The sequence below is a fragment of the Panthera onca genome, chromosome C1, assembly GCF_046562875.1.
Source record: "Panthera onca isolate mPanOnc1 chromosome C1, mPanOnc1 haplotype 2, whole genome shotgun sequence".
Classification (NCBI taxonomy): domain Eukaryota; kingdom Metazoa; phylum Chordata; class Mammalia; order Carnivora; family Felidae; genus Panthera; species Panthera onca.
The window spans coordinates 123,024,751-123,096,839 of NC_138346.1; the positions used below are offsets into that span (position 1 = coordinate 123,024,751).

Sequence of the window (72,089 nt, forward strand, 5' to 3'; positions counted from 1 at the left end):
GTCAAACCCACTATGAAAGTTACAAGAGGGCAGTGGACATCTGTTCTGATGCTGCCAGAAGTAGGGGGACAGGGAAGAACTGAACTCTTCTGTTGGAGGAGAAGAGTCTTATTTTGTTTTTTATCCTCTCTATTCTCCATCTCCCCTTCTCTTGGTAAGGAAAGTCACTTCCGGTCTCTGTTGGGCCCTCTAGGGGCCTCTCTACCTTCATCTTCCAGACACTCTATGCTACATCCCTGTCTCTCAACCTTATTGTACCTAACTGTGCAATACACGTGAGATCAGGCAAGTCTGGGCATGTTCAGTGACCATAAAGCTGACCATAAGAAGTCCATTTGTGTGTGGGGGGGGTGGTTCTAGAAGTCCCTTGGGACAATCCAAATCAAGGGCAGAAGGAAAGAGGCATAATGAACACTACCTAGCAAAAAAAAAAAAAAAAAAAAAAAAATTGATCTTGGTATTGGAGGCCATTTGAGAGAATAATTCAATATCTGTCACTCATATTCATCTCCTAGTCCACTCTCCATAAGATTCTGAATTCTAGAAAGGGCAGAGGAGCTGCAAGTAGAAACTGAACAAGCAGTCGAACTTAAAACTCTGTGGGACTTTGGGGCGGAGCATCATAGGCCCTGGACCCCCATCCGGAAGGGAGAGGAAGGTGCCAATCTTCTCCTATCTCTGACCTTGAGGTTGGTCTTGAGGACTTCCTTGCTTTAGACGGGATACCCAGAGGAGTAGCAGCCAGACCCAGAATGGCACTGTTTGCTCCCAGAAAAGTCACTTGGAAATAATTCTGGGGAACTCCAGAAACCAATCCATGTTGGTGGATGCAATAGGTCAGTGACCTGTAGTCTGATCAGACCTAGAAACAGTTTTCAACTTTTTCTTCCGCAACTTTGGGGTTTGTTTGTTTGTTTTTAAACACTATGACATTGTAGTCACTGAATACAGACTGACACAAATCTGCTTCCATTTAAGTTATGCCTGGTCATCCTAGCTCTGCCGTGTTCACTATGCTCCCTTAAATGTTTTTGGTAAAGATCCTGGTAGTCCTTTATTGCAAAGTGACAGACACCCTGTTCAAACCTGCTTTCACAAAAGTGGATATGTATTGGCCCAGGTGACTGACTGGAAGGTGGGGGAGCAGAGGTAGAAGGGAGAGGGGGCTGGCATTCCCACCCACCTGAATCAAGTAATGTTACCAGTTCCACCTCTCTCCACCCAACCCCCAGTTCAGGTTTTCACCGTGGTGACTTTAGTCTCGGGAATGATTGTCCCTCATAAGACAGTCTTTGGCAGCTCAAGACTTTACAGGTTTCCTCCTAGAATTCTTTTTTTTATTTAAGTTATTTATTTATTTATTTTGAGAGAGAGAGAAAGAGAGAGCATGAGCAGGGGAGGTGCAGCGAGAGAAGGAGAGAGAGCATCCCAAGCAGGCTCTGCACTGGAGCCCAACGAGGGGGCTCTAACTCATGAACCATGAGATCATGACCTGAGCTGAAATCAAAAGTCGGACACTTAACCCACTTCACCGACTGAGTCACCTGGCTGCCCCTCTCCTAGCACTCTTGATCTCAGTAGAGAGACCTTTCCTCCCAGAAGCCACACATTTTTAGGAATTCTGATTGGTCCCGCTTGATCACATAGCCCACCCTGGATCAGTGAGTGAAGCCACTCTGATTGGCCAACTGGGTCACGTGTGCACCCACACATCCACAGAGAAGGTAGTGCCCCATGACTCACCGCCCCATGGGAGCTCTGCAAACACTTTTTTTTTTTTTTTTTTTTTGCTTCCACACCCTAAATGCAACAGTTGGCCATGCTTCGGTCCTTGGTGAGTGTGGATTCTGTAGCCAAACTGCTTTGCCTTGAATTTTAACCCCACCCGCTTGTTAGCTGTGTCCCCCTTGGGCAAATTACTCTGGGCTCCAAGTTTCTCACCTGCAAAACCGGGAAAATAGTACCGACATCGTAGTATTATTCCGAAGATGAACTGAGGGAATATGTACAAAACAGTGTCTGGCACATAGTAAGTGCTGTGTAAGTGCTAACTATCCATCACCACCGTCACCATCGTCGTCACCATGCCTCCGGGGTCAGTCGAACAGCCAAGAGCCTAAACTCCCTGTTTTTGAAAGGAAACTCGGAAGGAGAAAGGCAGCCTAGTTCATACCTCCTAAATAAGCCTTTGAATGTTTTTTTCTCAGAGAAAACATACTGGAGCCACTTTTACCAGCAGATCCACAAGGAATTCAGCACTGGTGCACAGTTGAAGATCAATAGATAGACTATGGTCAGAAGGTTGAGGGTTTAGACTTCAAAGAGGATCCCTTCTCATTATGTGAAAATGAATGGCATTTTCTGCATTCGCAAAAGGATAGGTCAGCATCCTAAAAGAACTTGCACGCATCTAGCCCTCCTCCTGATTAGTCACGGCGCTTAAAAATCTGAGAGAGACAAGCATCCTTTGTGGACTTGTACGTTATAGCCCTGTCTGTTAGACTTTGCCACAACTGTGTGCACTTTGAGATACATAAACCCAATTAAAGTGTGTCCGGCTTTGAAAGCAGAGGGGAGATAAGGCCTCTGAGAGCAGCTTTCTCATTTTATGCTCTTTACCAAGCCACTTGACTTTTTGCCACCTCATTCCGGGCAGTTAGATCTTGGGTCACGTGGCTGGGTGACCTACCATGAGGTTAAAAACCCCAGCAAGAGTTGGAAAGCAAGCTCATTAAGAAACAAAAATCACACAGGCACAGGCATGTGAGTATACGTAGGGCCTGTTTCTCCAAAGATGTGTTTTGGGAGTTAGAAGTTCTTGATAGGGCATTTGAGGTGACCAGCTCAGTGTCCATGTCTATTTCCATTTTCTGCAATCAAACCCCGAGGAGTGCCCCTACTCAAAAGCAGAAAATGAGCGAGCTATTTTGGTGACATCCCCTACAAGCAAATACCACTCAGATCCTCAGATATCTGACCATACCGAAAGTCTTCTCTTTGACTTTCCGCCAAGTGTAACAATAGCTTTACAGAATCTTTCCTCCGGGGAGGTGCATTCAAAAACAAGTAGCTGTCATTTGCTGAGCACCTCTTGCGTAAGCGGCCTATCTTAGCTATCTTAGAAGTTCCGTATCTTCTACTACAATCAGTAGCTGACCACATGAGATAGAGAAATGGAGGAGCTCCTGTTGTCCCAGCTCTCGGTTTGGATATCCTTGGCCAGAGCCCCAGACATACGGACCAGTGAGCAAGCCTCCAGGTGATTCTAGTTCCCAAACTTGGAGCCACAACAGCCCATGCTGAGTGGAGCAGAGCTGAGCTGTCCCTCCCCAGGGCAGGTGGAAGGTTCGTGAACGAAGTACATTTGGTTGTTGCTTTATCCCATTCGATTAGGGGTAGTGTGTGACGTTGCGATGGAGAATATGAGTGATGAGGATAAAATTGCTTTACTTACAAGGTGGTTGTGAAGCAGTAAGAATGTACATGAAGTTCATGTACATTTTATTATTTATTTATTTATTTATTTATTTTTGTTTATGTACATTTTAATTTTTTTTTTAACCTTTATTTATTTTTGGGACAGAGAGAGACAGAGCATGAATGGGGGAGGGGCAGAGAGAGAGGGAGACACAGAATCGGAAGCAGGCTCCAGGCTCTGAGCCATCAGCCCAGAGCCCGACGCGGGGCTCAAACTCACGGACCGTGAGATGGTGACCTGAGCTGAAGTCGGACGCTTAACCGACTGAGCCACCCAGGCGCCCCTGTTTATGTACATTTTAAAGTATTGCACAAACACAGTTATCACAGGACAATGCAGGTAACACACAAATACATCTATGTCCACATGCCAGAGTTTCCAGCTACGTCCCACAGAGGAGCCGGATTTCTAGATTTGCCGATCTTGACTGGCATCTCTTAGGGGCTCCTGATAGAGTGAAAAGTGAAAGCAGGCCTGAACATTCATAAAGATTCCGGAATACCGTAAACATTTTATAATTAACAAATCAACATTTTTATAAAAAAAATATAATGGGATATCCGCAATGTGATCAAAGGATTTATAAAAAAATGAATTCTTAGTGCACCACAGAGAGGCCCAGCCTGGTGATGAGACACCCGCGTGAGGCTGCATGACCAACATCTCTCAGTCCGTCAGTATCTCTGTGCCTATGCAAACTCATTTGGAAGTGGCGTCCAAAGTCTACATCTGAGGCCATTGTGAATGTGAGTCCTGAACAGTTGAGCCAGGCATGTGACAAGCCCCGCGCTGGACACCCTTGGTCTCTGGCAGGCCCATTTCTGATGGTCTGAGCCACCAGGACCATCAGCTCCTGGGTGACTGCATGGTCCCCTCGGGCTCTGGGGGCTTTTTCATCCTCCTCCCAACCAAGAGAGCTCTCTTTCTTTGCTGCCCAGGGTCGAGAGAGTTTAAAAAAAAAAAAATACCTTTTTTTCCCCCCTCCTTTTTTCTTGTTTTTCTCCTTTCCTAGCCTTCCTCCTACCAGGCCTCCAAGATTCCTCTAGGAGACATTGTTTTCTCTCTTCAGCGCCATTTAGTCTCTCTTGGGGTAAACAACAATAGCAACCAGCGCAATTAACACTTGAGCGGTAAGCTGCAGCTTGCTGAGCATTTTCACAGACCTCCTCTTATCTCAGCCTCACATCCAACAGATCAGTCTTATTCTCATGTAGTTATTATTATAATTTCAAGTTTGCATGGAAAGAACAAGGCTCTTCGAGGTGAAGAGACTTGTCTGAGATCAAATAACCCGCAAGTGGGAAGCCCGGATGCTGATGCAGGTACTGAGTTGACTCCCATCGTCTTTCCACTGTCAAGTTTATCCCTGCGGGTAGACAGAATGGCACCTCTCCTTACGCAAGTAATTATCGCGATGGTTGTTGTCATTGTTTATCAGCTTGGGTTCCCTCAATGTGCCTTTGTTTTCTTTTCTGTGAAAATAATTTTATATTTACAGAATAGGATTACGTAACGGAAACCTACTGGGAATTAGTACAAATTTTAAATCTCAGTTTACCCACTAGTGCCTGGGTTTTCTATGCGTAAAATATAACAACAACAACAACAACAATAATACTAATAATAAAATTACTATGGTTACAAACCAATAGTAAAGAACAAAAGTTTATAGTGTTTAGTATTTAACAACTTGCAAGGTACTTTCATACACAATAGTGCATTTGATCTTCACCTCTTCCCAGTAAAGGGAAGTTCAGAACTTCACAGAAGTGAAATGGCTAGTTCACATTCTCTCAACAGATAGAAGTTGCCCTGTGATTTGTACTAAAGGTTTTGGCTTGTTCTCTACCTTTCCTGGTACCTCCATCATGGCCTGATTCAGGGTGGGAGAGAATATCACTTATTCTGTGTCCTGGGGCAGTGCTGCTGAAACTCCATCATGTACAACAACCACCTGGAGAGCTGTTGAAACTCAGATTCCTGGGCCCAACCACCTTGATCCAGGAGGTCGGGGATTTAGGACCCTAGCATCTGCATTTCCAACAAGCTTCTAGCTCATGTCGCTACTTGCCGTCTGTGGACAATACTTCGGATAGGGCTGATAGAGCAAAAGTGACTCATCCCTCAAAACTTAGTCCTATTATCTCTACAGGAGGGTAACAGTAGTACCTACCTCACAGGGTGCAATGAAATTATGTGGGTAAAAGCCCTTTTACACCTGCTGATAATGTATTATGCGAAATATACTTGAAAGTTGAAAGGTAACATCAAAAACATTCTTACACAGACCTCATTGGGTGCTATCCACATAATGCTCTATGCACACGGTGCCCATGGGTTTGTGTGACAGGGAGGTAATGGGTAAATGAGAACCCACTCCATTCAGCTCATCGTTAAGAACTTTTAGATGGCATTCCATTCTAAACCCAGTCCACACTCAGGACGCCTACCTCCCCAGTGATAAGGAGCGTAGAGCACAGCTGATTTCCGCTCTGTGGCAGCTGGCATCCCGGGAGTGTGATTACACTCCCCACTTGGGGAGCACTGACCAGGCATGGGCAGAAGAGGGGAGGGAGAAGAACCAGGATTCCCACATCCTCACCCCCTACCACGTGGGCTTCTCTTTTTCCGCACGAGCCTTGGTCAAGCAGCCAGACTGAAGTGCAGAGTTTTTCCTTTTCTTGCTTAGTCTAGTTCAGGAATTACTGGGGACTGGAAAGTGCCAACAAGCGGTCAGCAAAGGGGGAGAGGAGCCAGGGCAAAGGCCCCTCAAACCACATGTGAGTTCAGCAACCCCTGAGAGAAAATCAGCCCCATGAGGATTCGCTTACTCCTCAGCCTTGGAGTCAGAAAGTGTCATGTCGCCATCACTGTCACTTATTAGCAGTGTGAATTTATGTGGGTTACTGTACCTCCTTGAGATGCAGTTTCTTTACTGTAAAGGAAGATTAATAATGTCCCAATGCCCAGGGCCCTCGGTGGACTGCAGCTATTGAAAGGGCGGGACTACGCCCGCCGACTCCATCTTGTTCTGTGTCCTTCACCTTGACCACGCCTCCTCCCCTTCAGTAACCTCTCGCTCACCAGTTCAAACTTCGAGATCAAAACACACCGGCGACCTGCATAACAGGACTCCGACCCTTCCCCAGCCATTCGGCCGAGGCCACGACCCTGCCCCAGCCAATCGGCTGAGGCCACAGCCATTACCTCACCAACTGCCCCTAGACCCTAATAAAACCTTTGTGCTTTTGAAACTCGCTCTCTCTCCCTGGTATCTCACCGCTGCGACGGTGCAGGTAGGGGATTGAGCTCGAGCTAGCTCGAATAAAGGCTTTTTTTGCTTTTGCATCGGACTTGGCTCCCTGGTGGTCTTTGGGCATAACATAATTCTGGGCATAACACTATCAGCATCATCGTCGTCATTCACTCAACCAGGATGTACTGTGCACATTCTATGTGCCGAACAATGTGTTAGGCACTAGCAATATGGAGGTAATAAACACAACACCGAGCCTGTCCCAGAGCAACCCCTAGTCCAGTGTGGGGAGACAGAAATAAGTACAACTCATGTTGTGGGTGTTCACAATACATGCAGAGTACACAAATAAGGGAAATTGGCAGAGAGTGTTAAGACCGTTCTGCAACTAACAGCTTCCTGATTGCTCGCCCTTCCCTTCCATGTACCACCCACCGCCCCAGTCCTGAGAAGGCTCATCTACATGGATAATTGTCCTAGGTCGATATTCCCCGAGCATCCCTGAACTTCTGCCTGCTGAGCCCTTGCCAGCCCAAATCGACATCTACTGGGGTGAACTTACACTGTCCATTCGGCATGCTGTGTCCACACAAGGCATTTCATTCAGGTTTGGAAAGTTACAGGCTGACGCAGCTCTGGAGGGTTGTTTGACTTTTTTTTTTTTTTTTAAATGTTTCATTTCTTTCCTTTTAGGATCTGTGCCCTAGTTGTTCTGGGAAACTTGTGACCTCTCTGTGTTTTTAATTGGAAGATGTCATTTTTCCATGGCAACCTATCTTGATGTCCTAAATAGAGAATCTGTAAAATCAGTTTCTCTCTGAAGGGCCACACGGTTGGAATGGGGGGGCTGTCCAAGAAGCGCTGATGCCCAGGCCTGGTGGCTCCACCCCTGGGGAAGTTCCCCCACGAAGAGAAACACCACCAGGGTCTCCTGCTACAACAGACCTGTACCACGGTGGGCCCCACCAGGAATTCTCTTGGGTTGGGCTCATAAAACCCAGTTGTTGATGGTTGAAGGGGAGAATTTGCACTTTCTGATGGCATGGGAACAAAACCATGTCAGCCATGAATTATGGTGTCGCCAGGGCCAAGAACCCATAGGTAATAACATCGAAGCCAGAAAAACATTGATGGGAAACCATTGAAATCAACCCAAGTTCCATGGAGGCCGAATCTGAACTCACCCTTTCACAGCACCTCACCTCCTGAGGGGAATGAATGTCCTCAGGAAATGATGAAGAAAATAGAGGAATTTTGTACTACACTGTGTAAGTCACTGCTGAGGAAACAGTAGTTAAATCACTTGGCAAATAAGTGATCGGTTTCCAATAAACGCCCTGATTTTTGTGATTCTGTTTTTCCTTTCTTCTATTTTTTTTTAAAGCATAGTTTCCATTCAGTACGGAATGGGTATGTTGATAAACACGTGTTGATAAAACAGAAGTCAACCTGACCATGGAGATTATATTGGTGCATTTTAAAATGAAATGGTAAAATGATATGCCAAGTGTTTCTTCTATACTTGATCTAGGTAGAAGGGTACCAGAGTGACCTCCTCATTCTGGATACACGGTGAAACCCCAGCAGGTGCCGGGCACCACCACCAACAGCTAACACCTGTTGGCTTACTATTTCCAAGAACTGTTTGAGGGCAGTGTATATTTTAATGAAGGATTCATAATCATCATGTCAAGAAGCTTCCCTCATTGACTGCTTATTATATGACAAGAACTGTGAAAAGTGTCTTCACGTCGAACTAATTTCATACTCGCTATTGTTTTCCCCAATTTGAAAACCGGGAAATTGGGATGTAGCGAGGTTGGGTGACTTTCCCAAGGTCACAGTCTGGATATAAAACCAGGCAGCAAGGGCTCCAGCATCTGTCTGTACTTGTAACTGCTATAAATACCACTTCTTCTTACCCCGTGTAGGAACGTTTCTGGAAACGGACAAGCATGGTTGATGTGCTGAGCTCATTCCCATTTCTGGACCTTGCAGTGACTCTTCCCTCTGCCTGGAATGCCTTCCTTACCTTTGTCTTTGCTTGACTGGCCCCTTCTCATCATTCAGGGCTTGGCTCCGACGTATTTCTTGAAGTGTTCTTCCTGACCCCCATGTCAAAGCAGCCCTCCCCACCTCAAGCCCCAGTTACTAAGTCTCATTTCTTGTTTTGGTTCTTTCAGCGCTTTTCACTGCCGGAAATTGCCCTGTGTTTTATGTGTTGGTTCTTCCCCATGACCGGGATGGAAGCTCAGGATGATCGAGAGACCTCACTACCGTGTCCCTGGCTCACAGAAGAGTGTTTGGCACAGTTAGGCACTCAGTGGCTATTTGTTAAATACACGAATGGGGCATACTGTTATTGACTTTCATCTTGAGCACCAATCATAATGATGATAATGCAGCAGCAGCCACAATACTCACAGGAAATAATAATTAAATGTTTATTATGAGTCATATGCTGGGCCAAATGTTTCTCATTGATTCCTATGAGGTAGACACCACTATTGCCTCCATTTTGCAGAGGTGGAAACTGAGGCTTCGGGTATGCCACGTCGGGGTCATCAGGAGGCTGAGAAACCCTCAGGGACACGTCAATACCCATGACAGGAAGAACACGAAGTTCCTGTTGGTGAAGGAAAGGATGAGGCCACTCGGACCCACCACGGCAAGTCCCCAAGGCCCTGGGGCCTCAGCTTCCTTCTCAGTTAAAGAGGGAAAGTCGAAGCTTTCTAACCAAGAAGTGTCAGGGTCTAGAATGCAGCACGGTACAGTAGACAGGACCCCGGGCGCTGGCTTTGGGAGTAACTGGGTTTGAATTCTGACCTTGTCCCTTAGCAGCTGTGTAAGTGTGGGCGGCCTCTTGATCTCTTTAAGCCTCGGTTTCTCCACCTGTGAAAAGGGGTAACAGTCTGGACCCGTCTGCTCTGCAGAGATGCCATGAGGAGCCCATGCGGTAGGTCTGTAAAAGCAGCTAGCACGATCACTGGTGCATGGTCAACCCTCGAGAGATAGCACTTTCTCCCCTCCATTCCTGTGCTGCAGCTTATTCAACATTTACCACCCCCCACCAAAAAAAAAAAAAAAAAAATACCCTGGATGTTTGAATTCCATGTCCTCAGATGAAGCCAAAATCTATAGGTCTGTCTGTAGTCTTTGACCTCATTAAAGGAAGGCTGGAAAGCGAGATTAAAAAAAAAAAAAGACCAGGAAAAAGATTTCAAGGAAGAAAATAGAAACTTTTTTGACAGGGGGGAAAAAATGTGTGGGAGGAGAGGATATTGCAGGAACCACATAACAAGAAGAGCCCCGCTGAGGGGGGAAAAAATGGTGTCAGTCAAGGATAAGTCATTGAGGACATGGTGTTTCCTCTGCTCCATTTGGAGCCGGACGCGCTGCGGGGTGAGTCCCCGTAGCTGGCCAACCGCCCTTGGAAGCTGCAGGCCTCCTGGGAGCGGACGGTCACTTCAGAGCGGCCACGAGTGCACCTGCCAGGCGAGGCCTGACCCGAGGCCCAAGCGGGGCGGGGGCGAGGATCCGACACTGTGCTCAGCTGCTTTCCAGCTTCTGAAAACACCTCGCAGCCCTCTATGGCAGGAGACTTTCTTGGGTCAGGCAAGTGTGAGGTGAAAAGGTAATGAAGTAAGAGGTTGATGGGTTGATCACATTCTGAGGATTTCACAGAATGGCTGGGGCACATACCGAAATGGATATTGAACTTTTTTTTAAGTTGATTTTTGTCTCCTCCAGGGAGGGAGAAAACCAAGCCTCACCCGTGAGGCCGTCCCTTCTCCCTCACGCAGAGGATGGTGGGAACTGCTTGGCTTCCCCCTGGGCCTGTGGTTGGAGGGCGAGGATCGCCCTCTCTGCACGGCGGGCTGGGCTCTGGGCCTGGTGCCCCCGTGAGGTGAGGCTGTGCGGGAGCCAGTGACACTGTCTCGCTGTGACCACGCCTGATGCGGATCCGGCGCAGGGGTCCTCGGTCTGCGTTTCAGCAAGGTCCCACCTCAGGTCATGGGCACGCACCTTCCAGTTTCAGAAGGGCTGAGCTAAAAACAAAACAAACAGGCAAAAAAAAAAAAAACCCCACCCAAACCTTCCCACTTCTCTCAAGGAGTCCCTGCGACCACAGGAAGGGAAATTCTCCGATGGCAACAGCCGAACCACAGGGTGAACTGTGTGTTTGCCAACCGCCATTCAATCAAGCTGGGGTCTCTCATTATGGGGAATAAATCTAATCTCAGGCTTAACTTCAGTCTTTCTGGAAAAACAAACAAACTTCTCAGGGCACCTGGGTGGCTCAGTCGGTTGAGTGTCCGACTCTTGATTTCCGGTCAGGTCACGATCTCGCGGTTCGTGAGTTCGAGCCCCTCATTGGGCTCTATGCTGGCGGTGTGGAGCCTGCTTGGGATTCCTTCTCCCTTTCTCTCTCTGCCCCTCCCCTGCTTGCTCTCCTCTCCCTCTCTCTCAAAATAAAAACATAAACTTAAAACCAAAAAAAAAACCTCTCTCTAGCCCTCTTTTTTCACATAGTAAAGAAGCTCTCAAGATTTCCTGGTTGATGACGTTAAAGGGAGGGCAGTAGATTAGTTAAAAGGCGTGTGATTTGGGGTCAGAAAAAGTGGGTTTCCATCTTGGTTCCGGTTTTTCCTGACTGTGTGAATCTAAGCCATCTCATACCCTCAGGCCTCGGTTTTCTTCTCCATGGAATGAAGCTAGTAAGAGCACCTCATTCATGAGGTGATAGGATTAAATTTAAAAACAGCTGCAAAGTACTGTCCCAATTCAAGTGCCCAAAAATTGGCTGCAGTTACCGCCCTTATTAAGCAATAATATTGTAGTATAATTATTCCCAGATACTGCCGCGGTCCTCATTCATCCCAGGAACGCATTTTCACGTTAGTATTCTGTTGGTAACTCACTGTGGTTATCTGGAGATCCTACTTAACAAAGAATTAATCTTCTAAGGGTGTGCACTATGAAGACAGACATTCATTTGCCAATCCTACAGAAAAATACCAATGAAATTGTATGGCTGCTCTATGTGTAAAAAAGACTTAAAAAGTCATTTAAAAAAATTTTTTAATGTTCATTTATTTTTGAGAGAGAGAGAGAACACAAGCAGGGAAGACACAGAATCTGAAGCAGGCTCTAGGCCCCGAGCTATCAGCACAGAGCCCGAAACAGGGCTCAAACCCGTAAACCGCAAGATCATGATCTGAGCTGAAGTCGGATGCTCAACCGACTGAGCCACCCAGGCATCCCCCCCACCCCCCGCACGCACAAAAAAGTCATTTTAAACCACTGGTATTGTGCCGATGAAAATCGGATTTTATTCCATCTATTTGCAAAAGTGTTTCCTTTTTTTTTTTTAATTTATTTTAACGTTTATTCATTTTTTGAGAGACAGAGAGAGACGACAGTACGAGTGGGGTAAGGACAAAGAGAGTGCACACAGAGCCCGACACGGGGCTCGAACTCACCAACCGTGAGATCATGACCTGCGCCGAAGTCGGACACTCACCGGACTGAGCCACCCAGGCGCCCCTGCAGAAGTGTTTTCTTTGGGCCAATTACTGGGTGAGGTGATGCATGAATAAGATTCGGCCCTTGTCCTCTGGCAGGTCACAGGGTGGTTGTGGAGACAGACACGTAGACAAGGCATTAGAAGAACTTAGAACAGACGCACTAGTGGAACATAGCATACTTTCAGGGCACAGTCATAGCATCAAGGAGAGGGCCTAAGTCAGTACTGGGGAGGAGGCAGGGAAAGAGTCATTTTAAAGACTGAATTAAGTTTTAAGGTTGGACAGATGAAAAGGTAGGGAAAGTATTCTGGGCAGAGAGAATAGAGGTGTAAAGGGCGTGTGTGTGTGTGTGTGTGTGTGTGTGCATGACTTACAATATGTGGTATTTAGATTTCACACATAAGAGTTGATTCCATAGCGAGGGCTGTTGGAGAATTTACAGAGTGGAGTGTTGAGGTCAGGTTTGAGTTTCTGTAAGATCCCTGCCGTGACTGTGCAGGAAATGGAATAGAAGGGCAGGCTAGAGACAGCTGGAGCAGACAATAGGGAGTGGGAACAGAGAAAAAGGGCAGGAGTGAGGGGACATTTAGAAGATAAAATTGGATCTAGAAGTGAGAGGAAGAAAGGTGTTAAAAATGCCAAGTAGGTGGAAATGTTCAGCAAATGGTTCAATACACAAATATGGCAGACACTGATCTTTGCTTACATAACACCCATCCCCTGTGTCCCACCTTCTTGTTGCTAGAGCCCCAATTTATTGACTTGTAGGCAGAAATCCTTTGAGATTGGAAGGGTTTAGGCCCAACCCCTATGGATGAAGTGAGGTTGGTCTGAACCAGTTGTGCTAATCTCTTCCCCCTTGGCCGCTTAGTCAAACTGTGGGCAAGTGACTCATTTATTCTGGCTAAAATATATCGAGGGGCTTCCCTTGAGGCATAAAAAGACACACAACTGGGGAACTAACACTTTGCTGATTTTCCCTTCTCCCTGTCCGGAGGTGAGCATAACCCCCATAGCCCACATATCCCTTTGCAGCTGCAATCTTGTGGCTATGAGACAAGAGTTTGAGAACAAAGACAATACCTTAAGGATGGTAAGCAGAAGGTGGCACTTGGTCCCTGATGGCACCCTTGGGCATCTGAATAAATGCCAGCAGCTACTCTCTCTGAATTTCTTGTTAAGTAAGATAAAAATGTTCTGTTTGTTCAAGGCATTTGTTTTATTTAGGGTAGGATACAGTAAGGTAATGAGTAGATTCCAAAAGTAATGGCTCAGACATGATAAACATGTATTTCTTAGTTTTGGTTGGTCAACGATGGATGTTGCGGGTTGTTGATGGTGAAAAGCCCAGGGACACAAGGTGATAGTGGATCTATTGTTTTCAACCTGTGGCTTCTGACTTTGTTCTGAGCATAGAATCAGTTGGCCAGCAGTGGGGGGGGAGGGAGATTTTATAGGCCAGGCCCCTGAATGGCATATTTCACTTCCACTCCCTTTGCATGGGAGACAACTGAGTCACGTGGCCACATCTAGCTGCAAGGGGAACTGAGAAATACAGAGTAACCAGGAGACCATATTCCAGCCTCTATGGAAGGATGGATTTTGTGGATAGCTAATGGACTCTGCCACACCACTGTAAGTTGAATTTTTTATTGTTGTTACTTGCAGCTAAAAGGATTCTTAACTGATCCAATGGGTCTGGAGCATAGAGGAGACCTCAAAATGGGTCATGCAGTTTTTCCTTGACTATAATATCTGCATTTTTCAAGACATTATCACATGTGATCACTAAAAAACAGTGGAGTGATTACATCACCTAGGAAGGAGGCAGAAAGTGAGAGGAGACACACAGAGAGAGCCCTTTACATTGTTTATGGGACCCATCCAATCCAGAATTCTCCCCACTGTCTGTGAAAGAATAACTCAAACATGTTAGTGGCCTAGAGGACTTGCCTCGTCCAATAGTCTCATGGCTCAGATGAAAGAACAAGTCTATAGATCAAAGTTGCCCAAGTATTTTTGTTTTGGGGGCTTCTGGATATAAAATCCAAGCAGGACCGTCTTTGCCTCTGTTTTCTTTCTAGAAGGCACTAATGTGGACACACAGCTGAAAAAAGTCTTGAGCAGAATGTGTTCAACTTCCTGCTTCTCTGGTGAATATGTTTTATGTGGACACCTAGCAACACAGATCCTGAAATAACTTAATGTGGGAAATGCTCCAAATGCAGTTCTGTTCCTTCCCCTCTTCCTTATCCTCACTCCTGAGGCTTCAGGTTGGGAGACTGACTTTTCTGGTTTTAACTGTACAAGGCCACACTAAAAGCAATAGATGCGGGCTCTGGAACTTTCCTCCACCAGGAAGCTACATTGCCATTTGAATTTTCTTGGAAGGGTGTCCCCATTAGGCAGTAGTCTTTCCTGATAACTGTAATCACTCTATGGAATATGTACTAATGACCCTTGGAAACCCGAGTTGACACAGACTGTGGCTCTCACGGATGTGTGGTGTATATAGTCATGGGTAGCCTCTCAGACATCCGCCGTCTAACTAGCTAACGGCATCCTCCAACACTGGGCCTCAAACTCCCAATCACAATCGCGAGGCAAAAAGAGAACATTCAATTGTCGTTTGCTCCTAAAACTTGAGGATATAGGCACTAATCAGCTGGAGACATATCTATGTATCATTCAAATAAATTCCACTGAGGCAGGAGCCATATGGTATGCATTTCATCACCCCCCCCCCCCCCCATCCCGGCCATACTCTGTAAAACAAATATAATAACAACTGGTGTACGGGGCCTTCTTGTTTTATGCCAGTCATCATGCTACGTGTTTCACCAGAGGAATCTCATTTAATCCTCAGAACAACTGGATCAGGTAGATAGTATTTTACAGATGAGGATAAAAGAGGTTAAGTAACCATGCAAGTAACAGAGTTCACAAATGGTCGAACCGGGATCCAAGCCCAGCAGTCTGAATTGCTCCTATCCTAGCCCCCGCGCCCACCCCCATTATTTCTTGTTGTAAGGATTAAAGATGAAGGCAAAGCACCTTATATACTCAATAAATGGCCATTATCTTTATGTCATCATTCCTTCTTAATACTGGACATTGTGTCGCTTTCTTACAAGTTGCATAGCAGGCTTACTGAGCTGTCTTGTTTCTTATGTGACTATGAGGAAGCTATACAAAGATGATTCCTTTGTTAGAAAATGCAAGAGTTTTGTGACATGGTAACAACCAAGGTCTTGGTGACAGCCAACATCTGGGGGAGCTGGCCCAGAGAAATAAAAGGTCCCAGGAGTCAAGTCAACCTTCTGGCACTTTAAGTTATAAGATTTTACTTACTAGCAGTATTTACGAGTCTCTTGAAGAGCAATATTAAATTGAATCAATTAGTGGTTATTCTGATCATTTTTACTTCATAAAGCTTATGTTTCCAATACAAAAGGCATATAAAACTTGGAAAATCCAATGAAGTATGAGGAGGAAAAATCAGCATAATTCTACTGCTCCAAGACAGTTCCATTGGCATTTTTGTGTTCTAATTGACATTGTATTCATTTTTTAGAATTTGCTTGCTTTGTTGATAGCATGAGAGGCCTTTGAATTCCCAGGTACCCGAGTCATCAAACTTTCTAAATCTGGTCCCTTTGGCTTGGGACACAGAGAGGCCCTGCTATTAGTCGGCTCTTAGCCCTAGAGTCTCAAGGGTGCAGTAAGGCAGATCCTGGCAGGGCAGTGGCCAGAGGGGCCCCTCTGGACAGGGTGACAGAGGCCCTGTTATCTCAGGGAAAAGCACTCTGCTCCGAGCCAGTATTCTGCACAAGGGTCGCCCCAGTCCAGGAGGAAGTTTTCCTGGGACCGGTTCCCACCCTCGTGGTCACATCACGGTGACGCAGAAGGAAGCCGGCCTCCCTAGAGCCCAGGTCTCTCACAGGAAAGTGTTGTCAGAGGTTTCTGTATGGGCAGCGGTTCGTGCATGCTGGGTTCAAAACAGCATTCCCAACCCGCAGGATTTGTTCACAGGCTGGAAGCCCGGCCTCAGGGCTGCTCTGTGGCGTTTCCTCCATTTGGTCCCAATACTTGCGGTAATGCCTGTGGTGGTGCCATAAATCAGCCCTGCTCTGCTCTCCCCCCAGAGACTTCCAAATGGATTGCCCTCTGGGCGGGCAGCGTGAGATACCTCCTTTCAGATGTCATGGACCGCACAATGATTGACCAGGGGAAATTTATCGTTCAGCTGAACAAAATAATACTCTGAAGGCTTGGGCATAGTCTTGCTTTGGCCTGACACTTTTTGGTGGCCACTGAGAGAAAGGGAAAGCCACTGCATTCATCTGTTGTCTGGACGGAATTTGCTACTTTGTAGAGGAGGTGGATGGCAATGCCATGCTCTCCTGTTGACGTCTGGTCCTCAGTCCTCACTTCAGCTCCACGTCAGTGATAAGCTCACCCTCGGAGGCCCCTCTCGCAGCGTTCGCTCAGCTAGAGGGAAGAACCAAGGAATAGGAGTCCAGAACCCCATGCTCCAGGCTTGCAACACCCACAGCCTGAAATTAGGGGCGCTTGGGTGGCTCAGTTGGTTAAGCATCCGACTTCGGCTCAGGTCATGATCTCACAGTTCGTGAGTTCAAGCCCCACGTCAGGCTCTGTGCTGACAGCTCAGAGCCTGGAGCCTGTTTCAGATTCTGTGTCTCCCTCTCTCTCTGATCCTCCCCCGTTCATGCTCTGTCTCTCTCTGTCTCAAAAATAAATAAACATTAAAAAAAAATTGAAATTAGACAAACTAGCTTACCTTTGGAGGTCCTGAGATTCCTTGAAAGTGTATTCCCTTAAGTGGACAGCTAATTAACTGACACTCCTTGCAGCTGTCTGTCCAAGAGCATGTGACATGCTAATGACCCTTGGGTCCTGTAAGATCCTAAGTCAACTTCTGAGCTCCCTCTCTTCTCAGGGCTCCACGTATTTTATTTACTCAAATTCCTTGAAGATTGGCAACTTGTGTGCCTCAATTTTGAAGACTCTAGTAACCAGAACAATGGACTGTCAGAATGAGACGTGGGGTGTTGCCCAAACCCTTCATCCTTTATTTTGGGGGTGATGTCATGGAATGCGTTATAAGACACCAGCTGGGCTGAAGTGACACACAGAGGACCAAGGGGCTGTCGTGGGCACCCCAGGAAGACTTACCACAGGCGTAGGACACAATAGCTTTAGGCCGCAAAGGCCACTACTCTAGGAAGTCCCATTTGCTTGTTCCACAGACTTTCCACATAGAATGTCTGTTGTTCAAAAGGGCTTCTTCAGCTTCAGATTGCTGTAGCCAGTTTCTCTCTCTGCTGCTGCCACTTCCCAGCTGTCCCGTGGCAGGCTGTGCCCTTTGAGGTGCGACGTGCTCTAATTGCATTCAGTCTGTGCTGAATGTGCTCCAGTCCATGGCACAGGTGGCTGTGTTACAAGGAGACCACGTCTTAGCCACTGAGTGGGCTGCGATCAGCTTAAAGCTCAACGCGTACATGAGGACGAAGGTGATTTGAGGGATAAGCTTGTGTCTCAGAACCACTGTTCTACAGGCCTAGGGCATGGTTTAGACTATGGTGTTTCGTTCGTTCTTCCTGACAGAATGTTCAGTGAGACTTTCCCTATTTTCTCAGCGTTTCTCCTGAGGACCCCAAGTTGACAAATGACTCCGCTTTCTAAAGAAGTTGCTAGACCGTCCATGTGGGATTTGCTAAGGGGTGGCCCATCGCCCCTCTCTAACCTATATATATAAGAGAAAGATAGAGGTTGATCAAGGATGCTGGGGAGTAAAGATTTCTTCAAAGCAGCTTATCTGAGTGTCCTGTGTGTACCTCCACTCTCCTCGTGAGAGTCAGAGGAAAGCTTTTTCTGATCCCCTTTTCAAGCTGGTGTGGAGAGCCTGCTGCCCAGTGCTGCTGGGACAACACAACGGGGAGGAGCAGATGAGCTCCTGGGAGGACATGACAGCGTCCCTTGGAATCTGCCTGAGTCTCCTTGGGAGAACTCTAGAGGAGAAAGGTTGACCAGAGCTGTTTATGCAAGTCAAAAGAAGACATCGCAGACTGGCGACACTTTTAGCAGATGCTGTGGGAGTCAGCTGGGCTTGAACTGTCATGACAGAACCGTGCCCTACACGGACGACTCTGGGCAGCAGTTGCCAGGAGACAATGTCTGTCACCCTGGGTCTGTAGAGACTGACAGAGCGGTGCTGCGCCTGTGGTCCCCCTAGAGCAAGGGCTCAGGAGAACCCACAACAGAGGGAGAAGCCACATTTGGGCCTCTGACTGGCAGGGGGCACTCCTGTCTGACTGAAGCAGCTCCAGCCATAACGTAACACTTTGCCCTGTCCTTTAATTTCCCCTCCCCTGCCCCAACCATGGATGGAAAAGAAGCCAGGGAGAGGAAGAACAAAGCAGAGGAGAAAGCCAAGTTCTGCCCTATGCAGGTTACAAAGCTGGGGCCAAGTCCGGTGGGTAGAAAGAAAAAGAATCCTCTGAGGTGGATGAAAAATTGAATTTTGGCTTGGTTTGGATTGCCTTTTTGACCCCTGAAAATAAAGACCATTCACACTTGGACCTGGAAAGTCTGAGGACCCACTCACGCTACCATCCAGGGTAGGGAGATGGGAAGATTGGATTTGAAGGGTAGAGATGAGGCAAAAATGGAGCTTTGGGATCCAAGCTCTTCAGTAAACTGGTCACATTAACATTTTGGAGTCAGGCTTTCACTTCTAGGAAGATTGAGTAGACATATCTTTCTCTATTCTTCTTGCCAAGGGACTTGGCAAGGGACTTCTTGCCAAGTCCCAAATATCCAGACCTAGGTGGTTTCAATGGAGAATTCTATCAAATATTTAAAAGAGAATTAACACCAACTCAGCAAAATATCTTATAGAAAAATAGAAGAGGAGGGAATACTTCCCAATTTGTTTCATAAAGTTAGTAGTATCATAATACTAAAACCAAACATTGACAGTACAAAAAAAAAGAAAACAGCAGACCAATATACCTTATAAATTTAGAGGCAAAATATTAGTAAAGAGAATCCAGCAATATATAGAAAAAAATTATACTCCGTGACCAAATAGAGTGGGGTTTGTTCCACAAATGGAAGGCTGGTTCATTATTTAAAAGTCAACCAACATAATCCACCTTATTAATAGCTAAAGGAAAAATCACACGATCATTTTAATCACTAAAGAACACATTTGACAATATTCAATTATCTGTTCATGATAAAAATGCTGAGAAAACTAGGAATAGAAGGGAACTTCCTCACCTTGAAAATGAGCATCTACAAAATATTTATAATTAACATTATTCTTAATGGCGAAAGAGGGAACTCTTTTCCTCTAAGATCAGGAACAAGGCAAGGTTATCTTCTCTGACCACTTTTGTACAATATATTGTTAGAAGTTCTAGCTAGTACAATGAACAAGAAAAAGAAATAAAGGGCAAGCAAATCAGGAAGGAAGGAAGGAAGGAAGGAAGGAAGGAAGGAAGGAAGAAGGAAGGAAAGGAAGGGAGGGAGGGAAGAAGGAAGGAAGAAAGGAAGGAAGAAAGGGAAGATGGAAGGGAGGGAGGAAGGAAGGAAGGGAGGAAGGAAAGGAAGGAAAGATGGAAGGAAAGGAAGGAAGGAAGGAAGGAAGGAAGGAAGGAAGGAAGGAAAGGAGGAAGGAAGGAAGGAAGGGAGGAAGGAAGGAAAGGAAGGAAGGAAAGGAGGAAGGGAAGAAAGGAAAGAAAGGAAGGAAAGGAAGGAAGGAAGGAAGGGAGGAAAGGAAGGAAAGGAAGGAAAGGAAGGAAAGGAAGGAAAGGAAGGAAAGGAAGGAAGGAAGGAAGGAAGGAAGGAAGGAAGGAAGGAACTGTCTCTTTGCAGAAGACATGGTTGTCTATGTGGAAAATCCTAAGGAATCAACAAAAGAAATCTCCTACAACCAATACATGTTCAACAAGGTCACAGGCTGCAAGACAAATGTGTACAAACTAACAGGACTTCTATATACTAACAATGAACGTGGATACTGAAATTTAAAACACCATTCCATTGATGACTACTCAACAAAAAGAAATATTCAGGTGTAAATCTAACAACACATATATGGGACTTGTATGCTGAAAACTACAAAACTCTGATGAAAGAAATCAAAGACCAAAATAAATGGAGACACATTCCCTGTTCATAAATTGGAAGACTCAGCTTCATAAAGCAGTTCATTCTCTCCAAACTGGCATACAGATTTAATGTAATTCATATTAAATACGCTGCCAGACTTTTCATAGATATACACAAGATTACTTTAAAATTCATATGCAAGAGGCATCTGGGTGGCTCAGTTGGTTAAGCGTCTGACTCTTGATTTTGGCTCAGGTCATGATCTCAGGGTCATGGAATCGAGCCTCACATGGCACAGAGCCTGCTTAAGATTCTCTCTCCCTCTGCCCCTCCCCTGCTCACATGGGCTCACTCTTTCTCTCAAAATAACGTAACATGATATAACGTAACGTAACATAACATAACACAAAAAAGTAAAATTCACATGCAAATGCAAAGGAACTGAGATAGCTAAAACAATTTCAAAAAAAAATTTTAATGTTTATTTTTGAGAGAGAGAGGGAGACAGAGTGTGAGCAGGAGAGGGGCAAAGAGAGACAGAGACATAGAATCTGAATCAGGCTCCAGGCTCTGAGCTGTCAGCACAGAGCTGAACGCGGGTCTCAAACCCACGAACTGTGAGATCATGACCTGAGCCGAAATCCAGACGCTTAACCGACTGAGCCACCCAGGCACCCCTAAAACAATTTTTGAAAAGAGTAAAACGTGTGGGATCTACCCACTATCACGACTGAAAATGCAGCTAGTGTAGTGAAAATTGTGTGGTGTTGGCGGGGGGGGGGGGGGGGGGGGGCGGGGCACATAGTTCAATGGAAGAAAACAGAGAATCCTGAAGTAGACCCACACAAATATGCCAAACTTACTTTTGAGAAGGTTGCAAACAATGTTGGAGTACTGGTCATCCAAGGGCAAAATAATGATCCCTGATCTCCACAAAAATAAATTCAAAATTGGATCATGGGCTTAAATGTAAAATACAAATCTGTGAAGTTTTTAGGGAAAAAAAGAGAAAAACCTTTGGGATCTGGGGTTAAGCCAAGTTCCTAGGCTTGATACCCAAAACACGATGCATTAAAGGAAAAATGGATAAGATGGATTTCATCGAAATTAAAAACACTCGTGCCTCGAAATACCTCAATAAGAGAAAAAAGAGACAAGCTACAGACTGGGAGGAAATATTGGCAAACCACGTATCTAACAAGAGACTAGGATCTAGAATATATTAAAAACTCTGAAAACTCAACAGTAAAACAAAACAAAACAAAAAACAGGCAACCCACTTAGAAAATGGATAAAAGACACATACAGACATTTCACTGAAGAAGGCGTCCAGAGAGCAAATAGGCACAAGGGAAGCTGTCCAACGTTATTGGTCATTAGGGAAATGCAACTTACAACCACTAACAATACACCTATTGGAATGACTAATATAAAACAGATGATGCCCAGGATGTGAACAGACAGGATCACTTACACAATCCTGGCTAATAGGTGAGATGGCACAGTCACTCTGGAAGACAGTTTGGCAGCTTTTAAAAAAAAAACATTAAGCACGGGGCTGCCGTCACGCCACCCAGCAAATGCAGTCTGGGCATTTACTCCAGAGAAACCAAAGCCGATTTTCACACAAAACCTGTATACACATCGTCACAGAAACTTGATTGTAAAAGCCACACACTGGAAACAAGCCAGATATCTTTCAACAGGTGAATAGTTAAACAGAATGTGCTACATCCGTTCATGGACTACTACCAGGCAATAAAATAGAATGAATGACTGATATCCACCACAACCTGGATGAATCTCCAGAGAACTATGCTGTGAATGGAATCATGTGATTGCATTCGTATGACATTATTGAGATGTCAAAATCGCAGAAATAGAGAATTAGAGTCTACGTGGTTTCAGGGGCTGAAGGAGGGGGTCGGGGCGGGAGAGCAGTGAGGCACCATGAAGGACCCTCGTGATGAAGAATGTTTTGTATCGTGACTGTATCCCTGTCGGTATCCAGATTATGACGTCATACTGCAGTTTTCCAAGATGTTATTATTGGGGAAGACTGAGTGTTATAGACTGAATTGCATCCCCTAAAATTCATGGGGAAGCCCCCGTATGAATTGGAATTCATACGAATTGGGAATCTCCAATAGGACTGCATTTGGAGACAGGGCCTCGAAAAAAGTAATTAAGGTTAAATGGGTTTAAAAGGGTAGGGCCCTAATCCAATCAGCCTGGTGGTGTCCTTATAAGAAGAGGAAGAGACATCAGTGATATGCCTGCACAGAAGAAGGGCCATATAAAGACACAGAAGGCAGTCCTCTGGCAAGCCAACCAGAGAAGCCAACCAGAGAAGCCAACCAGAGAAGCCTTAGGAGGAACCAAACCTGGCAACGCCTTGATCTCTTAGACTCCCAGCCTCCAGAACCACGAGAAATAAATTTCGACTGTTTAAGCTGCCCATAAGTTGGTTGTGGCAGCCCACGCAGACTGAGACACTGGGCAAAGGGTATACAGGCTCTCTCTCTATTATTTCTTACATTTGCATATTAATCTAATATTATCTCAAAATAGGGGTGCCTGGGCGGCTCGGTCGGTTAAGCGTCTGGCTCTTGGTTTCGGCTCAGGTCATGATCTCATGGTTCATGAGATCGAGCCCTGTGACAGCACAGAGCCTGCTTGGATTCTCTCTCTCTTTCTCTCTCTGCCCCTCCTCTGCTTGCTCTCTCTCTCTCTCTCTCTCAAAAATAAATAAATAAATAAATAAATAAATAAACGAAAAAATAAAATTATCTCAAAATAAAAATTTACTTACAAAAAAAAAACAAAAACAAAAACGTAGTTTTTACTTCTCAGAACTAAACAGCTCTGAGAAGTACCTGAAGGACAACAGTGGTTTTCTTAACTAGATTTTTTTTCATACCAGGCCATGTCAAGTGCCTCTTCTTGGGATACCCATGCTACCCTGCACTTACCTCTATTACCACACTGGTCTCCTTGCTCTCTGAGTAGCCCTTTACATGCCTGTCTCAATCATTTTATTTTTAGCACGTGGCCATTTGCTTGTTGACATGATGTCTGGGACATAGTAGGTACTCAGCAAGTGTTGGTTGCATGGGCAAGTCCATGAATGTGTATGTGGCAGGTGACAGGTGACAGGTTTTTTCCAAGATTGGCTGCCTGGCTGATTCATACAGGGCACCCAAGAACAAATTGAAAGATGAGGCTGAGAGAAATGGAGACCCTAACCAATTTTTATAAGGAAAGCATTTTCCATTGTAAACTCCATTAAGACCATTCCCTGTAAGTACTGTTAAGCCATTCCAAAATTTGCCATCATCCTCTTTATTTTATTTAAAGCATTTTTATTAGAATTAAATATTTTCTACTTAAATATTTCATAAAGATTTGATTCTATCATTTTTTGTGTGTGATATAACTTCTGCCTTTTTGTTTGTTTGTTTGTTTGTTTGTAGTGGTTTCCTCCTTGTGTCAAATTTACAGATGTAAATTTTCTCTGACAGATTTGATTTTTCCATTAGTTTTCCCCGGTAACAAATTTTACTCTACAGAATTCTAGCTAACGTCAGTTTTAGCCTCAGACATAGTAAAGGCTTAATAAACATCAGCTGTTATTATGCATTCTTTGTAACAGTTATTTCTTTGCAAATTTGTTTTGAGGTATAATTACATGCCATAAAATTTTAATGTGTACAATTCAGTATGTGCAACATTTTGCAGCCATCTCACCATTTAAGCCCAGAACATTTTATCACCTCAAAAAGAAACTCCGTACCTGTTAACAGTCACTCCCCATATCCCCCTCTCCAGTCCCTGGCAACCACTAATCTACTTTCTGTCTCTATGTATTTGCCTATTTCAGACATTTCATATAAACGAAATCATGCAACATGTGGGCTTTCACATCTGGCTTTTTTCACTTTGTATAATGGCCTCCAGGTCCATCCATACTGTAGCATGTATTAATACTACATTCCTTTTTATGAATGAATAAGCCATCGAATGGCTATGCCCTCTTGAATAGTCATCGTATGGCTATGCCATTTTATTCATCCATTTATCAACTTATAGACCTTTGCGTTGTTTCCACTTTTTGGCTATGAGGAGTGACCCTGCTGTGAACATTGTGTACAAGTTTTTGTGTTGATATGTTTCCAGTTCCCCTGGCCATTTACCCAGAAGTTGGAATTGCCAGAATGGATTCCCACTATCCTGTATAAGAGTTCTACTTTCAGGGGTGTCTGGGTGGTTCGATTGGTTGAGCACCCGATTCTCAGTTTCAGCTCAGGTCATGATCTCACGTTTCGTGAGTTTGAGCCCCATGTCGGGCTCTAAGCTGACAGCACGAAGCCTGCTGGGGTTTCTCTCTCCCTCTGTCTCTGCCCCTCCCCGGCTTGTGCTGTCTCTGTCTCTCTCAAAATAAGTAAATAAACTTAAAAAAATTATAAACAAAAAGAGTTCTTTCTCCGCAACCAGTCAATACTTCTTATTGTCTTTCTTAACGTTGCCATCATAGTAGATATGAAGTGGTATCTCAATGTGGCTTTGATATGCTTTTTTCCCTAGTGACTCATGATGTTGGGCATCTTTTCGTGAGCTTCTTGGCCATTTGTATATCTCTTTTGGAGAAATTTCTACTCAAATTCATTTTTTAATTGGCCTATTTGTCTTTCATTGTTTCATGATAAGAGTCATTTATAGATACTGGATATAAATCCCTTCTCAGATATATGATTTGCAAATATTTCCTCCCATTCTCTGGATTGTCTTTTTCTTAGATGTTTATTTATTTTTGAGAGAGAGAGAGAGAGCACAAGCGAGGGAGGGGCAGAGAGAGAGGGAGACACAGAATCTGAAGCAGGCTCCAGGCTCTGAGCTGTCAGCACAGAGCCCGATGTGGAGCTTGAACCCACGAGCCATGAGATCATAACCTGAACTGAAGTTAGATGCTTAACTGACTGAGCCACCTGGGTTGTCTTTTACTTTCTTGATGGTGTCCCTTGAAGCACAGAAGGTTTTAGTTTTGATGAAATCCAATACGTACGTGTGTGTGTGTGTGTGTGTGTATGTGTGTGTATAGTGGTTGTGTTTTGGATATCCTAAGAAACTGTTGTGTAATTCAAGTCACAAAGAATTACATTTATGTGTTTTTTTTTTTTTTTTATCGTTTTAGCCTTATGTTTGGGTCTATGATCCATTCTGAGTTAATTTTTGTATATAGTTTAAGGCAGGGTTTCAACTTCCTTCACTGCCTGTGAAAATCTGGTTGCCGCAGCCCCATTTGTTGCAGACCATACTGCCCACACTGAATTGTTTTAGCATCCTTATTGAAAATCAATTGACCATACATGTAAGAGTTTATTTCTGGGGGCTCTTGGGTGGCTCAGTCAGTTAAGCGTCTGACTTCGGCTCAGGTCATGATATCACGGTTCGAACCCAGCAACGGGCTCTGTGCTGACAGCTAAGAGCCTGGAGCCTGAATCTGATCCTGTGTCTCCCTCTTATTCTTCCCCTCCCCCTCCCCCGCTCACCCTCTCTGTCTCTCTCTCTCTGTCTCTCTCTCTCAAAAATGAATAAGCGTTAAAAAAAATTTTTTTTAAAGACTTTATTTCTGGACCACCATGTCTGTTTCACTGATCTGTGTATCTATCCATATGCCCTTTTCACAGTCTTGATTACTGTCAAGTTTTCAGATCAAGAAGCATGAGTTGTTCAACTTCGCTTCTTTTTTTAAAAGACTGTTTTGGCTATTTTAGGTCCCTTGATTTCCATATAAATTTAATGATCAGCTTGTTAATTTCTTTTACAAAAGGCAGTTAGGATTTTAATGGGGATTGTGCTGAATCTGTAAATCAGTCTAGGGAGTACTCCCGTCTTAACAATATTAAATCATCTGACCCACGAAGATGGGATTGCTTTCCACTTATTTAGGTTTTTAATTTCTTTCAATGATGTTTTGTAGTTTCCAATGTACAAGTCTTCTACTTCTTGTGTTTCTCTACAAACTGGAGGAAAGACTGGTAGAATTTAGTTTTGAAGTTAATGTGCGAGAACTTTCTCTCATCTTCGTAAGACAGAATGAGGGAAGCTAGAGAAAAAGACGGCTGTGCGGGGAGACTGAGGGAAAGGCCGAGCTTCTGCAGTGAGTCGACTGTTCAATTCTTGAATGTCTGGCAATGGCAAAGCAAAGGGAGAATATTTGGGCACCGCAAAAACAGAGTGCAAACTTTAGGCTAAAAGCATCCGGCTCTGGCAAGGAGAGATGGAAGGAGGCAGGGGGGTCTTTGACACACTTCCCATTATACCCCATGGTAGTCCGCTGGCCTCCAAATATGAGTCTGGTCCTGTCAGTAGTAACCTTGCAGAGACACTGTCGTGTCTCCATGCACTTTTCCGTTCTGTAATCACCTGAACTCAGAGTCCAGAATTATATGGGATGGGAATGTTTCCCCAGTTCTTCCTGACCTGTCAAGCAAAAGACCATGCATGGATGCCCAAAGTCCTCATTCAGTCAGCCAATGGCACTGCGGGAATGGCCCGCCTTTCCTTCCCAGTACCCTGTGGCAGAGGGGAGGAAGACGGGAGCAGCTGGGGGAAAAAAAAAAAAAAACAGCAGCAGGGATTCTCTTGAGTCTGAAATTAAGTTGTGGAAAAAAAAAATCCTGAGAAATCCCATTGGAAAGAATGGGAAAGAATCCACATAAAAGATTTTATTGCTTATGATGAACTCCTGCTGCTCCCATAAATTTTTCTGCAAACTATACTGACATTATAAATATGCAACACACACACACACACACACACACACACACACACACACATACACTCTGACGTATGGACCGGGCTGCATTTGGAGTGGGCTTTCCAGAGGAAAAGGTGCACTTCAGTTTAAACATCTTCAATGCAAACGGAAAAACAATTTCAAATATCAAGTTTTCAAAAACTTTCAAAAACTCAGTCCCATTCTGAGGTGGACTCTGTCCCTCTATATTTCATTCGGGATAATTCTCTCTGCTATTGAAAACTAGTAGAACACAGACATTTGTGTTTAATTTAATTTAATAATTTAATTTAATTTAATTTACAGGAGTGCCCCTCCTCATTTCACCAGAATACTTTGCTCTCACCCTTTTAAAGAGTGGTACTTCATAGGAAGCTCAAGATATTTTACCCTTATCACATCATTTGTTTCCCAGCATTCCTGGGAGTACACAAAAAAGAGGACAGACAAGGTATGAAGGGGGTTTATTCTCCCCATTACACAGATGAGGAAACTGAGACATGGGGAAGAAAATAGGATTTCATGCATTCATCAGTTTATTCATTCACCAATTGTCTACCAAGGGCCATTTTGTTTTAGGTCCTATCTTTAGATGCTAGGGCTGATGTAACTGTCTTGGCTCCTCTTTTCACGGCGTCTCCAGTCTTATGGGAGAGCCAGATTGTCATTTTCAAAATGTAAATCTTGATCGTGTCACGTCTTCTTTCTGGGGTTTTCTGCAGATTTCAGAATAAACACAAACTCTTATCATGGCGTCCATGGTCACGTGGTCTTGCCCCATATCCACTAACATTAGCCTCATCCAGTTTCTGCTCCAACACCCACCAAAGCTTCAGCTCTCTCCCCCATGAGGTTCATATGCCTTTGGGGTTTTTGAGAGGATATATTTATTTAATCTCAGTATTTAGTCTGATCAAAGTTTTAAGGGCGTATGGTTCATAAAGTTGGTATTTCTAATAAAGTCTTATTGTAAAGAACCATAGCCCTTTTTCTCCCAGACTCAGACTCACTCTCCTCCATCTTCAGTCGATTCTCCTGATATTTACCTCCTTATCTCTCCCATTCTTGAGTTGCCGCGTTCCTGTGTTTCACTTTAAGCACTATCTGTTGGCTCACGGAGGAGTAGGAGGCTTTAGTTTTATTGACCCCGCGACATCACCACATTCTGTTCCCACCACTACCGACGGTCATGACTTATCATTGTAAATCCAGATTTTATAATCAAAAGCAGACTTTATGTGCTACAAATTATACAATTATATACAATTATATACAATTATATTTATTGTTCCTGGTTCAGAAACAGCTGAACAGAAGACTCAGCGCTAGGGGATGAAAGCCATGAGACATTGACTGGTTTAATTTTTTTCATTAGAAGGAATCTTAGGGGTAACTTCTTCCTGTCTTTTAACTGCCCAGATATCGATGCCTAGGTTGACGGTCACGTGGCAAGTGGGTGACAGACAGGACTGGCAGGTGGTTCTCCTCACCCCATTTCTTTCTTTTAGCATGGGCCACTCTGTAAACAAACTTTCAGGTAATATGAATTTAGGACTGATCACTGAGTGTGTCAGGAAGGTTCAGCTATTTGCTTAAAGGTACCTCCTGGGCAGATCTGGGCCAAAGTAGTAGAGCTGAGATTCAAATGCTCTCTGTCTGCTTCTGAGCTCAACACTTTCCTTCTTTAACTAACATCGTGCTGTTTCTGTGTTTCTCAGACCATGATCCTTCCTGATTCTTGGAACCTGAGACTGTCTGGCCTGCTGTCAGCCTCAAAGGGCTGTCCTTAGAATTAAATAAATAAATAAAGACGCAAACACTGTGTCTTAGAAGAATGTCTGCCACGTGGTAAGCAACTAAGAAATGTTAGCTGCCATTGCGATCCTTTCCTCCTCCTCCTCCTCCTCCTCCTCCTCCTCCTCCTCCTCCTCATCTTCCTCCTCCGCCACATCCTCTCCTCTTGTCCCCTCTCCTCTTCCTCCCCAACCCCTTCTTCCTCCCCCAGCTCCTCTCTCCTCTTCCTTTCCATTCTCTGTCTCTAATTCCCTTACCTTCCTCCTTGCTGACAAACTACCCCTTTTTTCTTGGTCCTGACAAGGACTTTTCTCTGATTTTCCTCACGAAAGTTTCCTGAGGTCTCCGTTTTTGCTACTGTCCACATGTAGCTCAAACTTTTGTACTCCCGTCTTGTTTTCTTCATTTTTTTCTTACCTGCCTTCCATCTGTAATTGGTTACAAATGGCCCCAGAATTGTCCCCTTTGGGTTCCACTGCCCTAGGGAGTTCCCCATCTTGCCTCTTCACATTAGCCTCTCAGTTGCCCAAAACAAGTCCCTTCCAAGAAGTCCTTCCTGAACCGGACAAACCCTCTTCACCTCCAAGGGGAGAAAAGAATCCAAGTGCCATGGCCTTCCCCCCAACCCCTGCCTAATTCTGCAATTACTTTTCAGCCTTGAGAAACTTCACTGGTCTCAGCTTCCTTATCTGTGAAGCCAAGGCACTGAACCCCCCCAGCCCCCCAATTCTCGGGTTTAATAAATGTTTTTGTTTCATTTCAGATATTAGATCCTGCTCTCCGCTGGGGTTCTGCACACCATCCAACGGTGTCCACTGAACTTCCTTTTGCTTTTTGCTTTGTTTTTATTCTTCCCTGGGAAAAAAATAAAATAAAATTGGGTAGAAGACACTGTGTCTGTTACACTACACAAGAAATCTTAACAAATTATGACCATCCTTCGCTCATCATTCTGGGAATATCCACTTTTGTGGGGGAGAGGTAACTAAATACCTACAATCTTTAAAGCCATTCCCTGTAATGGAATCAGAAAAACAAACCTCTGGGCAAGAAATGGATCTTTAAGGGTGACTTCTCTTCCTTTCTCTCCCCGCTCTCTAGATTAAGTGATAGTTCCTCTATATTTGAAATTCTGCTATGTCCTGTCTCCTCAAACACCACTGGTCTCAAAAATTGCCATGCTCACTATTATTTCAAATACCCCTTTCCAATAAAGAGCCAAAAAAAAAAAAGGGGGGGGGGGAGTAAAAGGGATGAAAGGGAGGACTGAGGGAGAAGAAAGAACTGAAATATTAGATTAGCGCATGATATACCTTAGGTCTTTCTCTTATCGCTTAATATATGCTATTTAATTTAATAATGACAATCCCACTGGGTAATTGCTGTTATTACACTTTCAGAGGAGAGGGAGGCTCAAGGCGGTTAAATTGCCCAGTTGTCCCGTCACCGTCTCTTCTTGCATTTTGCATTAGGCCAGTTAAGCTGTAGTCAAGCTCTGCTTGACTCCAAAGACGGTGCCTTTTTTCCCCCCACTTTACTTTATTGATTATCCATGGTCCACTAATTTCCAGTTGCTTAAAACAACACTGATCCTCTCACAAGTTGTATGAGTCAAGAACCTGGGTGTGGCTTAGCTGGGTGCTTCTTACTCAGGGTCTCTCGGTATAATCAAGGCGTCGGCCAGGGGCCGTCAGCACCTCCAGTCAATCACCTGGCTGTGGAGAGGCAACATGGCAAGAAATTGATCAATTCCCCTCCACTGGGCAGCTCTCCACATGGCAGCTAGCTTCCCTGGGTGAGTAATTTAGAGGGAGAGAACACTCAAGTGGGGAGCCACAGTCTTTTCATAAACTACTGTTGTAAGTGATAGCCGAGCACCTGTAACAGCATTCAGTGGGTCAGGAAGTCCAACCCACTCAAGGGCAGGGGGTTACACAAGGACATGAACACCAGGAGGTGGGTGCCGGGGTTGGGGGCCTCGTGCAAATCATCTTCCTGAGCTCGTTTTTATGTCCTAAAATATTCTTCGCTCTACAAAAACCAGTTCTATTTAAGCCGTCCCTTAGGTAAAACTAGCATTCTACCTGCTTTCAGCATCTCTCATGAACTTTTTAATTATTATTATTTTTAATGTTTATTTATTTATTTTGAGAGAGAGAGTGAGCGTGGGCAGGGTCTGGGGCAGCGACAGAGGATCCCAAGCAGGCTCCACGTTGGGTCAGTGCAGACCCTGATAGGGGCTGGATCTCACAAACTGTGAGATCATGACCTGAGCTGAGATCAAGAGTAAGACCCTTAACCAGCTGAGCCACCCAGACGCCCATTCTCATGCCCTTTTTTACACAGTCAATTTTCAGGAACAAGTTTCAGATATATATATATATATATATATATATATATATATATATATATATACATATATACATATATTCAGATATATATATATATTCAGATATATATATATTCAGATATATATATATTCAGATATATATATTCAGATATATATATATTCAGATATAGATATAGATATAGATATAGATATAGATATAGATATAGATATAGATATATCTCATACATAATGTATATGGGTACTCCAAAAACCATATGAAACTGCTCTCTTCATACTGGCTGCAGTGTATAAAATATTAAAAAAATAAAACCAAATCACAAAGATAAGCAGCATCTGGCACAATGTTCATCACATTTATACAAGTCCTGTTTGCAAAGATTTCTATCATGTTAAGCTTGGATAGGACCCCAAAGAGACATCTTAGTGGCCACCTGACCCATACTAATGTGAACATCCATCCGCTCATAAGTGACACATTATTAATGTCCAGAATTAGCCAAGAACACTTACTGACTATATACTAAGAACCGAGCCCTTCATTCTGGTGAACACATAGTAAGTAAAGCTTTTTATACCTTCGAAGCTTTAGAATTCAATTGACCAGGCTAAGGTAGCTGAGCCTCCTAGGGCCTCACGGGGAAAAGCAGTACAGATAGAGAGCATGGTACTTGAACAAGGCCTTGGGATCCCAGAGACCTAGCTTCAGAGGACCGTTCTTCTGCTTGGTGGGTCCTTGGTCAAGTGCTCTTACCTAAAAATAGGTATAACAGGGAACCTGGGAGGCTCAGTTGTTAAGCAAATGGCGTTAGCTCAGGTTATGATCTTAGGGCTCGTGAGTTCAAATCCCACATTGGGCGACCTTGAACCCCACTTTGGGGAAAACATGAACCCCACGTCAAGTGAGCCCTGCTTCTCTCTCTCTCTCTGCCCCTCGATCACTTGCACCCTCTCTCTCAAATAAAATAAAATAAAATAAAATAAAATAAAATAAAATAAAAATAGGTATAACAATACCAGGTGGCCAAGAGGGTAATGGTGAGAAAAGCCAGCACAGCCAAGTGGTTACCCAAAGCACGTGGACTGCGATGTTGGACTGCCTGGGTTCATTTTCAGGCTTTTCCGCTTTCTCCAGAAGGCCCTTAACTTCTCTGCTTCAGCTTCCCCATCTGAGAAATGGACATAATGATGGCAGCTGCCTCACAGGGCTGTCGGATTAAGTGAGTTAATAGGTGCAAAGCACTGAGAACAGTACTCGGCATATGGTACATGGTGAATCAATGAAGGATAAATGATATTATTTGTGTAAAGCCCTTAGCATGGTACCCGGCATAAAGTAAGGAAATTAATAAATCATTTTCAATTTTTAAAACTTTAATTCGTTCGTCTGTAAAACGGGAATATTAATGCCGGTATTATAGAATTCTTGTGAAAATAAAATATAAAATATAAGTACCTAACGGTTTGTGGCCCAAATAAGGACTTACTAAATGGTAACAGTTATTATGACTACTCACAAGCAATTATAGGGCCACCAATATATAAGAGTTGGGAATGCCAAATAACTCAGCGTAAAGCCTCTGTTAAGCCACGAGCTAAGTATCTCAGCTCTAAGTGAGTTCCATGCTCTGGGATCACTACAAGATGTTCCTTGTAGCCTGGGTAGTGCTTTCTGGAGTTCCTTCGGTGCTGCATGTGTCCAGGGAATTCTGGGCCTGAGAATGGTTTCTGCTTGGTATTTTAATTGGCATATTAAGTTTCTTATCTACTTCTCTTTTGTGTTTTTAATAATATCCCTTTGTGGCTGCAGGCTGAGTGCAGGAAGAATGTATTAAAGCTAATAGAGACAAATGCCGTAGACACATTGAGAGCCTGTGTTTCTGGAATCATCTGGTTTCAAACAGAGGGAGCTGGTTGTCAACCTCGTGAGCAGATTCTGGAGGGCCTTGCTCATGGGGTGATGAGTAGGGGAGGCTCAGGGGCACCCAAAGGGCCCACTGAAATTCTCTTTTTCTACTCTCTCAAGGACTGCCACGGTGCCTCGCGCCCTCTCGTGAGAGCCCAGTTCAAGAACACTTAGCGTCTTAGACCTCTCCTTCAAGGCTGGGAGGGAGAGTTCATAGGTAGCACCAGCTTGGGTAGAAAAGAATCCATTTCTGGAACACATAGCCCTGTCTGTGGCCCTGCTGACGATAGCCACAAACTAAGGGGAAAGAAAAGCATTTTTAAAGCTTAGTTCTGGGAAGCAGATCGCCCCCTGACCTCCTCCCTCGAGCCAGAGCTCGACTATCAGACTGAAGGTAAACATACCACAAAACAAGACAGTGGGGAGACACCACTTCATGACTAATTGGCTTGAAGAACACGGAGTAAAGAAAAATACATAAACAACTCTTTGAGCTTTGAAAATAAATACTACTAAGGACCACGGATTGCTCACACAATTTCGTTTTTATTAGAAATACCAACCTCAGTGACTATCACTGTCCCACCCTAACACTGAGTCCAGGAGGGATGTATCATTTCTAATGATAATCCTCAACTATATTGGAAATTTTACTTGGTTTTGGGTTGTTGTTGTGTTGTGTTGTGTTTGGTTTTACCTGAAGGCTTCAGAGAAGTCTCATCAGAGCTCACTTGGCAGTGTTTTATATGTCTGAAATCAAGTAAATTTCAAAAAAAAAAAAAAAAGTCCTAACTTTCACCACCTTTCAAGTGGAATTAGCTTGGCTTTAAACTCCTTAGTGAGAGAGTCTCAGTGGTAAAGGGTAAGTTCCTGGTATCTGTTATCATCTCTCTGTTGGGGGATTAGTCCTGTGTTTTCATGTGGGATATAAACATATCCAGATAATTCTCCTGAGCTTCACTTGTTGAAATTTGACATTTGTCCTATCACTTAATTATGGCTTAGCTCCCAGAAAGCTTTGCTGGCACCTCTTTGACGGCTGCCTGCCCCTCCCCACCCCCCCCAATGCACACACTCAGCCCTGGTCCCCAGTCCTCCCTTTAGCTAAGAAAGCAAAGCCAATAACAAAGTACAGACTGGATGGAGTCCCTCCATCGTAAAAGGCCACCTCAGCTTTGTGGCTTAGGGTTATTAGCCACGGTGAGGTCAAGAGGTCAGATTTGGAGTCTTTCTGTCCGGGGAGGCAGGGCTTCCAGCTGCCCCACCCCTACCTCCTGGCCACTGCCCCCAGCCCAACATTTTAGCCTTCTTCACTGACAGCTTGTCTTACTGCGTTCCGGGAGCATCTTTTCTAGGGAAAAGATTTGCTACCCCCAGGGTTGCTGGAACAGAAGCAGCTGCCCTCTTACTGAAAAACGCCATGGGTGAGTATAGACACGGCAGACTGGGATTAGCAGAAAAGAACTAAGAGTGTGTGTGCCCTTGTTCTACTGCCATAGAGTGTTTTCTCTCTGTGTGAAGGAACCTTCTGGGTTATATTCAGTGGCGTGCTGGTAAATGTGTAAAAGCTCGCTCTTCACAGGGAAATAAAAGCACTTATTTGGAGCATGTGCTGATTTCCTTGGTATGAATGCTCCCAGCATGGTTGATTTCAAGATACTGACGTGAAGTCACCAAACAAGGACTTGGGAAGACACTCAACGTCATCAACTCCGCCAGCAGTGTGAGTCTGGTCCAGCACGGGGTGCTGGAGAAGGCCAGGGAAGGTTTATGGAGCAAGCAATTCTTGAGCTTGAATCTAGAAAGATGAGTAAGTATTTTCTGAGTAGATATAGACATGGGGGAAGAAGGCAAGGGGCAAGGACTCCTCGCAGAGGGTGGACAACTGTGGCTGCCTTGTAAGTGTGTGTACGTACTTGCGTGGGTGACATGTGTAGTGAACGGAGGGCTGGACTGGGGGCAAGGCTCCCTTAGACAGGCCACGTGTGGCTCTAACAATGAGTTTTTATCATCTACCTTATTTCCAGGATTAAATGTAACGTCTATGGTCTCCTCTCAAGACTGTGCCTTCTAAGCCGGGAAGACGGTCCTCTCCCACTGGGCTCCTTTCGAAAAACAGTTGTTTCAAATAATCCTTTGGTTCTTTGGTTACCATAGTCAGTGTCATAGTGAAATAGCCATTATTCTAAGAGCCAACATCAATACTGTATTATTACAGAGAATGGCCACAACAGAGCACAGTCAAGCCAAGGAAAAGCGAACTTCAGACTGCGAGGCTTGTAAAGGTCATGCTGTGATTTGGTCTGCAGAGGAAGTGGACAGAGTTTAAAGGGAAGAGTGATGCATTGTTTGCGTCAAAATACAAGCTCTGTGTAATGAGAACTATTTCAGAATCGTCTAATTACCAACTGTCCCCATCACATTAGCTTGCCCGCCAAAGGCTGCATTTCCTTTGCTGCATCTGAGCGCAATTCAAAGTGTTGCTCAAGGCATGGAGTTTGGGATTTCCGAAGCTGGGTGCTGGGAAGTCTCATTTCTCTCAAGGAAATCAACAAACATTTATGGAGTGGCATTTTGGCTCATGATAGCAGGCTGTCCTCTGTCGGGGCACAGCAGCCCAAGACTTGGAATGCCCTCCTCTCCCCTGCTCTCACTGACTTCTTCAAGAAGAAAAGGATGTCTCTAGAGACTTCTCATCAGCTCATTCCACTCCTGCTTCTTGACCTACAGGGCAGGCTGCAGAGCTTAGGGATTCTCAGACATGGGTTCCCTGGGTCCTTTCTCCTTCATGAGGATTTTATATTCTAGCTTCTGTAACTCACTTAACTATTGTTTGTATAATGTAACTATATCTAAACATATACTCTAATATAGCTAGATAAAAAAAATACTCCAAATAAACTATAACTAAGTTAACTATATTTTGTAACATGAACACGTTCTAGAGGCCTTGAGTGATGAATATTTTAAAAATGAACCAGAAAAAGTCATCACAATTCAAGAGCACCAATTGAGTTTCTTAAGGTCTTTTTTTTTATTTATTTAAATGAGTTTGCCTTCCCTCCCCCACCCCCCAACTATGGGAAAAATGCTAATTTTCTTGCACAGGAAACTTTAACAATCCAATTACAGTGAATAGTAAAAATAGTTTCCTAGTGGGAATATGTAAGGATATTGAAATAAAAACCCATTAAGAATATTGAAATAGTTGGATTATTTGGGGTTTTTTGTGTGTTTTGGGGGGGTTGGTGTTGAGTTGTATCAGTTCTTTACATATTTTGAATATTAACCCCTTATTGGATCTGTCATTTGCAATATCTTCTCCCATTCAGTAGGTTGCCTTTCCGTTTTGTTAATAGTGTCTTTCACTATGCATAACCTTTTTATTCTGGTGTAGTTCCAATAGTTTACTTTTGCTTTTGTTTCCCTTGAAAGAGGAGACGAATCTAGAAAAATGGCTGTTGTCAAAGGAATTACTGCCTATGTTTCCTATATGGAGTTTTCTTAAAAATTAAAGATGGGGGGCGCCTGGGTGGCTCAGTCGGTTAAGCGTCCGACTTCGGCTCAGGTCACGATCTCGCAGTCCGTGAGTTCGAGCCCCGCGTCGGGCTCTGGGCTGATGGCTCGGAGCCTGGAGCCTGCTTCCGATTCTGTGTCTCCCTCTTTCTGCCTCTCCCCCGTTCATGCTCTGTCTCTCTCTGTCTCAAAAATAAATAAAAAACATTAAAAAAAAAAAAGAAATGAAAGGAGATGATTACAATTTAAAAAAAATTAAAAATAAAAAAAAGAAAAAATTAAAGATGGAATTATCATAGGATCCAATAATGCCACCACTGGATATCTACCTGAATAAAATGCAAACACTAATTCGAAAAGATATATGCACCGTTACATTTATAGCATCATGATTTACAATAGTCAAAATATGGAAGCAACCCAAGTGTCTTTCCATGGATGAATGGATATATATACACATACACACACTGGAATAAAATAAAAGGAATTAAAGGGAAATAAAAGGAATTAAATCTTGCCATTTCAACAATATGGATAGATCTCAAGGGTTTATTGCTAAGTGGAATAAGTCAGGCAGACAAATATCATATGATTTCACTCATACTGTATGTGGAACTTAATAAACAAGTGAACAAATAAAAAAAGAGACAAACCAAGAAACAGACTCTTAACTATAGAGAATAAACTGATGGTTACCAGAGAGGAAGGGGGTCGGGGTTGGGTGAAATAGGTAAAGGGGATTAAGAGGACACTCATCATGGGGCACCTGGGTGGCTCAGCTGATTAATCATCTGACTCTTGGTTTTGGCTCAGGTCATGATCTCACAGTTTGTGGGTTCAAGCCCTGCATGTGAACAGTGTGGAGCCTGCTTGGGATTCTCTCTCTCCCTCTCTCTCTGCCCCTCCCATGCTCATGTGTTTGCACACACAATCTCTCTCTCTCAAAATAAATAAAATAAACTTAAAAATAAAAGAGTACACTTATCACGATAAGCATTGAGTAATGCATAGAATTGTTGAATCATTATATTGTATACCTGAAACTCACATAACACTACGTTAATAATATTTTGAATTAAAAAAAAAGAATTTTGAAATAAAAACCCACCAGTGATACGAAATAGCAGCTAAAAGTATGGATGATTATGACGGAAAAGTTCTAATAAAAGGCAGAAATAACAATTAAGAAGTAGTTTATTACCTAAGGCATCATTTTGCTGCCTGATCCTAGTGGCCAACATGCTTCTTCCCATGTTGCTTAAATAATGTCGTACTAGGATGAACATGAGATTAAGGTTTCTATCACCCTGCTGCCGCTGTCAAAAGACAAGCCTTTAAGTGTGATTTCCCTTCAATAACTAAGTAGTTGCTCAGAAAAGACCTGAAAGCCAAGAATGGCCATTATGAGACATCACTTCCCTAGCACAGTGACGCATATGTGGTTGTAAAGAAAAATAAGTGTAACCATTTATATTAGGAAAATTAATTTTTCAATTCTACAAAATCGATTCCAAGGAGTTTCTGAACGAGAGGGAGGCCACCCGTGCTAGGACCACAGGCTCTGAGGGCTGGGCTTTTTATAAGGTCATCCTTGCCATCCATCTTGTTTTGATTACTTCCTGCCAAGACCCAGCACACAGGAGAATGAAGATGGGGAATGAAGTCACTCTCTAGAGCTCTGGGCTCTGGAGTGGAGCCTCCTCTCATCCCAGGAGTGGCCCAGGGTGCATCTCTCCCTGCCTCAATTGTCCGGGGCGGGGGGGGGGGAATGGAACCAAACCTTAAGGGAGATTTCCTGTGGAACACGATAGAGAGATGACCACATCGTTCAGCAGGATAAGCAGAATCATCAGAGGTTAGCCTCATACCAGCTGTGTGAGTTGGTGGCCTATTTAATCCTTCTGAACCTCTTTCCTCATCTATAGAGTGGAGTTAATGATACAATATTGTTTGAACGCTTAAATGAAATGAGGGTATAAAGTGCCTGGCCCAGGGGTGGAACCCAGTCAATGGTGGTTCTCATCACACACTCAAATCCTCTCCGGAAGGGAATTTCTTTCTCTCCACTGCTGACAGTGTGTTCCCCTCTACCCAAAAGGAGAGCCGAGTGGCTTGCAATCATCAGACAGTCCACCTAGAAATGAGGGCGAGGATGAGGTTGATGGAGAGGAATATCCCATGAATGGGGGCTGAAGCAACTTTTAGGTATCTCTAAGGAGCTGGCTATTCTGAGGCCAAAGGGCTCACGGTGGGGCAGGAATAGCTTTCAGTGGACAAGAGCTCAGCTCAGTAAAGAAGGGCCAGGTCCCATGCTCTGAGAGAACAGGCAATCCCACCTCTCTCAACAAGAGGCAAAAACATCCTGTAACTTTCTACCACTTGGCTGGGATGCAGAATGCTCAAGCTGTCCAAAACTACCTATACTACACACAACGTACATTGCTGTTTGTCTGCTCGCCTCTGTTTGTTTTCAGTGTCTTAGCAGATTGGCTCTGGGTTCATGCTGCGTGTTGTGTTTGGCAGGAGGAGGTGTTTTAATATCCTTGCTTGACTGGAACTATCTCAATGCCGACGAGTTTAGTTATTTTGAATAGGATAAAGTATTGCCCCAGGTTTCTGTATAATCATTGCATGGAATGGTTCAACTTTAAACTTGAATTATCTATCTTAGGAAATAGTCACTAAAATAACCGTATCTGGAGTGTTCCCTACAGGTTCCTGGAGCTCTGACCAACTCTTGGGCAAATCATGCCTGTCAAAACACACTTGATGGCTTATCTGAGCTATAATCTGGGAAGCTGAAATTGATAGAGTATCCTTGTCCCCACCCTTAACCTTCCTCTGCATATGTCTGTAATCCAGTGCCTTAGGTGGGTGAGACTAGTGAAGATTTAACAGTCATCTTATCCAAAGTTTCTGCGATTTATATTCAGTCCACAAAGAATGTGTTCATCCACCCAAATGAAGTAAGGCTGAATTTATTCAATCATTCAAAAATACTTTATCGCATCCTTTTGTACCAGACACTTTATAAGCACTGGGGATACAAGTGTGAGTGGTCCAGTCTCTGCCTGTAGGCCTCCCAGCCTCGTAGAAGAGGCAGTGTTCACGACATGCAGAGGTTCCAAATGAGGGGAGCGGTCAACTCCATCGGGATTGGAAATCAGGCAAGACTTCATGGAAAAAATGACCTTTGTTCAGGATCAAGGCTTCAAATCAAGAAGTCTTTCCCGATTTCCAGTCCCCATAGAATTGACCACTCCCCTCATGAACTCAGGATTATCCTAGCCGCCAGTGGTTATCTATCACACTGTGATGACTTTTCTGGCTTGAATTACCCACACATGCTAGTGACCCCTAAATTCACTAGATAATAGAACAGTCTCTGGCTTTATCACATGTGTTCATCTTTTAGGTCAGCGAAAGAAACTCTGCTTTGAAATTTGACAACCTCTACAGTTTTAGCCAATTCCATTAAAGACCCACGTGACCAAACCCTATACACAGAGGCATTTGGGAAAAAGAAATCTCCGAAATCATGCCCTTTGTTTATAGCTCATGTCTCCACAATAGCGAAAGCTAGAAAGTTGACTTTAAAAAAAAAAAAAAAAATTGAGCTTAAGATGAGCTGCCTGAAAACAAAGGCAAGGAGGGAAAGCAAGAACTGGGGTATCGAGCCATTGAAATTAGTGTGATTTCAGAGGCACTTTATGTTCCTTCCCAAATGTTTCTCATACCTCTTACATCATCTTTATCATATTTCTTGATCCTATTTAAAGTATCGCTATCCCTATAGATGCCTTTTACACCTTGGTGTGAATAAATTTATCAGATTCTTTCTGGAGATTGGTGGCACCATGGTGAAAAGAGAGTTCTGCTAAGGCAGAAAGAGAGGAGGAAGAGTGAACAAGATAAAGTCTTGGGGGTACCCCGAGTTATCTTTGTGTTGTTTTCGCTTTGCTCTGTTTTGTTTCCTAACTTGCGATTCGCCAAAGGCCAGCCCTGGTCACAGTTTAGAAAAAAAAAAAAAAATTCACACATGAGAATGATGCCCAATATCTGAGATTCTGAAGAGTTGTAAGACAGACAAATTTGATGGTTTTGATAATCAAGACTAAGACACCTCACCCTTATTCTCCTGCCTCAGCTTGTAGTTGCATGAGAGTTTCTGGTCCAGAACCAGTCAGACTGCAGTAGGTACCCAGTGACATGACAGGATGTCACCTGCCTTCATGGCACTCTAAGAAAACAGCTGTAGTCACAGCTCCTCAACAAGGACATTCAGAGTTCTATTTCACTGTTTTCTTTTTTTCAGTTTTATTGTAACATGACAGTCCTTGTTCTTAGATCGGATTGTTGTGGAAAGCATCTCATTTCTCAGTCCCCACCCCATGGGCCAGTGCAAACCTGCTGGGGATGGGATGAGTCAGTGTCTCAAAGCCCTACTACAGTCACTAAAGGAACCTTCCATCCCTACTTGGGCAGAACATTTGCATACACTCACTCAAAAGTATGAACTGAACACTCTCTGTGTAGCACACTGAGCCTGCTCTATGACAGATATCAGAACAGTATCAGACACATCTCTTGTTTTTTCTGCTTATACTTGCATTAGAGAAACAAGTCCCAAATGCATGAAAGCTTGGGTAACAGTAGGAGGTGATGGGGGACTAACTCCTTAAAGAGAACTTGAGCAGGTCATGGAAAGGAAAGATCCCCATAGCTGGAGTGGCTAAGCTCCATGAGGGCAGGGACTGTGGCTGGCTGTTCATTGTTATATCTCCAGGGTCTATGACATAGTGGGGACTTGATAAATATTTGTTGAATGAATGAGTGGATGATGAATGGATGGATGGATGGATGATAAATGATGAATAGATGGCTATTATGGAAAGTTCCATGCAATAGATAATTTTTGAAGGCTGGGTAGGCCCTCGATACAGAGGAGAAAGGAGGAGGGAATATCAGAAAAAGTTCTCCTAAAGATCCCCAGGACATCAGCAGGATTGGGATGCCACCAAGATAGGGAAAGCATTCGAATACGCTTGGCCAGTCCTGAGGTCCAAGCAATGCCATAACTCCAACCTATATCAACATCAGTGGGCAGGCTAGAACCCAAAAAGAGAAAGTAGGAGATACAAAGTAGAAAGGAAGCTTCTTGTTCTAAACACAACCTCAAAGCCACTGGGGGTGCCTCATCCAGCAGCCATTCATTCTATGGGACAGGCTCACAGAGATTACAGATTGTCATGATTACCTGTGTCCATGGTAATAGTAAAGGAGCCACAGCCAACTTGTATCAGTCACAAGTTGGACACAAAGGTCCCTGGGAAGACCTGGATTCAACAGGTGGCAACATTTCCATCCCTTTCTGCCGGACCCAGCCAGGTTTGGCTTCCAGTCTGAGCCCTGACTTTTCCCAAGCTGAGCCACTTGGTCTATATCCAGAGGTTCTTAATACCAAACTACTTAAATACATGTAAGCAGACAATGGCACCAAGCCCACAGTAAGACCCGTCCTGCTATCTGCTTTTATGACTTATGGAGGCAGCAAGAGGTGTTCAAGCTGAAGGCAGTGACTGTGTCTTCTTTTGTATTCCCAGCATCGTACCCAGTGCCTGACACATAGCAGGTATTCAGCAAATGTTTATTGAACCATGGAGTAAGGCAGGTCTTGTTCCACAGTGCACATCAGCCATCTGCTAGTTTGCCCCTGCCCTAAATCCTAGTTTAGACAACTGGACTTCTGCCATTGCTCTGTTCTGGTAACCTACCACCAGTACTGGGCTTCCTACCTTCCTCTTATCTATCCAGGCCTGAATCCTGTCCTAGCACCCAAGTCTATTATCTGTTTTGTTCCTGAAGAGCAGGTGTCTGATTTTCTCAAATGTTGCTTTCCCCAGATTACCATTAGCTTCCATAATGCATAGGTTCTCAAATACTATTTCATGCCTTGGCTCTCTCATATTTATCATTGTCTCTCACCCAAACTCTCCTTCACCTCACTGACTTCGATTCATGCTTCAAAGTTCATCTCAGTCATCACCTCCTCCTGGAAGCCTACCCAAGTCTGCCCACCCTCATATGATATATACATTCCTCCCTTAGATTCTCATAGCCTCCTGGGCACATCTCTACCTGTCACTACCTATTAAGTCACAGTGAAATCATTGATGCTTTCATCTGTTCTCCACAGTCAACTGGAGGGCAGGGAATATGTGTTCATCTTTTTATCCCCATAATCTACAATAGGGTCTAGCATAGAGGATTCAATAAGTTTAAGGAAAAAAAAGTGAGGAATGAATGAATGAATGAATGAATGCCTTCTACTCATCAGGATGGCCTGAGCTAAGACCTTTTTGCTCTCTGCTGACTATTCCCATCCACTGCACTGACTATTCCCTTCCCTCAGTCCCTCTAGTTCAAGTGCCTGAACCACACTCCCTCTCCCTTCTACTTACTGCCCACTGCCCCAGCCATGAGTGCTTTCCTTGTCCTATTTGGAATTTGTACTGCCTTGTCCCATGATACAATACTTTGTTTAACATTGACCTTCACTTTTATAAATTCAACTATGTGTTGTCAGCACTGCTTATGGTTTTAGAATTTAATGATACATATTTTTTATACAACTTGGCTCCAAATATGTGCCATCTAGTTCATTCGTCACAAAGAACCACTCGTTTGTTCCAACAGTAAAGGGGAAATTGTTAGATTTGTTTAAAGATAGTAGACTCTGTTTTGGACTTTATGGACAATTTAAGGGATTTTTCAAGGATACTGCTTGTCTATAAAAAATTTTTTACCTTACATTCTGATTTTATCGCATTAAAAAAAATTCATCTGTATACTTCAGTATGTGTCTCCAAAAGACAAGGATTTCTTTTCAGTCATTATCACAATACCATCATCGCACAAAGAAAGCCAAAATTCCCTAATATTATCAAACATCTTTGAATGTCCTTTATGTGTTTTGTTTTTATTTTTATATATTTTTTAAAAGTTTGAGGTTTCGATTAGAACCTGAATAATGTCTATACCTTCTGACTGGTAAAGGTGGCTCTTAAATTCCTTTTGATCTATGGCATATTTCCCTATTGCTTTTTTCTTTTAATTGCATTTTTTTTTGTTGTCCTTGTAGAAACCACATTATTTAACTTTTAGTTTCCTACCTGTTATTTCCTTAGGTTTTGTGAACTGGTAAAATTTGATTCCTATTATTTGAACTTTCTCTCACCTACTATTTATTTGCCCTAAGCTAGGAGTTAGTTTGCTAGTTTGTTTTTTAATGTCTATTTATGTTTGAGAGAGAGAGAAAGGCAGAACATGAGCAGGGGAGGGGCAGAGAGAGAGGGAGACACAGAATCCGAAGCAGGCTCCAGGCTCTGAACTGTCAGCACAGAGTCCCGTGTGGGGCTCGAACCCACAAACTGTGAGATCATGATCTGAGCCTAAGTCAGACGCTAAACCAACTGAGCCAACCAGGCGCCCCTGTTTGTTTGTTTTTTAATCAAGAATAAATACTTGATTGTTTCATTTCTCAGTTTTCAGTGGCTCCCAAATAATCTTCAGAGGTGATAAATGAAAAAATATATAAAATATCTTTATGAACTCATGGGTTTAAACATAATCGATGCATTTCACCTATTGTGGTTATTAGCCTTATTGATGTTCAAGCTCTTCCCTCTTTACCCAAAGGGAGACTATTGAATTGGTTCCCAAGCCCTTTGACCTGACCCCAGTTGTTGCCGGTAGCTACCTTTAATTTGGGTATTTAATTTGGGTACGACAGGATGTTTAGGTTCATCTTGCATATCTCTGCCCCAGACCTGGAATCAGCAATTTCTCCAAGAAGCCATGCTTCCTTTTATTTGGAAATTAGGTTTATAAGCAATAATTTAGGCCCTAGGGGTGCCCAGTGCTATTGTACTGCTCACTGTACTGCTAAGCTAGAAATATCATGACTTTAGAGAGATATTTCCAGTTGAAGTTCAGGACTACAAGGTTTTCACTGATCCTTGCTGTTCTTACCTCCCACTCCAAAAATCTTGTTTCTTGACACCTCCACATTATTACTTTGCTTTATCCCACAATACACCAGGTTAAAATAACAATAATAATACCACCCTAATAGATTATTGAAAACAGGTTAAGTTCTTTTAAGTTTTGTGGTTGTTTGCTCTGGATTATACACGATTAAGGATGAACAAATTGCTGTGCTTTAAGGTCACTTGTAACCGTTTCGATCAACTAGATGTGTCTGTCATTAGGGTTATTCGGTTCATTTTACTCTTGTTTTTAGAGACTGTTTCTGAAATTTTAATTTTGGCTTATAATTATTTATGTAATTAAAAATAAAATATAATAAAAATAAGTAAAAATAATACATAAATGTTGACATGGTTTCAAAGTCAAATTTATACCAGAAAATACATTTTTAGAAATCTAGTTTCTCTCTCTCTTCCTTATTCCCTCCCTCCCAATAACCAAAACTTAAAAAATTTTGGGGCGCCTGGGTGGCGCAGTCGGTTAAGCGTCCGACTTCAGCCAGGTCATGATCTCGCGGTCCGTGAGTTCGAGCCCTGCGTCGGGCTCTGTGCTCACAGCTCAGAGCCTGGAGCCTGTTTCAGATTCTGTGTCTCCCTCTTTCTGACCCTCCCCCATTCATGCTCTGTCTCTCTGTCTCAAAAATAAATAAACGTTAAAAAAAAAATTTTTATGACACAGTCTCCCAAAGTTTAAATATCAACATGTACATATGTGCAGCCATGTGTGTATTCTTCTCCACTCCTAGATAAATGGTGGAATATTATACGCACTTCTCTTCAGCATGTCTTTTGTTACTTACCAGTATATCCCAGAGACCATGTCACTATAGGATAGCAGCATAAGGAGATACTCCCCGTTCCTTTACACAGATGCACAGTGCTCCATTTACGGACAGAGCACAGTGTTTTGTTTTATGTGGGTTTTTTTGTTTGTCTGAGAGAGAGAGACAGACAGAGAGCAGGGGGAGGGCAGAAGGAGAGGGAGAGCGAATCCCAAGCAGGCTACATGCTCAACGCAAGCCTGCCATGGTGCTTAATCCCATGATCCTGGGATCACGACCTGACCCAAATCAAGAGTTGGAAGCTTGAGGCACCCCATACACAGCACGGTTTGTTCAATCTGTCCCCTTATGATAGATAGATAGCTTGTTTTAGTCTTTGGCTATTACCGATACTGCTACAATAGATTGCTTTGTGCATGTACCTTTCCATGGTTTTGCAGGTGTGTCTTTGGAAAGATTCCCAAAAGTACATTGCCCAGATAAAGTGTAAATCATAAACAATTGTACTAGATCTTGCCACATGCCCCTCCACAGGGTTCAACCTTTTGTATCTCCACCACACCCTAGTTTTGAGGGTGCCCATTTCCCGTTAGATGCACCAACAAACTTTGTTGTCAAACTTGAACTTCTGCCCATCTGATAGATGAGAAAGGATATCCCAGTGTGGTTTCTTTCTTTCTTTTTTTTTTTTAAGTTTATTTATTTATTCTGAGAAAGAGAGAGAGAGAGAGAGCATGGGAGGGGCAGAGAAAGAGGGAGAGAGGGAAAATCCCAAGCAGTCTCTGCACTGTTAGCACAGAGCCTGATTCGGGGCTGGAACTCATGTACCATGAGATCATGTCCTGAGCCGAAACCAAGTGTCCAACACTTAACTGACTGAGCCCACCAGGAGCACCCCATGTGGTTTCTTTTACATTTCGCTTCTCATAGGCAAGGTTGGGCATTTTCCATAACACTTAAGAGCTATTTCCACCTTTTTTGTCGACAGTTTATATCTCTAGCCTGTTTTTTCTATAGGGTCGTTGGCTTTTTACTTCTGTATTTCTGTAAATTTTTTGTATATTATGAATATTAGCCATTAGTCTGTGCTATAAGTTGCAAATATTTTTCCTTTTCATCTTTTATCTTTTACCTTACTTATGATGTATTTTCCCATGTAAAAGTTAAGAACAATTATGTGATCATTTATCAATCTTTTCCCTTAATATATTTAGATTAAATTTTCACTAGTTTCAGATTATAGAGGAATTCAACCATTTTTTTTCCCTTTGGTACTTGTATTTGTATGATCTGTTTGGAATTTATCCTCATGTACAGTGTGAGGGATGCTTCCAATTATATTATTTTTCTATGACTACCCAATGATCCTAACACCACTTTTTAAAAAGTTATCTTGTCCCTGCCGATTTGTGATGCTGTCTTTATCATATATTAAACATCCATGTGCTGTTGGACCTATTTTTTTATTGTTTTTCTTCTTATCTATTGGCTTGTCTATTCATGCGCTAGCACAAATCCATTTGAATTACAAAGCTATATACGTATGTTTTAGTGTTCAGTATTGTAAGTACAATTCAATACTCTTCTTTTTCAAAGTTATGTATATATGCATGTTTCTTTGTTTTTTTCAACTAAACTTTATAATCACCTTGCTTAGGTCTAGAAATAACCTGATGGCATTTTCTTGGGACTGCATTACATATATAAATGAGCTTAGAACTGACATTCTTGTAATTTTGAGTCTTTTTATCCAAGAATGTGGTATATCTTCCATTTCTTCAGGTCTATTTTTTTTTAATCATTCAGGAGAGTCTTACAGTTTTTCTCTTACAGGTTTTGGACATTTCTTGTTAATTTTATGGATAAGTATTTTATTTTGTTATTTGATATCACAAATGAGGTGTTCTCTTCCATTAAGTCTCTAATTGTTTTTCATATATATGTGTGTATATATACAAAATGATTTTGTGTGAATTTATAACTTGTTACTTTGCTAAATTCTATTATTTTAATAGGTTTTCCTATTGATTCTTCTGGGTTTTCCAAATATATAATCATGGTTCCTAAAAATGAAGATAAGTTTCTTTATTCCTCTCTAAGTATTATGTCTCTAATTGCTTTCTCTTATCTAATTCATTGGTTAATACCTCCAGTGCAATATTAGTCAAGAACTTACAACCTAACACCAATCTAAGACATGAGTACACAAAATTGTGAGTCAGCTGACTCCAAGAAATGATGAAGAGTTAAACTATGGTATCTGTATCAGTGGAGAAAACCTTAAGTAGTAACTTCCAATGGAAATAAGTCCCTCTTCATGGCATCTGGGAATATGCTTCCCCTAGAACTCCAAAAGATAAGTAGATCTTAAAGCTTATGGGATCCTTTCTGAATTAAGCTTCAAGGATGTCACATGAACTCCCTAGAGAAAGTCTAAAATTCATCCCGTGAGTAAATACACCGATCTTTCCATTCCTTCAACCATTTATAACACAGATTTCTAAAGTTTTGTTTTATGGTAACGTCTTACTCATTTAGTCTTATAGGAAAAACATCTAAAGTAACAGAAAACCTGCCACATCTTTAAGGTTGTTTGTCTGGATTAGATGGGGACCATGTGTTTCTGGTGTCATGTGGCTCCAGACTCCAGAGGCACGTGGGACTCCTGGTCAGAAGGGTCTGTATCCACTTAGCAGGTCACAGGCAGAGGCTTAAGCACATGCCATCATCTTCTTGGGAAATTAAGACTCAGCCTTTATGCTTTGGTTCCTGGTCTGCATATATTGGACAGCCTGGCTCAGTGATTAAGAGGATAGACCCTGAACAGATCTACACTCAAATGGTATGTGGTCATTAGCAAGTTATTTAACATCTGTTTACCCTGTGTTCTTTGCAGAATGGGGATGCTTCCTACCTCCTGGGGTTCTTATAAGGGTTAAATGAGACAGTGTATACAAAGTGCTCAGCTGAGTGTTGGTCATATAGTTTGTGTTCAAGAGATGGGAACTCTCATTTCTGTTATTAAACTAATAGAAAATACCAAATAAGCAATATATTAGTGTTTGGCAGTCTTAGCCATATAGATTAAACTGTCAAACGGGAACATCTCTGAGCTGCTATCAACATCAGACATGTTTAAAAGTATATATAAAGTGACCATAAAGAAGAATCATGTTGGCTATTTCCTACTGTAAAGGAGGTGGGAATAATTGGTTTCCACTTGGGATTCCAATCAGAAAGTTACTTTCTCTCCCTCATTACCATGGAGCGCCCCCAAACACGGCTTCCTCTCCAGTATCCCCTCTAGGGTAAGAGTGTCAAGGACCTAATCCTGGGTGGGCCTTTGGAAGTTCGATGGCAGAGGGGCTATAGTTTGAGGTTGGGATGACAGTCCAGCCAGAAAAAGAATGATCATTTTGAAACATCAAGACCAACGTTGCAAGCAGAGGCAAAAGTAGAGCCAGGAGCCAGCCACTGGCCGCCAACTAAAAGAGGTGCACAAATTTGAAGTTGACACCTGACAAGGTCACTGAGGCAACAATGAGAAAGAAACTCTGCTAGCAAGGCGCAGTTACGGGCACCATGAGGTTTTGCACAGATAAGCTGGGGGCAGAATGCTCACATCAAAGCAGAGAGAGGACTGGCCGTCCTAGACACGGGCCACCAAACCCTGAAGTCATTCTTGGGCTTATTATTCAGTAGTTGTAAATAATTTGCAAAAATGAAGGGAATGAACATCTTTAGCTAATGTTGATTTACGTAAGGTCAAATTCCTATAATAAATCATATCTTCCATATCATTCATAGTGGTTTCGTTTCTCTGACCAGGCATTAAGTGATACATAATTTGGTGCGGGAAGTGGGTGCTGTGGTTAAAAAAAAAAAATTCCCAAGTTTGAGGATAATTTAAAAACTGGAAAAAAAAATACAGAAAACAACTACTTTTTCAGACACTGGACAATATTGGCAGCACAGGAGTGAGGTCCCTGATAAAAAGGAAACAAATGAAGTGAGGCTTACCAACGCCTAGCTTTCTGTCCAGGGTAATTCCAAGATTGTAGCACAGGAAGGGGGATCTTAAGAAGAGTCCACCAATCTTGGTTTGTTGAAAAGACAAACATCAGAGCTTTGGGAAACCGAGGCAGCTAGAATTTCAAAGGTAGAATATCTAAGAGAAGGGAGTGACACCAAGAAAGAGCTCTAGAAATCCGCAGAGGGATTATATACATATAGAGGAAATCCAATGAGGCCAAACAAGAGTGACATCAGAGAAAAAGACAATCACTGGGAGCTATAAGATGAATCATTTCAGGAGTTCACACAGGACCAGGAATTGTTCAAATTCCCCTTGGACAAAATAAAGAAATCTCGATGTATGATGCACGGGGTATAAAATAACAGATTTCTAAATGGTCCAGTGTTAGAATTAGGCTATATTAATCCTAGAATGAAGACAACTTTAGTCTGCCTTAAAAGAGCTTAAAACAAACCACAAGAGGATAAAACCAACTCATCTGTGATAACGTAACTGGCCACCAATAAAAGTTCAATACTCTTTAAAGTAATACAACAAACTAGAGCACTGAAGATAAGATTCATACTATGTAGCATTCACTGTACTATTGCTAACATACAAAAAAAAAAAAAACACAACAAAACAAAACAAAATTAAGTGACCCATAACTAGGACAAAAGTTAGCCAGAAACAAAATAAGAAAATACAGTGTTGATGAAATTAGCAGGAAAGACATCAATAAATTACAAGCAATATTATAAATATGCTGCTTGCTATGGAATAAATTGTGTCACCCCCAAAAATTCATATGCTGAAACCCTAACCTTGAATATAACTATATTTGAAAATAGGGTCTACAAGGAGACAAGGTTACATGAGGTCATAAAGGTAGTGTTCTAATACAATAGGATTAGTGTTTTATAAGAAGAGACACCACAGAGGAAAGAAGGTGCCTTATAAGACAATACTTACGTGAAACTTTAAATTTTCTCTCTCTCTTTCTCTTCACCCCTGTCCCCACCTATGTGAGGGCACAATGAGAAGGTGGCTGTCTGTAAGCCAGGAAAGAAGTTCTGACCAGGAACCGACTCAATAGACAGCTTGATCTTGGCTTTACCAGCTTCTAGAACTGTGAGAAATATAGTTCTGTTGTTTGAACCACACAATCTGGGGGATTTTTTATGGCAGCCCAAGCAAGCCCAATTCTGCTCAAGAATGTAAAAGACAGAATCATCACGATGGGAAGAGAAATTAAAGATATTAAAAAAATTCAAGTGAACTTAGAAGTAAAACTACAATAACTAAACAAGAAAAATGTACCAGTTGACATTAAGAGAAGATGGGACACTATAGAAGCAAACATCACTGAACTTGAAGATGTAGCAATAGAAACTATCAAAAATGAAGTGCAAAGAGCAAAAGACTGAAAAAAAAGTGAGCAGAACCTCAGTGATCAGTGGACAATATCAAATGGTCTAATATACATATAAATAGAGTCCCAGAAGAAGAAAATGAGGAGCCAGAAAGAATATTTGAAGAAATTGTGGCCAATATTTTTCCAAACTTGATGAAAAGTAGGAGTCTACAGATTCAAGAAGCTCCACAAATCCCAAGCAGAATAAACAAAAATAAATCATACCATGGCACATAATAATCAAATTGCTGAAAACCAATGAAAAAGAGAAAACACGGAAAATAGCCAGAGGGCAAAGAGACAATTACGTACAGAGAAACAAATATTTGAATGAGATTTCAAGCAAGTAGACAGAAAATAAGTAGGACAGAAAACAATGGACTGATATCCTTAACATATTGAAGAACGATTTAACCTAAAATTCTACATCCAACAACAATATCTTCCAAAAATGAAGATTAAATAAAGCTTTAAAAAAAAACTCAGGAATTTCATTGCCATAAGATGTGTATTACAATCAAGTTTTCAAAAGTTCTCCAGATATGGGGCACCCGGGTGGCTCAGTCGCTTAAACGTCCAACTTTGGCTCAGGTCATGATCTCATGGTTCATGGGCTCAAACCCCATGTCGGGTTCTGTGCTGACAGCTCAGGGCCTGGATCCTGCTTCAGATTCTCTCTCCCTCTCTCTCTGCCCTTCTCCTGCTTGCACTGTCTTTCTCTCTCTCAAAAATACATAAACATTAAAAAAAAAAAATCAGAGCACCTGGGTGGTTCAGTCAGTTGTCCGTCCAACTTCGGCTCAGGTCATGATCTCATGGTTTGTGAGTTCGAGCCCCAGGTTGGGCTCTGTGCTGACAGCTCAGAGCCCAGAGCCTGCTTCAGATTCTGTGTCTCTCTCTCTCTCTGCTCCTCCCGCACTCATGATCCCTCTCTTTTTCTCTTAAAAATAAAATAAACATTAAACAATTGTTTTAATTGAAAGTTCTTCAGATAAAAGGAAAATAGTCGTCAAGAAATTTGAATTTGGACCAAGGAATAAAGATCACCAGAATATGCAGATAATTTTCTGACTGTAGAAATCTATTTAAAAGGTGATAGATGACTTAAAACAAAATTAATAGCATATTGTGGTATTTATAACACATGTAGAAATAAAATATATGATGATGACAGTGTAAAAGAAAGAGGTGGAAAGGAAGTACATGATGATAAGATTTTTCCAATATACATGAAGAGATACAATACTACTTAAAGTTAAACTGTGATAGGTTACTGATGTGTTATTGCAAGCCCTGGCACAAGAAATAATGAAACAAAGAGGTATCGCTGATAAGCCAGTAACGGAAATAAACAAATAAAAATGATTAATGTCTTTTTAAAAAACTGGGAAAAAAGAATAAAGGACTAGCAGGAAAAACAGAAAACAAATAACAAGATGGTCGATTTAAACACATCTGTATCAGTGATTAAGTTGAATCCTTAATGGTCTAAGCACTCCAATTAATACGCACAGATTGTCAGATCTGACTAAAACTAAAGCAAAATCTAAGTACAGTTGACCCTTGAACAACACGGGTTTGAACTACTCAAGTCCACTTACACACAGATTTTTTTCAGTAAAAAAACAACATTACTGTAAATGTATTTTCTCTTCCTTACGATTTTCTTAATATCATTTTCTTTTCTCTAGCTTATTTTATTATAAGAATACAGTATATAATACATATAACATATAAAATATGTGCTAATCGACTGTTTATGCTATCAGTAAGGCTTCCAGTCAACAGTAGACTATTAGTAGTTAAGTTTTGGGAAAGTCAAAAGTTATACTTGGATTTCTGACTGCTGGAGGGAGGTGGAGGGGTGGCATCCCTAACCCCCTGCATTGTTCAAGGGCCAACTGTACGTGATGTTGACAAAATACTCACTTTACATATAAAGGCATTGATATTTTAAAAGCAAAGGATAGGAAAAAGTATACTATGCAAACATCAAACAAAAGAAAACTGAAGTGGATATAATAACATCAGAAATTTGATTCAGAAAAGGGAACAATACCAGGTATAAAGACGACTATTTCATTATGATAAAGGGATTAGTATATCAAGAAGGCATCCTGACTGTAGCAATCATTTCCTTAGATATACATATATCAAATCATCATGCCATACACTTTAAACATGCACAGTTTCTATTGAAAAGAACTAATCCAGAAAACAAAAGAGGACATACTATGCTAAATACAGGTACGCCTAATAATAGAGGGATAAAAAAAACATGAAGCAAAACCTAAGAAAACTGAAAGTAGAAATAGACATCTATGGTTACAGTTGGAGATTTTAACAGTCCTCTCTTAGCAATTGATAGAACATGTAGACACAAGAGCCAGTAAGGGTATAGAGGACTTGAACAGTACTGTCCGCCAACCAACTCAGTTACCACTTATAGGCCATACTACCCAGAATAAATGTTAATCTCAAGTGCAAACAGGACGTTCACCTAGATCACATCCTGGGCCCTACGATAGATCTCAAAAAATTCAAGAAGACTGAAATTATACAAAAAGTATATACTTTCGTTGCAGGGGAATCAAACTAGAAATTACTAGAAAGTTAGCTGTAGAACCCCCAAATATTGGGAAATTAAACCACACAGTTTTAAATATAGCATGGGTCAAAAAAAAATCACAAGGGAAATTAGAAAATACTTTGAACTGAATGAAAAATGAAAGCACAACGTATTAAAACTGGAGGACTGCTGCTGAAATAATGCTTAGAGGGAAATTTATAACATTAAGTGATATTAGTTAAAAGTTATTAAATTAATTATCTAAACTTCCACCTTAAGAAGGAAGGAAAAAGGGCAAATTAAACTTGGACTAAGCTGAAGGAAAGAAATAATAAAGGTAAGTTTTAAAACCAACGCAATTAAAAATGGACAAATAACAGAGAAAAGACTAAAACCAGAGCTGGTCTTTTGCACATATCAATAAAATTGATAAGCCTGTAGTCTATTGAGGTTGACCAACTCATCCTGATTTGTCTGGGAATTTCCCAGTATTAGTCCTAAAGGTTACACATTTCAGGAGTCCCTCAGTCCTGAGTAATCCCAACAGTTGGTCACTTTAGCCAGAGTGATCAGGAAACAGAGAGAGATAAGACACAAATTACTAATATCAAGAATGAAAGAGAGATGTCATTATAGATCCTGAAGACATTAAAATAAATAATGAGAATATTATAAACAACTTTATGCCAATAGATTTGACAACTGAGATGAAATGTACAAATTTCTTGAAAGTAAAACTACCAAAGCTTACTCAAGAGGAAATAGATCATCTGACTTGCCCATTGTCTATTAAAGAAATATTTATGGGTAAATGTCTTCCCCCAAAGAAAACTCCAGGCCCAGATAGTTTCACTGGTAAAGTCTGCCAAGCATTTAAGAAAGAATTAAAACCAATTCTATAGAAATGCTTCTAGAAAATAGAAAAAGGACTTCTTACTTTATGAGGCCAGCATCATCCTGGTACCAAAAGGAGATAAAAACATTACAAGAGAATAAAACTGTAGATCGATATCACTTTTGAACATAGATTTAAAGATTCTTAACACAATTTTAGCAAATCCAATGCAGTGAGACATAAAATGACAAATAAACCCAGTGAGCTTTATCCCAGGAATGCCAGTTTGATTTAGGATTCAGAAATTATTAATATAATTCATCACATTAACAGATTGAAATAGAAAAACCATACAATCATCTTAACAGAGGCAGAAAAAAAATTGATAAAATTCAAAACCCATTCATGATAATAAAAAAATTTTTTCAGGAAAAGGAATAGAAGGGAACTTTCTTAATCTGATAAAAGGCAGATGGGAAAAGTATATAGCCTATCATATGCTCAACAGTGAAATACTGAAAAATTGAACGTTTTCCCTACCAGGATCAGGAGAAAGGACTGAAAGTTGCTGTTACTACAGTTAACCTGTTAACAACTCTAGGGTTAGGGACGCCAACCTACCCTCTCCATAGCTGAAAACTCATGTATAATTTTTGACTCCCACAAAACGTAATAATTTACTGTTGACTGGAAGCCTTACTGATAACATAAACAGTTGATCAACACATATTTTGTGTATTATATGTATTATGTACCATATTCTTAGTATAAAGTATACTTTAGTATACTTTTTAGTATAGAGAAGAAAAATATTAAGAAATCATAAGGAGGAGAAAATACATTTACCATGCTGGACGGTAAAAAATCCACATTAGGTAGTGCGTCGTGGGTCTTGGGGATCTGTGCCTTGCTTCAACAGTGTTTGGATGGAACACATCGAGGAATACCCCTTCTTCCAACCTCCAACCATCCTCCAACCTCTTTTCTAGATGCAGTCTTCAGGACCATCTTTTCAGACATCCTCTGAATCTGGGACCAGCCAACATCGTTTTTGGAGCTTAGCTCCTTATTGTTTTTCAACCATGAGCTCCCAGATTCTTCAAAATTATCCCCCGGAGGTAAAGGCCCCCCTAATCTGCCTGGTCAACATGCATCTGAAGCCCTTCTGTACTCTGGGCTGCTATTTCCACCAAGACCAAAAGTATGGCTCCTAAGGGCATGGGCCACTTCTGTCAGCTGGTTGGGGAGAAACATGGGGATGCCCAGTGTCTCTTGAAGAGGCAACACTGGTGCAGCCGGGACCTCTTCCAGGACATGCAGAAGACATCCCAAGATGAGAGAGGTAGACCCTGGAGGCATGAAAGCCGCCAGGGTCCTGGAGAAGTCTTGACCCCAGGCCTCTTGGATCTGCCAGCCCCCAGCTCCTCCAGCACAGCCTTTGTGACTTCCGAGAGAGCCACTTCCTGGATGAGGAAGTAAAACTCATCAAGGTGGCGAACTCCGCAGGCTGGCAGTCGCGTGGGCTGGGCTGTCTTTGAAAGTATCTCTTTGAAAGGCTCACCCTCAAGCCTGTCTGGGAGCCTCCTGAGTCCAGCGACTCTTGTGTAGAGGGGTCCCTCTGGCATCCTCCAGTGTCAGGGCCTCTGTCTGACCCTATCCTTATAGCCACCAGCCAGCTTTGTAACCACCTGGAGCTCTCTCCCAAGCCGTAGACCAAATGTGAACAACAAAGTTTTGGAAGAAAGAAAAAAAAAATCCTCATATAAGTGGATCCATGCAGTTAAACCCCTGTTGTTCAAGACTCAATTGTACTTCTGTTCAACAGTCTACCTGAGATCCTAGCTACTCCAATCAAGAAAGGGGAAAAAAACACATTCAGGTAAGAACAAAAAAACTAAAATTGCCTTTATTGGCACACAATATAATTATCTATGTAGGAAATTCTAAGAAATCTACAGAAAAGAACTAATAAACTAATAATACCAGAACTAATAAGTGAATTTTGTAAAATTGCAGGACACAGGGTCAATATACTAAAATCAGTGGTGTTTCTATATATGATAAACAATCGCTAGACATTGAAATTTTAAAAATAGCATCAAAAGTATTAAATACTTGGGGATAAATTTTAAAAAATAGGTGCTAGACTTGTACAGTGAAAACTACAAAACATTGTTGAAGGAGATTAAGCATTCTTAAGTAGCACAAGATATGTTATTTATGGATTAAAAGACAATATTGTTAATAAGTCCAATTCTTCTTGTGTTAGCTTGCTAAGGCTGCTATAACAAAATGTTGTAGACTAGGTGGCTTAAACAACAGAAATCTATCTTCTCATAGTTCTGGAAGTTAGAAGGCATCAAGATGATGGCAGGTTTGGTTTCTCCTGAGGCCTTTCTCCTTGACTTGTAGAGGGCTGCCTTCTTCTGTGTCCTCACATGGCCTTTTCTTCTGTGTACGTATCCCTGGGGTCTGTTCCTCTTCTAATAAGGGCACCAGTCATAGTGGGCTTGGACCCCTAACAGACTCATTTTAACTTGGTCACCCCCTTAAAGACCCTGTCTCCAAATGTACTCACATTCCAAGGTACTGGGGGCTAGGCTTCAACATATGAATCTGAGGGGAACACATAGTTCAGTCCATAACACTCCTCAAATTGTTCTATAGATTCAAGTCAATGCCAATCAAAATCCCAGCAGATTTGTGTGGAATTTACTGTTTTTCTAAAAAATTTTCATGGAAAATCAAAGGATTTGATTAGTCAAAACAATTTGGGGGGGGGGGGAGATAAAACTGGTGAACTTAGAGTACCTGATTGTCAGATTTACTATAAAGTAAATCAGTAATAACAAAATGTGATATTAGCATAAGGATAGACATATGGATCAGCAGTTGGCAAACTTCAAGCCACAGACTAGTTTCCTGTTTTTAGAAATAAAACTTTATTAGAACACTGCCATTCCTATTTGTTTATGTGATGTCTACGGCTGCTTTTGCACTATAAGAGCAAAGTTGACAGGTTATGACAGAGACCACCTGGCCCACAAGCTTAAAATATTCACTCTTTGGTCCTTTGATTAAGTTTTCCAATCCCCGATCAATAAAACAAAACAGAATCCAGAAATAGCCTAACACAGGGTTTCTTAGCAGTTGCACTATTGACATTTGGGGCAGCACGATTCTTTGTTGGAAGACTTGCCCAGGCATTGAAGAATGTATAGCAGCATCCATGGTCTCTACCCACTAGATGCCAGTAACATCCTGTTACGCTTATAACAAACAAAAATGTCTCCAGACATTGCCAATGTCCCTCAGGTTGACAAGATGGTTCTCAGTTGAGAACTACTGGTCTAATACCTATTTGGTCAGTTGATTAACAACAGTACCAAGGTAATTCAATGGGGAAACAATATAAAGACTCTTCAATAAATGGTGCTGGAAAAAATCAGATATCCTTTTAGGAAAAAAAAGGACCTTTCCACTATGTAAGAAATTAATTTTAAAGGGATTATCTACCCAAACGTAAGAGCTGAAACTATAAAACCATCTCCAAGAAAATGTAGGAGAAAATCTTTGTGACCTTGTGTAAGCCAAAGCTTTTTTTGATAAAGAGCAGGCCACACAAAAATAATAATAAATTGGACATCATCAAAGTAAAACTTTTGCTCTTCAAAGAAATTGTTACAAAAATGAAAAACAAGCAACAGCCTGGGAGAAAACAGCTGCAAAACATATATCTAATAAACAGCTTGTGTCTAGAATATATAAAGAACTCTGACAAGTCAATTAAAGAAAAAGAACCCAATAAAATTTGGGCAAAAGATTTCACAATCAACTCACCAAAGAGGATTACACAAATGGCAAATGAAACCTATAAAAAGAATCCCAAAAACATTAACCAGCAAGTAAATTCTAATTAAAACCAAAATGAGGTTGTGTACTTATGTACACATAAGTGTACATAAGCCTACATATGAGGCTTATGTACTCATCAAAATGGCTAACGATTTCTTTAAACAAGACAAAACCCAAAAAATAAAGATCTAACGACATCAAGATGGCAGGTTTGCGGAGCAGCTGGAGCACTCATAAATTGCTAATAGGTCTACAAAATGGTACAGCCCCTTCGAAAAACATTTGACAGTTCTTATAAAGTTAACCATCACTTACTATGCAACCCAGTATTTCCGCTCCTAGGTATCTTTTCAAGAGAAATGAAAACATGTTCACACAAAGACTTCTGGGAAAATGTTGGTGACAACTTTATTATAATTGCCAAGAAAAAAATATAGAAACAACCTAAATGTCCACCAACTGGTGAGTGAATAAACAGATTGTGGTATATCCGTACAATGGAATACTACTCAGCAATATAAAAGACAAACTACTGATACTTACAATGGCCTGAATGAATCTCAAAAGCATTTTGTTGAAGATGGAGGACTGACACAAAAGACTGCCTATGATGTAGTCTTCTATGTAAATTCTAGATTTCTATCATCAGAGTGACGGAAATGAGGTCAATGTTGCCAGGGACCAAAGGTTGGGGAGCGGATTGATCGTCAAGGCGTACAAGGGAATTTTCTGGGATGTGTCATTGTGATACCCTAGGCACAAATGGTTAGAGCAGTTCAGCCTTAGTTGAGATTCCCCAAGTTAGCTCTACACTGGCCACTTCAGGCTATTGTCTCTGGAAGCAGCAGCTGAGACAGAGTTTGGGGTGAAGATCCTGTGATCCCTGTGAAAGGAGGGGAGAGGAAGCAGGACTGGGCCAAAAGATCAATCACGTGACCGTGTGACCCAAAAAAGTCTTGGCCAACCCACTGGAGAGCTCTGGGGTGAGTGCCGCCCCCAGAGTGGCCCCACCAGGCCCGAATGATCATGCCTATGTCACTCAGCCAGTGGCTGAGGGTTGCCCCAGAAAGAGTGTGACCTTGAACAAGGGGACTCTGCAGCCGAAGCAGTCCCAGGCACTGGTCCCTCCAGGCTGCCTGCTGACTGCATCGTGCAACTAGGTGGCATGTCCTCCCTCGGAGCGGGCATCTGGGCAGGTGCATGCCTGAGTCTATGGCCCGGTGCTATTCCTCAGAATGCTTCCCCGTGGCACTGCAATGCCGCTGAGCTACCCAAGTCCTCCCAAGGGTTTATTGTTTTTAAAAGCATGTAACACTGTTTTAATGGACAAAATGATACTTAGAAAAGTAAACAAAATCCAGAAAGAATTATCTTAACTTGATTTGATGCCACAAAACCCCCTAACATAATATCAATGTTCTACTGGTAAACTAGGGGCTACTAAAAAATAATAAAGTCAGTTCTGATACCAGGGGCATTAATTTAGTCGTCTAAAGTTTACAGTACACTCCGATGCACCAGGCACCCTGCTGACTCTTGAAGACATGAAAACAAATACAGTGTATAAGAATAAATAAGTGAAGGAATAAATGAAGAAACGGAAAGACAAGCTTCTTATCCTTTAGCAGCCTAAAATTTGGCATGTGAGGACAGCAGGGAATCAAGCGACAGTGAAACGGTGTGCCACCTGCTTTATGGAGAGCAGACAGAGAAGAAGCTGGGTGGCCCCCAGCTGGCCCCCAGGATGAACTACCAGAGCTGGGTGGGAAAGGGTCCCTGTGGAATTGGCAACAGAAACAAAGGCAGGAGTGTGAGTCGTTCAGTGTGAGGATTGTGTAGGAAAGGATTGGCAGAAGGCAGGCCGGTTGGGACGGATTGTGATTGGCCTTGAACACTATGCTAAGGAGGCTGGAGGAGTCACATGAAGGCTCTGGAGAGACTAAGGCAAACCCATTCCTGTGACTGGACAACCCAGGGCGTGTGTCCTTCCTGGCTATCCGGATCCTTTTTGGTCTTTGTTTCGGGCTTTGTCTCTATCCAGGACCCTGGATTTGCTTTCTTTCCAAACCCATCATATTCTGTTCTTCCATGTCATTTCTGACTGCCACTTCTAAAAACATGCCCTCTTGTCCCTTTGTCAAGCAAGATGGGGACATCAGGACACATATATCAGCAAGACCTCGAGCTGAATGAGCAGCTGATGTCAGTCCTACGATGGAGACACCATTACCCCTCAGACAGCAGGTGAGTGTGCCCACGCCTTGGGCACTTCCTCCTCTTCTGACCAGTGTGGAAAAGAAGGGGTAGCATCACTGTTTTATGCCCCCTGTAGTCTCTGTCTTCTTTTATAGCTTCTGCTCCATCTATGCGGCCACTTTCAACAGGATTCAATATAAATACTTTATTTTGACACGATCCCTTAGAAATCAAAGAGAACTCTAACAGATTCCCTTAACTCCATCAGTTTCTAGAAAACCTGCCTCCGAATCACACAGCTGATTTACATATGGTAAGTAAAACAGGAATTAGCAAATATTTTCTGAACTTGTAAAATGTTTTTAAGACACTCTGATGAGTCAGTGTTTAATCCCTTCTCCATAAATAGGATTGAAAGATCTTTGCCATGTTTTCTCTTAAGTAAATATATTTTAAAACTGTGCCTACATAATGCTCCAATTTTCTTTTCAGCTGCCGCTGTGAATGGACACAGCAGCTGGAATGAGGGATAACACATCACACCTCAACTTTGAATTTCCTGCCTTTTGTTTTCTTGAATCATAGCCTTGATGTTGTTTAAATAGTGCTCTGTATATTTAATTTCCCTTTTCTCTTCACAAAGACCAAACAGTTTTTTTTCAAATCACCCCATCTTTCACAGTGGGTTATAAAAGTGTTCCTGAGCTGAAATTGAACTGGTCTCTTATTTAAACATATGAATATATATTTAGGCATTTTAAGCCACTATCGTTTATTTTATTGATTGACTGCTTGGGCAGAAATGTATTTGTGCACATTTTATCCATGTCATGTGCTCTGCATTTAAAGATAACACCACCGATAGTGACTGTTAATTGTATGCACAGATGGTTGGGCGAAGAACTTACATCTTCCAAGGTACATGCACATAAAATCCGCTCTTTGCTCTTTGCAAGCTGTGTCATTTGTGACTCTCTCTCTCTCTCTCTCTCTCTCTCTCTTTCTCTTCGTTTCAGATCTTCTCCAAAAAATCAGAGATATGTGGCATTAGAGGGACAGTTAAATATTATTGGGTCCAACTATCCAAATAAATCAGCCGTCCGCCATTCTGCAGCCCCCACTTGTAACTTTCAGTGGTAAGATATTTAGCTCTTCAAAAAGGTAGCCCATTTCATTGTCACCTATCGCTAAGTACTCAAAAATTCTTCCTTTTATCAAGGCAAGAGTTTCCTTCATGTAACTTCCATTTATTTCTAGGGCCCTGTAGACACACACAGGATAAGCCCGGGGAAGTCTTTTGGAGACAGATCTTATATCTTCCCTTTTGCCTTCTTCAAATGGAAATTTCTAATTTCCTTCAGGGTTTCCTTGCTATCGTGATACCTGCCTCTCGGCACACATCAATTTGTCAGCTTTCCTCTTTTGAGCTGATCTCAAAAACTCCTCGTGGGGCCTGACCAGTGCAGCGCGACAGATGACCCCATGCCTTCTGCTTTCTTTTTTCTTCCTCTAGAAGCATTCTTGCCTTATAATTAACTTATCCTTCAATGTTTTATATATATTTTTAAATAATCAGTCAGGTTGTATCTATTCTGTCTAGTACTACGTATTTGACCATTGGGACTAAAAGGTAGGACTTTGCTTTTAAGTCCTATCTTGTTTCATTCTTCCTGTTCGTTGTTCCAAGGTTGTGTTTTTTGTTTTGTTTTGTTTGGGTTGGCTTTGGGTTTGTTTGTTTGTTTGTTTGTTTCCAATTGTGCCAATAAACCTAACAGTTCTCTCTTCAGTCTTGGTTTCACCGGAAAAGTTGACAAACTTATCCTTTGTCTTCATGTAGGCCATTAATGAAAACATGGCATGGGACGGGCTCAATATGGAACTCTTTGATATGCTGTTAAGGACTCAACCTCCTCTGCAATTTTATACCAATTCATTCGTCAACACAGTTGATGGTCCTTCAACCAGGTATCTCTGGCCTGATTTCTGTCTTGTTCAAAAAGATAAAATGAGAAGCCGTCAAATGTCTTACTCAAACGATGCTATGTCTGAACAGCACTTTCCCGGCCTACAGTGTAATAACCTAATAACCTAATCAAGAATGCATTAGATGCCCTTCCCAAGTGCTTCAGTAGCAAACTCAACTATGTTTGTGTGTGTTTAGCATTTAATATGTTGTATTGTAATCACTTATTTATACATGTTTTTGTCCCAGTTAGATTATAAGCTCCTTAATGGCAGGGACCCACTCTTTTTAGTCACCATTGATCCCTGGTGCTTACTGGTGGAGCCTTGCAGATGATGGGTACTCAACAGATGTTGGTTAAATCATTGATTATGTGAAGAGTGCCATGATGGAGTATAATGGAAGCAATTTAGAAGATATGTTGGATTGATGTGTCTGTGGGTAAGTGGAGTAGATTTCCATATTAGTAGATTTTATATACAGGTTAGGAATTCAAGAGAAAGACAATTTAGACTTTTGAATAATCAGGGCAATAAGTGAGATCAAAGCCAAGGCCAAATGAGTGAGGCTGCTTAGCAGGGAGAGGGTGTGGGATGAGAAGGTAAAGGCAGCAATATGGCGCCAGTGCTCCATCAAGACCCTGGGGCTCTAAAGTCAAGCCTCCTGACTACAAATTCTGCCATTTCTTAGGCAAGTAATAACCTCATGGGCTTTATTTCCCTCATCTGTATGATAAGGATGCGATAATAATTACTACATCATATGCTCAATGAGTGGTATAAAAGATGACCAGAAAGTGGAAGAGGAACTAAGAAAGTATTTTGTCACATAATCCAAAAGAGAAAGAGTTTTGAGAAGACAATGCTCATCAGCAGTTGCAAGAGCCACACCAGTGACCTGTTTTGAGGAGAAGCTTCTCTCCAGATATAACAGGAGAAACCAGATTTTAGTGGCCAGAGGAAAGACAAGGAGGTGAGCAAGTGGAGACACATGCATTAATGGTCCCACAAAGGTTGGCTGGGTTGGGGGATGCAGGAGGGAGGAGAGAGGAGAGGCCAGACAGGCCTCAAGACATCAAGGGATATCTTTGCTTGTTTTGTAGGATAGGCTTGACTCATACATGGCTACATGCTGGAGAGAAGGGAACCATTTGAGAGAAGAAGAATCTGGAATTACAGAAAAGCAAGAGGAGAACTAAGAAGGAACAGTACCCAAAGACAGATGGGAGGTACAAGGGAGCTCAAAAGGAAAAAAGAAGGACCCTTGTTCCTCAGCAGTCTGTCCTATCCTTGATGACAGTGGAATTATGGTACCTATCTTTGCACAGCAAGTGAATAAATATTGAAGCCATTTTCTAGGGTAGGAAGAAAAGAAGAAAGGACGGTGTGACTGGATGTTTGTAGTGAGGAACAGTAAGCTGATGAGTTCTTAATTTTCTGCGGCATAGGCAATGACTCCGATCTTCTCAGAGGGAACAGTAGAGGGTTGAGTAAAGAGCTTGAAGGAGCAACTATGGGTGAATATAGAGGGAGAAGGCCAGGATCAGTATAAGGATAAATGGTGAAGCAAGACAGGAGCTTTTTATTCAAAATTCAACATGTACTTATTGAGCAATTACTGTGTGCCAGGGACTGTTCCAAGTGCTAAAGATACAGCAGAGAACAAAATAGACATTCTCTTCACCTTCACAAAGTTTATATTTTAGTGGAAGAGACACTAAGTAAACAAATATAGACAATTTTGATAAATTAAGTATTATGAAAGAAGTTAGCAGGACGATTTGGTAGATATTGAGTAAGAGGTAGAAGAGAATACTATTTGGATATAGACTAGAAGGTCAGAAAAACCTTCTCTGAAAAAGTAATATTTGAGTTAAATCCTGGAGCTGGGGGTAGGGCAGAGGTGTTCTGGTAAACTGGCTCTCAAAAAAGAAAAAAGATTTAAAATTTTTGCAGTTTTGTTGATTTTCATGGTGTAAATACACCCAACCAATTTACAGATGCCAACATGATACCACTGAATTCAAAAGTGGGAGAAAATGTACACATTTGGCTCTGACAAGCCTGGAAGGACCATTTCCAGCACACCACTGGAAGAATGTTCCAGAAGGAAGAAGAACACATGGAAAGACATTGTAAAAGGAAGGAGCTCAGGGTGACTGGGTACAGGAACTGAGGAGGAAGGAGCGTAGGAAGTCAGAGGGGTTGGCAAATGCCAGAATTTCCATGCAAGGAGTTGAATCTCATTCTAAGTGAAGTGGGACAAGATCTGGTTTACACTGTAAAATGATCATTCTCATTGTTAGATGGAGAATGAATTCAAACAGGGACAAGAATAGAAGCAGGTAGCCAGTTAAGAGTTATTTGAAGTTGTTCAAGCAAGAATGAGGATGAGAGCTGCAGAAATGGAGGAAGTGGATGTATTTGGGAATATACTTTTTGAAGCAGACAGTAGGACTTACTGGTAGAATGGATGTGACCGTTCAGGGAAGGAAGCATTCCAAATGGTTCCTAGGTTATCATCTGATGCCATTTGCCAAAATGGGGTGGGGTGGGGTGGGGGGCAACTAGATTTGAGTTCTAGAAGTTTACTTGAGATGTATAGTAGGTATCCATATGAAAACAGCAAGTAAGCATACAAGAATCTGAAACTAAGAGGAAGACTGGGAATGGAGATGTAAATTGGCAGGTCGTCTGCATCAGATGACAGCTGAACAATGTGAACCATTGGGATTACATCAAGAGAGAGGATTGGTAGAGAGATTCACCCCTGAAGAGTTTAAGGATTCAGCGGTCAGCTAGAAAAGGAGAAGTCAGCAAAGGATACTGGACCAGGTGGTCAATGAAGTCAGATAAACAGGCCATTGTGCCGTCACAGAAGCCTGGAGAAGAAAGTCTTTCAAGGAGGAAATGGTCAGGTGCATTGAATGCTGCTCAAAGGTGAAGTGACATGGAGACAGAGAAGTGCCCAGAGGATGTGGCAACATGGAGGTCACGGGTGACCTTGAGGAGAGACATTTCAGGCCCTGGTGGTGCAGAATGAATCAGGGTGACCCCTCTAACTGTGACATGGCAAAGCAGAAGCTTGCTCAGCCTGACCTACCCCAGAGTTAGTCTCTCCCCTGGGGAAACTGGTATGATACACTGGGGAGGGGAGCAGGTGGAGGCTGTAAGCCAAGTAACTTCTCTGGACTCTCCTCTTCTTGTCATTAAAATTAGAGGCTCCGAAATTCTATTTATTCACTGACTCATTCAGCAAATAAGTATGAAGCAGCTATTCTGTGCCACGTCCTGAGAAAAAAAAGCCATGTCATGCCCTTGAATAACTGTCTCTAATTCACTGACTTGCAGCATAGACTTTTGTGTTTATATGTGGCTTACCTCACCAGCAAGATGTTAGGGTCCTTCCTTGGGGCTGTATCCTTCTCATCTTGGCCACAGGGCTTAATGCAATTCCTGGTGCATACCGTGCACTTAATATTGGGGTCATGAATATGTTGTTGTACCATTACAAATTATATTAATCATTTTCTGATTCATGTACAATCTTGACTCTACCATTCGTTGTTTGGGCAAGTTACTTAACCTCTCTGGGTCCCAGTTTCCTCAACTAAAATGTGAGCAATAATAGTATCTATATAATAATGTATTGTGAAAATTAGAATGGGTGCCTGGCATGTATTAAGCTATTAGTATTCATAATATGTGCTCAAGGCAGTAAATCCATAAAAATCAGAATTGATGAAGAAGTGAAATAAATTACTCATGACTTCACAACTAGAGACAAGCCCTGCTAATATTTTGGTGTGTGTCCTCAGTCTTTTTTCTGCCTGATGCAAAGAATTATCTCCTGAACTTACACGGCTCAAATGGCAGTTACACCATGAAGGTGCTGATAACTGGAAATATTGTATAGAGCTCTTGGCATGATGCCTTTTATTTTCCTTTCATGCAAAATAGGGTGAAATAATATTGGCTTACCAATTCTTTCACCTTTGCCTCCCAAAGACCCCTGAATTGGCTTCTTTGAGGTTCTTCTGAGGGATTTAGTATTGCTGGGTACAAGGTTTTTTTAATGAATACTATTTAATTTAGACCCTTCCCTTTCCAAGTGTTGTTACCATCTCATTTTGCTTCACAAGTGTAAAGTGACTTTTCCTTGTTCTCCCACGAGGTCAAAAACACATTGCCCACCATAAATGGCAAGATTTTGCTGTTTTGCTTATTTTTATGTTATTATGTTTGAGTAAAATATATGCAATAAAAGCTACAAGTTATTGGAGTCTTTGCAGTTTGAATCCTAAGCATTTTATATACATTATCTTATTAACTGGCCACAACACTTTCTGGTAGTTATCATACCCATTTTACTGATGGGAAAAATGAGGGTTGGAGAATGTGGCATTATATTCAACAGTATCCTGTTCTCTCTTTCTGGTCACATGCAAGTAACTGATCTCTGCCATATTGGTATTAGTTGTGGCCATATGACATGCAGCCAATGAAATGTGACTGGTATGTATTACTTCCGGATGGAAATGCTTAATTGCGGGTATTTAACTCTCCACCAATCTCCCCTACGCCATGATGATCATGGAAACCAGTGTAGACATGGAGAGTTAATGCTGAGCCATCACAAGAACAGCTGTGCTGGAGAGTTGCCATACCCGGATCAGACTTTGCTTGAGCAAGAAATAAACCTTCCTTGTTTTAACCCACTGACATTTTGAGACTGTTTGTTACCACAGCATAGTTTGGCTTATCCTGACTAAGGTAGAGTGCTGGAAAGACTCCTCAAGGTGACAGAACTTGTAAGTAGAGCAGCCAGGATTTGGACCCTGATCTATACGCCCCAGGACCCACATTCACTAGCTTCTCTAAGATGATTCAGGCAGAGATTTTGTGAAAAATGGAGCATAGAATCTACTGTAATGGTCACTGTCATCAACTTTCCTATTTCACCTTGAATATGGCAATGATAGCGTCATCTTTGAAGTTATGAGGTATTTCTCCAGGTCTGCACATGTTGGGGAAAAAATAAGCGAAACAGCATAACCTTGCCATTTATGGTGGGCAATGTGTTTTTGACCTCGTGGGAGAACAAGGAAAAGTCACCTTACGCTTGTGAAGCAGAATGACATGGTAACAACAATTGAAAGGGGAAATGTCTGAATTAAATAGTATTCATTAAAAAAAACCTTGTACCCAGCAATACTAAATCCCTCAGAAGAACCTCAAGGAAGCCAATTCAGGGGTCTTTGGGAGGCAAAGGTGAGAGAATTGGTAAGTCAAGCCACTGAATAAAGGTTTTAAGGACAGAAGTTGCTAAGTACCCACCAGACTGAGTGGTTAAAAGAGGAGAAAGAGCAGAATACTCGAACAGCCCTGGTTTTCAGACTATGATGGTCACAGCGTGGAGTTCTGGCTTATATGAACTATGATAGGAAGGCCGTAACTGGTAGAAAGAGCCCAGCTCTACTCCAGTCTGATTGCTGGGAGATCTTCTTCAAAAACTGGGGCAGAAGCCATGTGGTCACCTTTTGTGGATGGCATCCTTCATGGTGGGGGTATATACCAAATTTGAATGCAGCCCCCTGAATTATTCAAAGCAATTAAAGATAGCATCTCCTTAGTGTCTGTAACCCATCAGCACAATCTGAACAAATTAGGTTATTTCTTAAAATCAGAACGCTAATAATGAGGAAAAGGCATCTCTTTTTTGTTAGGTAGACAAAGAAGGAAATGGCTCCAACTGCTCAGGTCCCTACTCTCCCGGCCCTGATCTTAGGACAGGATATTATCATAATCCAGGCAGTTTCCCCTTAGGGATGGATGCGATGGATGACAAATGAGGTGTTAATGGCTCCTTTGGACTAAAGTTCAGAAGCATGTGGGTCTTTGCCAAGATTCTGGTCCAGGGACACCCAAAGGAATAGGCTTGGGTCTTGGTGTATCTAAATAGCATGGATGTAGTACCAGTGGCCGGATCCCTGGCTGTGGCTAGGTTCTGGCATCTTCTAGTGCTCCTTACCAGCTCCATTCATGAGAAACAGGCCTACTCCTCAAAGGGTCATTTCCACCATAGCTATTACATCAGAAACTGAGGCTTCATCAGCACTGGCTTGACTGCTTTATCTGATAGAAGATACTCATATTCAAGAATTAAAACACGTGAGTTGTCGAGTTGTGCAGAGCTTTACAAGGTTGCCTGAAATCCCCTGGCTTTTTTTTTTTTTTTTTTTTTTCCAATGTTTTTTATTTATTTTTGGGACAGAGAGAGACAGAGCATGAACGGGGGAGGGGCAGAGAGAGAGGGAGACACAGAATCGGAAACAGGCTCCAGGCTCCGAGCCATCAGCCCAGAGCCTGACGCGGGGCTCGAACTCACGGACCGCGAGATCGTGACCTGGCTGAAGTCGGACGCTTAACCGACTGCGCCACCCAGGCGCCCCTCCCCTGGCTTTTTAAACGAACACATACTCAAATACTAAACCTAAACATACTCAAAATAATGTTCTTCCCACCTTTACTCAATGGGAGATGGCCATGATATTGTTTGAGAAATTCCTCATAATGAAGATGTTTTTGCCATCTTGATGGAATCTCCTTCTGTTGGGATTGCAGGTAAAAATATTTTACTCCCTCATCAGTAAAGAGGGTGTAAAGAGAGCTATATGTGCCAGAGGACTGTGTACAATTCCCTGGCTACGTGGCCCAAAGCACAGCTTTGCTTTCCAGGGACACAGAGCATGTCACTAACTTACGGCTTGGTGATGTTCAATCCCCCCCCTGCTAAAAATCAGAACTCCTCTGCAGTCAGAGTTCTTCTGTGTTCTAATCTCTCTCTTGGCACTTCTCTGCTTACTAAAGGAACATCTCAATTTTTGTGCTGGCAAGAAGTACATAGAGTCCACATTCAGGGGGCCTGGGTGGCTCAGTCAGTTAAGTGTCTGACTCTTGATTTCAACTCAGGTCATGATCTCACGGTTCATGGAATCAAGCCCTACATCGGGCTCTGTGCTAACAGGGCAGAACCTGCTTGGGATTCTCTCTCTCCCTCTCTGTCTCTCTGCTGTTCTCTCTCTCTCTCTCTCTCACTCTCTCTCAAAATAAATAAATAAACTTAAAAAAAAAAAGAGTCCACATTCATTCGGCAAACATTTATTGAACACCTTGTGCTAGATAGTAGGGATCCAAACTCAAATCACCTTCCCTCCCAAATATGTAGTCTGAACTTGGAGTTGGACAGAACCTGGTAGAATTTTGGCCTTCTTTTTACTAGCTGTGACGTTGTGCTGGAAACTTAACTTCCCTGAGCTTTTGTTCCCTCATCCATAAATGTGGACAATGGGAGTCCATTTCACAGGGTCATATAAATATTTAATGATTGACGCAGTGACTTAGAACACTGGTTGGGCCGTAAGCTCTCAATTAGTGCTGATTCTTCTTGCAATTATTAGTCTCGTTTCGTGGGGAAGCTGAGGATGAACAAGACAACCTAGAGCTACACCTTAAAACTAGGTTTACCTGAAGCCACGCTCTATCCTGCTTCTTCTTAAATACTCGCTGTGTTTGATCTCTCCATTTCACTGTCTGCAATGGCTCTTCATCTTAAACCTGGCTCACATCATGGCTGTAGGACAGCTGTTGTAGAAGTCAGGGCTACATGCTTCCTGGTTCCCATCCACTTGGAAAGCAAGTGTGACCTTGGGGGTCTTTCATTTAAGAGCAAGAAGAAGCTTTCCCAGCAAATCTCTCCTGGCATCACTTGGGTCAGAACTGGGCTACGTGGCCATGGAGCCAGTCACTTGTAAGGGGAATGGAAATATCCTTAGAGTTTTGGGGCCCTTGGGCCTTTCCTTCCCTCTTTACTTACTCAGTTATTTTATAATATCCTTTAAATCTTTAACATGAGACTTAAACGTGTTTCTCTATGGTTCGCGCCATGATGGCTAATTGATTGTAACAAAGAAAGATGGAAAACATGATAGTATTAAGCTCCCAAGAATGCAGGAGAGGATGGGAGTCAAAGCACATATGGAAGGAACTGGCCCAGGTAGGCGAGGGAGCCCTTCTTTATTGTGGAGAGAATGAAGAGTCGATGGGGCCCAGTCTAAACAGGTGACTCCAACTACTGTTGTTCCCTTTGGCAATCTGAGTGGAGCCACCCACTGCACACCTTCAGCCACATTTACTGTCACAGGCACAAGCTTTCTGCCTTCTGGGATGCTTCCAAGCCCTACCAGAAGAAACTGTGGAAAGTGCGACGGTACTCATAGTGCCAGCATTTCTAGTTGGGCTTTTCCTCTCAAGGTTTGACATGGTAGGAAGTATATTTAGTTTCCTCCTTGGATAATGCCTTCTCCTCCAGTCCCTGCCACCTCATGGAAAGCTCTGGAATTGTTTCAGAACAAGTGGCCTAGAGATTCAGGCACAGGCTCGTGGGGTAAGATTAACTAAGAAAGCCAGGAATGCATCGCCTTACTTATCAAAGTTCTAACGAGGAACACTACCTCTCCCAAGATATTTATTAATTACAAAGGGAAAAACAGTAACTTTGTAGTAGAAACAGATGGCAGACACACTTAGCCAACTGGTCAAGGCTAACATCACCAGTAATAAGCCACACTGACGTCAGGTACTCCCTGATGTGATGAGCACAGAAGGGCACATCACTTGATGGTATTCATTCCAAAAATGAATGAATCTCATCATGAGACACTCAGACCAACTCAAATCAAGAGACATCCTACAAAAAACTAAACAGTGCTCTTCAAAGAGTTGAGAGTGTTCAAATGTCCTTCAATGGGTGAGTGCTTAAATAAACTGGGGCACACCCTACCGTGGAGTACTCAGCAAGAATGAAAGCAATCAATGCACGCCACAACTTGGACGGAGCTCAAGGGAATTACAATGAGTGAAATGAAACAATCTCCAGAGGTTACCTACTGTAAGATAGTATTTACACAGCATTCTTGACATGACAAAACTCTAGAGATGGGGAACAGATGAATGGTTGCCAGAGTTGGAGAGTGAGAGAGGCAGGGAGATAACTGTGGTTTCTTCCTTGCGTACCACAAGGCATCCTTGGCAAGGAACTGTTTTTTGGTGGCTGTCACACAAATCCACATGTGATAAAATTGCAAGGAACTAAACACACCACACATATACACGCAAAAATCCATACAAAAGTGGCGGAATCTGGATAAAGTCCATGGATTATATCAATGTCCATTTCCTGGTTGTGATTTTCGGCTGTAGTTATGCAAAATGTTACCACTGAGGACAATCAGGTGAAGTGCATTGGGATCTCTCTGTATTATTTCCTCAACTGCTGGTGAATCTACAATTATCTCAAAATAAGAATTTTTAAAAAATATGTTAAGATGGTAACAGTCAAGAAAATTTTGGGAAAAGCCCCAGATTGGAAGAGATGTACTTATGGAACTAAAAGCAATAGGGGACCCTGGTTTGGATCCCCAGCTAGAAAAAAAGGACTTTAGTGCAACAAAGTCTATAGTTTGGTTCATAGCACTGTACCAATGTTCATTTCTTAGTTTGATCAATGTATTGTTGTTCCACAAGCTAGTGACATTAGGGGGAATCTGGGTGAAGGGAATTCTGTACTATTTCTGCAAATTTTTCTATAT

General features: G+C 42.3%; 1 long non-coding RNA gene across 1 annotated transcript; it reads left to right on the plus strand.

The window, feature by feature from the left end:
- The first annotated feature begins 10,209 nt into the window (after window positions 1-10,209).
- LOC132673238 (uncharacterized) lies at window positions 10,210-29,868 on the plus strand. The gene is made up of 3 exons (XR_009607927.3): window positions 10,210-10,368; window positions 28,919-29,048; window positions 29,758-29,868. It is a non-coding gene; the product is annotated as an uncharacterized LOC132673238 (long non-coding RNA).
- Window positions 29,869-72,089: the final 42,221 nt, after the last annotated feature.